Below are 72,089 nucleotides of genomic sequence, written 5' to 3' on the forward strand. Positions count from 1 at the left end.
GCCCCTACATTGTAAAGATTGCAAGTGTGAGCCAGTGCTTAACGGAATAAGGATTCTCGGCAGGAGTCGCGATCAGGTGGCACGCGAAATTCTTGAGGCTTTTATGATCAATAAGAAGGGAAGCACTTGTGTTAGCGACTCTTCTGTATCCCTCCGTAGAAATGAAGTGTCCTTTCTTGACAGTTTTTTGTAACGCCATGTGCTGTGCATCTTTTCAGCCCTGCATTTCTAGCGGCCGTCTGTTGTTTGTTTTAGGCGGGTTGTTAACTTTGTTACTGTTTTTTTTTCGTTTTGTTGTTTCTCGGGTTCTGACTGCTTTTGCTTTATACGTTTGACGCTGCCTTTGCTACGATTGTATTTTTTTTTTACTGCTTTTGCTTCTCTTGTTTGACTCTGCTTTTGCTACGATTGTTGACTCTGCTTTTGCTACGAGATGGCCTGCTCAAAGTTCTGTTATCAAAATCTTTGTTTTTTCTGCAGAGGTTAAGGGTTCTTGTCTTTTATCCTGATGTTGCTGTTTCTTTTCCACGTGTTGGGTCTGTGCGATAATGCGATGAGTGTCCTGCCTGAGCTGTATGTTTAAATATGCCACCTTTCCATGCAATAAACAGTTGGTAGTGTGCGAATGTGGTGTCCCCTCTCTTGTTGTGTTCTTCTTGTTGCGCCGCCGTTCATTTCATCATGCACCAACTCGCCCCTCAGGCCATTCTTCTGGTGCACACTTACATCCACATCACAGAATATTATCGTACACAAAGAAGAACAACGCCACCACCACACCGAACACTGACCAAGGCCTACATGTGGCGTAGTGCGAACTTCAGACTCAAACTTATGCCAACCCATATCACAAACACTTGTTCTCCCCACCCTCTAGCTGAAAAAATTCTTGAGCTGTCAAGAATACCGACCTAAACTGTATCCTTCCATTTGGGCCTACACATCACCCAGTGGCATCCCACACATAACCTTCCCCACTCCTTCCTCTTGGGGGCATGCCCTGTTAAGCACGGAGCCGACCCACCAGCACCCGCTCATCACGCGCGCCGAGGAGAGAGCGGTGGCCAACGGGTAATGGATTTAGAGCCCTTCTTCCAGAGTCCACTCTGACTAGCACGAACACACAAGAACAGCTGCCCTAGCAGCCCTGAGGGTCACAGCAGCACATGGCGCCCTGGACTGAGGGCTCCTCTGAAGGAGACAAGCACGGTTATAGTTTTATAATAAAAGTTGTTCCTCCTCCTCCCGTGGCATAGTAATGGAATCACTGTTACAATTTACAGCCATCCCACATCAAGCTAAGTGACTGTGAAACTTGCAACCTGTGAATTGCAGACATTTTGCACAGCACAACTAATCTGCACAGCACATGCTTGACTCTGTGCATCTGTCCGAGTCCCTTAGGCATCAGCAAAACACAGGATTTCCGTATGGCTTTCAATTTATCGCCACACGCTGCATGTCCATAACATATGTAGCGTCCACGAGCAACTGTAATAAGTGGCATGAACACGATAAACAGTTGTGATCACTATAACTTGCATTATGCAAGATGTGGTTAAAGCGTCTTCCAAGAAGTAGGAGCAATTGTCATTACATACGGTACATTTACTGTTATGTGTCTGGGAGAAATGTCACAGTGCATTGGGACCATAAGCCCCTGCAGATCATAATCAGCAAAGCGTTTGACCACTGCCCTATAAGGTTGCAGAGAATGAGATTCGCTGTTAAGACATACGACCTTCTGATTACATTGTTACGGGCAAAGAGTCGTACATCGCTGACACACCGTTGGGGAACCATCAGAGGAAAAAGAATAAGAGCTTTGAAGTCAACGTTGTGGACTGCTCTGCAATCATAGACGAGACCTTGCAAATGCATCGAAAGGCAGTATGCGAGGACGAAGACATGGCTACCATGCTACAGTATGAGAAAAACCAGCAGCCAACCAACAGAATTATGACCCAGGAGGACTACAGGCATGTTGGCCGTATATGAGATTAAATACACAGAGAATGACGTGCTCTTACGTCACACAGACTCATCAATCTCCAATACTTGAAGACTACAATCATCGAAGGTTGCACATATTATGGCCCCAAATTCACCGCGGCCATCGTCTCAGGCTTGAATCTTCTTTCTTTCTTTAATTTCCCAAATGTGCCCTGCGGCATAAAGAAGTTATATGCACACGTACAGACCGGTGGCAGCTATAAATGCTAGCAAAGCCCGGTACTGGCTCCCATGGGTCCAGATTCGAGTATCTGGTGGTTGGCCGGGGTGGAAGCCCTCAATTCCGAGATGTTCCATGTGTGCCTCCCGAAGTCAGGGGCAAGTTAGAAGAAAATGGTTTAACGTTTGTGTCTGTAGCAGAAGCGGGGCAGAAAAGGCAGTTCTGAAGCGGGCTCTCCGATGTCCAGCAGGCCCTGACGGCAGGCGTCAGCGCAGCATCCACCCGGATTCTCCTCAGTGCCACCTCCTCACGGCAAGTTAAATTGCCGGGAAGGTTTGATCCACGCGGTGGTATTAAAGCGCGCGTGGAGCAACGTAGAAATTCCTTGTTAGGCAGGACATGTCTCCTGCGGATAGTTTCTGTACACGAAGTGGGTAAGGCACTCGCAGTGAACGGGACGCACTGACCGCTTTTCCAAGACGGTGCCTATTGTGTCGAGCCCACACAACTCGGACTGGGCATGGATATGAATACACGATGGTGCACACATCGACAACAATGCCCAGGGGACAGGCTACGTGCCGTATAGCCCCTACTGTTTGTGGTGAGTTGGTATATAGGAGAAGGCAGCTCGGTGGGGTATGGAGGAGGTCCTTAAAAGCGGACAAGCCAGCACGGATGGCAACAAGCTGTGCTATCACAGTTGGAAGCGGCGCCTCTGTGATGTAGGAACATGTCTGGCGTGCATTAGTAGAGCTGGACAGAAGGGAATGGTGTACAATATGTAATCTTTTGAGCTTGCGTCCACGTAAGCTTGAAGGGCGCCTACGGAGTCTGCTGGGAGAGGAGGCTCTGTTTCTCTCATTGAACCATGAGCGGTGCGCGTGACACGTAGGGGTCGGTTGTCGGTGACCTGGGGATGCTGCCAAGGAGGAGGTTCCAAAGGCGTTTTGTGGAGAAGCGGATAAATATGGTAGTCTTCAGTTCGTGGAGGCGGTCGATGTCGGTTAAGGAGCGCACCCAAACGGTCACGGTGTTGGTTTGGTGGTGAATTGCGAAGCCTTGTCGAAGGTTGGTTGAAGGAGACGGTGCGACAAAGTTGGCACATCGAAGCATTCGCGCAGCTTAACCACCACCTTGTATAGTGGCGGCATGTGGTATAGCGGCTCACTCAAACAATATTGAATGTCATGAAGACCACTACACATAAAAACTGGCATGACAGCAGTGCACTACTCCTGAGACGTAGACCCATATTGCTAGGGAACGTTCTTTCTCCTGTAAACCTGTTGACGGGACAAAGCCTGCAAATGCCTTCCTCGTGGTAAATAACAAAATGGAAACTGCAGTTATCGACAAGCAGGCCCCACAACAGTGAGAACAAATTACAGCAGTTAAATACAAGAAAAGCTAAAAAAGAAAATCATTTCAACTGTTTCAAGATCAACATCCAGAAGAAAATGTGTGGTCAAGAGACTCAAACATGATCAGCACTGTCATCTGTTGTCAAAAGCATCTGAGTTCCTACATTATGAAGACAGCCACTGACAACTGCTAGCATTAGAATTCAACTAAAAGCTGCTGGCTAATGCTGAACAATTTTGTCATCAGTCACTGCAACGAAGTGGAAATTGTGCTCAATCCTTGCTAAGGCAGCAAAGGAAAGAGCTCGCCTACGACATAAAAAATGGCACACAAAACATGAAATTGTAGTGTAGGACGTCTTCGAAGGTGCTGCATAGCGAACGGCTCGCGGTACAGTCTTGGTTCAGACCAGAGGCAGCAAACAGTCCACAACACGCACGACCATCGGCCCCGTTGTCTCCGTCTTCTTCCTTAAGCCAGCGGCCGAGTGCTCGGGAGCCGAAGGCCTGTCTTACAACTGCCCCCGGGCGAAAAGGCGTCATCCTGGCGGCCTAGGGTGATGTGACGACGGCGGGGTCGTAGTATGGTTTGAGGCAGTCGGTGTGGCCGATTTCACGGCCTCGGCAACGATGATCAGTGGACAGAGTAAGAAGTTCGTTGAGATAATTGACGGGGGAGGTCTGACTAAGAACGCGGTGGGGTCCCTGGTACTTTCTGAGAAGTTTGCAGGAAAGGCCGGGACTTGAGGAAGGCACCCAGAGCCAGACCAAAGAGCCAGGAAGATAAATGGGAAGAAGTGCAGAGGGATCACGGGTGCTTTTCTGCTGCCGCTGGGCGTGTGAAGTGAAAGACCGGGCAAGCTGGCGCCATTCTTCGGCATAAGTGGCGGCTTGAGAAAGAGTCGTAAATTCAGAAGCATCAGGGCGGTACGGGAGAATGGTGTCCATTCTGCAAGAAGGCTCACGACCGTAGAGGAGAAAGTATGGTGAGAATCCGGTGGTGGCTTGAGCAGCGGAGTTAAAAGCATAGGTGGCGAAAGGTAGAACGCGGTCCCAGTTGCAGTGATCGGAAGCTACACACATGGCCAGCATGTCGCCAAGAGTGCGGTTAAAACGCTCAACCAGGCCATTTGTCTGTGGAGATGGTAGACGGAGGTGGTGCGGTGAACGATGTTGCATTCCTGAGCGAGAGCTTCTACAACTTCAAATAGAAAGGCCGGACCTCTAAGCAACTCTTTGGGAGCACCATGGCAAAGAATGATGCAATGAAGGATGAAGGATGCAATGTTGTGGTCTGTACCAGATGGCAAAGGCGACGTTTCGGCGTAGCGGGTAAGATGATCAATGGCGACGATGATCCAGCGGTTGCCGGCTGATATGCTGGGAAGAGGGCCGTAGAGGTCAATGCCAACACGCTCGAAGGGCTGCGCTGGGCAAGGCAGCGGTTGCAAACGAGCGGCGGGTCGGCAAGGTGGGTTTTTTTCAGTGCTGGCATGCGGTGCAAGACTGAACGAACTTGGGCACATAATGGTACATCCCATGCCAGTAGTACCGATGTCATAGACGGGTGAAGGTCTCCAACAAGCCGACAAGGGCACACCGGGGATCATCGCGGTAGGAAGAGCAAATGAAGGAGCGCAAATGGGTCGAAATAGAGAGCGGCCACTTGCAACGATCCGGAAGGTAGTTTCGGCACGGGATCCTTCCCGAGACGATTGGCCAGATAAGAAATCCAAGAGGAAAGCGATCCACTGGTCTCTGCGTTCCTCAGAGGCCATATTGCGGTGCATAGTTGATAGGCGAAGACGACGTTGTTTTGGACGTTTGGCAGTGAACGACGACGAGGACGTGGCAGTTTGTGCTGGAGTGATTTAGAGGACAACAACAACAACAGCTCGGTGTGCCTTCTGACTGTGGCCTGTCCCGTCTGCTGCTGGGCTAACCCCCCCCCCCCCCCCCCCGTAATATTTGGTGGAGGTCGTGCTGGGTATCACACCGGGACCCTGCCCTGGACCTCCGCAGCGGTCGTCAGCTTCGAGCCATCAATATGCCGTCCAACCCACTTCCGGCCGCAGCATCACCACCAGCGCCGACCGTCGTCGTGGCGCAGCCTCGCGACCCGGGAACCTTTTGTGGCACCAATGACGTCGATGTGGAGGATTGGCTCGCCATGTACGAGCGAGTCAGTAAGCACAACCGCTGGGACGCGACGCTCATGCTTGCTAACGTTATTTTCTACCTGGCGGGCACGGCGCGCGTCTGGTTTGAGACGCATGAGGAAGACCTCACCACTTGGGACAACTGCAAAGAAAAACTCCGAGACTTATTTGGCAAACCAATTGGACGCAAGCTGGGTGCTAAGAAAGAACTTGCTTCTCGAGCACAGTCGTCTACGGAGTCATACCTCTCGTACACCCAGGACGTCCTCGCTCTGTGCCGAAAAGTAGACAGAACCATGCCAGAGACCGACAAGGTGGGCCACATCCTGAAGGGGGTTGCTGATGATGCATTCAACCTTCTTCTGCGTAAAGACTGTGCAACGGTCGACTCCGTCCTCCAGGTATGCCGGCAATTCGAGCAGGCAAAACACCGCCGTATTGCTTCTCGTTTTGATCGCCTTTCTAACACGGCAGCGACATCCTCCTACGAAGAGCTGCCAACACTGCGACAATCGTCCCATCCTGCCAATTTAACTAGAATTGTACGCAGAGAACTGGAAGCTATGACTCCCGTCACCTTCGCCCTTCAACCGGCCGACCCTACGATTGCGCTGATCCAGGCCGTCGTTCGCCTGCAGTTTGCGAACGTGGGCCTCAATTCTGGCCTGCCGCCTTCGTCGCCCTGTTTGCCAAACACCGCTCCACTGGTTGCTGCTGCTTCACCGACTCCGACCATACAACCACGTTACCGGTACCGGAATCCTGCGGATTGGTGCACCCCGGACGACGGCCCAATCTGCTTCACCTGTCCGCGTGTCGGCCACATTTCCCGTCACTGCCGCAGTCGTTGGTTTTCACCACCTCACCTTCGTTCCACTTACGATCGTCGTACCGACTACGGACCTAGTTCCAGTTATGATCGCCGTGCCGGATTCGAACCACGCCAGACGTCTTCCCGTGCTGAGTCTCCACACGCTTTCGACACTTCGACCCCGCGAAGGTCCAGCCGCTCGCCTTTTCCTCAGATCCGCCGCTCTCGTGCTCCGCAATTTCGACGCCCATCCACTCCACCCTTACCTGGCGCTCACTCGGAAAACTAACCAATGCAGCTCCCGGAGGTGATGCTGCATTGATGACCCGGCTCGAAAATCCTCTCCTGACCCTCGCTCCTCGCCGCAACCTTCTCGATATCTGCGTCGATGGTTCACCAGTTACCGCTGTTATTGACACTGGCGCCCGAATTTTTGTCTTGAGCTCCTCGTTTCGCCGTCGTCTGAAGAAGGTTGGACACCTGCCGCGTCCTCAGCCGTTCGCGTCGCCGACGGAAGTGCTGCTGCCGTTGTTGGACTGTGCACTGCGCGTGTTTCCATTGCTGGTCGTGCAACCCCTGTCGCGTTCACTGTACTCGACCATTTCCCCACGATGTCATCCTCGGCATCGACTTTTTAACGACGCACGCGGCTGTAATTGATTGCGCCACAGGCCTTCTTCGTTTGGACTTGCCGCTCTGCTCCGCAAGCGCAGATACCAAGCCGCCTCGGTTACGTGCCGCTGAATTTACTCACTTGCCGCGTGACGCTGCAGTCAATGTCCCTATGTCCCCGTTTCCCGCCGTTCCTGATGGTGTCTACGTCACGTACCCAATCAAGGACGTTGTCCTCCAGCGTAACGTGATCCTTCCACACACAGTCCTGACCGTCACCGGCAACCGCACCTGCCTTCCGATTCTGAACTTCAGCCTCTCTCCCCGAGTTTTACCCTGTGGCATCGCACTCGCTGAACTGCTTCCATTGGCAGAATGTACAGTTTCTGCTCTAACAGCTGAGCCTAACGCTGATCTCCATGCCCTTCCCCGCTCGGCCGCTTCACGCCCGGACCCTACTTTTGCAATGATCGCGGCGGATTTGCCACCTGACCACGCCAACGCCATCTGCGCCCTTTTAGCTTCCTACAGTGATGTCTTCGATTTCGGGAATCGTCCTCTTGGCCAAACTTCTGTCGTGACCCATCGCATCAATACGGGCGATGCCAGCCCTATACACAGAAGGCCCTATCGTGTCTCTCTTCCTGAGCGCCATGTCATCCAAACAGAGGTGCACAAGATGCTGGCGAACAACATTATCGAGCCTTCTACCAGCCCTTGGGCATCCCCTGTGGTGTTGGTCAAAAAGAAAGATGGCAGCTGGAGCTTCTGTGTCGATATTGTCACCTTAATCAAGTAACGAAGAAAGACGTCTATCCTCTTCCGAGAATTGATGACGCCCTCGACTGTCTCCATGGTGCCAGCTACTTTTTTTCTATTGATCTCTGTTCAGGCTACTGGCAAATCGCTGTTGACGAACGGGATCGTGAGAAGACTGCCTTTATCACCAACGATGGCCTGTTCCAATTCAGTGATGCCTTTCGGCCTCTGCAACGCTCCTGCCACCTTCGAGCGCATGATGGACTCGCTGGCTTCGGCATGGCTTCAAATGGACCACGTGCTTGTGCTACCTAGAATGACGTTGTCGTTTTCTCCTCCACGTTCGAAAGCCACATACGCCGTCTTGCTACTATCCTTGCGGTCTTCAGTCGCGCTGGTCTCCAACTGAACTCCAAGAAGTGCACCTTTGGCCAGCGCCAAATTAAGGTCCTCGGTCACTTGGTTGATGCGTCTGGTGTAAAGCCCGACCCTGACAAAGTTCGTGCCGTTCGTGAGTTCCCCACTCCCCGTTCCTCGAGCGATGTGCGCAGTTTCCTACGGCTCTGCTCGTATTTTCGCCGGTTTATCATAGAGAAAGATATTGGTAAAGAGCGGACTCTCGGCGAAATCTGGCCCCAGGAAATGACGCGAAATCCTCCTCCTCCAATAGATAATCTGCCGCCTCCAGGATGGCGCCACCAGTCTTTAAACGCGCGCGCGCGCGGGCGGTGGCCGGCGCGGCATAGAGAAAGATATTGGTAAAGAGCGGACACTCGGCGAAATCTGGCCCCAGGAAATGACGCGCAATCCTCCTCCTCCAATAGATAATCTGCCGCCTCCAGGATGGCGCCACCAGTCTCTAAACGCGCGCGCGCGCGCGGGCGGGTAGCCGGCGCGGCGGCTCAGACCCATCCGAGCAGCAGACAACGGAGCATCGTGAGGGCTGTTTTGTGCGCGTGAAAGCGTGCGGCGTAGTTGTTCGTGCGGGCAGACCGCAATTTGTTTCGTCTCTCTTGCCCTTCGACGCAGAACTTCTCCTGTTTATGACGGCGGCAAGGTGCGAAATGTTTGTTTGTCGAAGTACGCTGCATTGCAAGCAATTTAGGCGGCCGCGCCGGCCGCCGTTGCCTGTCTGCAGTTCGTGAAGCGGCGCGCTCGCTCTGTGGCCAGCCGGCTGTTGTTCACGGCATTCTTGCAGTTTGTGACAACGTCAAGGAAGGAATGTTTTGTTTTTGCAAAAGTACGCTACATTTCAAGCACTTTATGCAAAATTACGCTGCATTTCGAGCACTCTAGCTTAGTACGCCGGCACAGTTGTGAAGGGAGCGCGCACGCTGTGTCATGCTACGCCGTGGGCGGGAGGAATGATGCGGCATGATGCAGCCTCGCCGGTCGGTGCGTAGAAACAAAAAAAAACTGCCCACGGCCTGTGGCCCGACGCGCTGTGCCTAGCGGTTAGTTTTGCTTGGTTTCGCGCTTTCTCGGGACTTGACGTTTTTGTATGGCCCCCGACAATATGTAACTTCTTTTGGGTGGCATTTGTCGGTGTAAGGTTAACATGTACTTTTTTGAAAGTGGGCGAACGGCGAAGACGACCGTTCCCGCGCTGCAAGTACGGGACCGTAGTTTTCAAGCCTGGTGGAAAAAAAAAGATGACGCACGAAAAGCTCAAAAATCTTACTCTTGTAGTACGTATGTATGTACTTGTGAAAGGCTCCGTTATCTGCGCTCGTGAAAACGCACATTTCACCCGTGCATTGACAACACAGGAATGCGCTTTTGAAAACCGGCAAAAAAAGGCAACCAAGAACTGTTGCGCCGATAGCTTAATTCTCAATGTTTCTTAAAACATACGTTGCACCCGTGTATTTCTCAGTGCTCCTAACACATTGTGTACTTGTGGTTAGTAGTCCGTGTTGTGGTCGTCTTTGTACCAAATATTCTCGAACAAACCGCGTACTCTGCTGTCCACCTATGTTTTTTAAGGTAGACAATAACGTCAGGGAATGTAGAAAGGCTTGCAAAAAGTTGATTGGTATCTGCCGTGTAGTAGGGTATGTGTATTGTACTTTGCGCAACGACGTTCAGCACGCGAGGTTCGCAAAAACATGCTGACTCCGCTCGTAATTTCGTTCCCTCGCCGCTTTCGCACCTTTTCACTAGTTACAGTTACAATAAGGAGACTGAGAATGACCACACTTGCAAATTTTTCAGGTGATGCCACCCGTCGGCAACACCTGCTCTGTGCCGTGGTGCCGGAACAGGATCACCTTGAGCAGGAGGCCAGGAACCATCTTCTGCATCCCACGGCTTTGTTTATGTTGCACAAAATAATTGTTCTCATTTCACGCAACACCTGGTGTCTTTTGTGGAGTGCTGTAGGGGTGTGCGAATATTCGAAATTTTCGAATATATTTCGAATAATATATTTTTAGTATTCGATTCGAAATCCAAGTATTCGTGTTGTTTCGAATATTCGACCCGACGCGAATATTCGTATCTAGCCGAATATTCATTGTGAGCACCAGCGTTCATTTCGGTCCACAAGCCCTGTCGACAGATACATAACATGGCGGCGCCTACACGGAAGGAAAATTCTTTCTTGCTCCAAGGGCCATGCCATAGCTGACTGCGCTGGTGAGATTTTTTGTGGCTATACCTGCGAAGCTGGTATAGTCAGAGCTGTGCACGAAGTACCTCGCAATACGTGCCAGGTCAGTGCCAAGCGAGAGGGCATTTTCTCAAGCTGGTATAGTCAAAGCTGTGCACGAAGTACCTCGCAATACGTGCCAGGTCAGTGCCAAGTGAGAGGGCATTTTCTGTGGCTGGAGGAGTCGTTTCAGTAAGAAGGGAACTACTTCTGCCTGACAATGTGGTGCAGCTGGTTTTCCTTCACGACAACCTTTTACGTCATCCCAGCAACGCGCTTTTGTGCTGATGGCAAGCTAGCCATCTTCTCTGATATTTCCACTCTTCTAAGAATAATGTTCGAGACTGATACTTTTATGCGAAGCATATTACTAGAGCTACACTACAGCCCGTCGAGCGCGGCGGTGGAGCTACCATTGATATTTAGCGTGACCACGTGACACCACGTGACAACATGACGTCACAGCAGAGGAGAGATGGGCTGCCGGTTCGCGCGGTCGGCCGCGGCGGTGGAGGCTCCACATCAGAGGCGCTGCAGCTGACCACGTGACGCTACAGCAGCGGTATAAAGCTGAGCTTGCCTCGCTCTCCTCGCTTCGGTGAGCGCGGCTTCGGCCACTTATCTGATTTTTTCAGCAGCGTCCGCTCCGGCGGACGCAGTTGTTGCTGCGACGCGCGTATTTTCTTGCCTTTTTCTCTTTCCTCTGATCTCTTACCTCTCCTCTATCTGCACGTTGGCAGCGGTGGTGGCTTGGCTAGAGCCAGTAGCAGGCCCGTGCAATTTCCTTTTCATCCTTCTCTCAGTCACTACAACAACAACAACTCTCCGGGCACTTATGAGGCGGCCAGGTGTTGGGATGCCGCCTAGAAGCAGGGCTGATTTGAACGAGAAGCGAAAGCTTCAGCGTGCCACAGAGACCGATGAAGAGCGGGATGAACGTCTGGCTAAGCGGTGTGCTCAATATGCGGCTCGGCGACAACGTTCAACAACAGCTGAAGAACAAAGCGAGGAACTTTACCAAGCCTAGCCATCAATATGCTTCGCATCTGACTAGGCTTAACCTTAGCTAAGCCTCAGCCATTTTTTTTGTGCAGCCACACACACCTTTTGTGTTCATTTAATCATCGATAGTTGAACTGTGATTTTTCTTGGGTGCCCAAATAAATGTTTTGTAGTGATTAAATGGGTCTGTCCTTGATTATTCGATATTCGATTCGATATTCGGAACTAAGTATTCGTATTCGATTCGTATTCGAAAAATTTGATATTCGCACACCCCTAATTATTTGGCAAAGGCTGTGATGCAGCTGCGTTCAAGGCTTGTCAAAAGCACTCGAAATTATTTAATTATACGCTGCCAACGGCGCAGCGGGGCGCGGCGTATGCTAACATTTAAACCGCGGGCCATGGAGGAAGGAAAGCGGGCCCTTAAAGCGGAACCGGAAGTCGCCCCAGGCAGCGAGGCGCAGCGCATGCACATTCAAACTACGCGCGCCTGAAACCGAAACCGGACGTTGACTCCGCCCGCTTGGTGCGCTGCAGTCAAATGGGCCGCTGGCCCTATGGGAGTGTCCGCTCTTTACCAATATCTTTCTCTATGGGTTGATCCCGAACTTCGCCGACACGGCCCGTCCCCTTACCACCCTCCTGAAGAAGGATGTCCCTTTCTCCTGGGACCTTGACCAAGCTCGCTCCTTCGCGGCACTTGTTGCGGCCCTCACTGCTCCACCTGTGGTGGCGCATTTCGACCCATCTGCGCCTACGGAACTTCGCACAGACGCCAGTGGCCATGGTATTGGCGCCATTCTTGCACAGCGCCAACACGAGCACTTTCGTCTGATTGCTTACGCCAGCCGTCTGCTTTCTCCTTCCGAACGTAACTACTCCATTACGGAGCGGGAGGGCCTTGCTGTTGTTTGAGCGTTAACAAAATACCGCCCTTATTTGTTTGGAAGGCCCTTCTGCGTAGTTACGGACCACCATGCTTTGTGTTGGCTGTCCTCTCTTAAAGACCCTACAGGCCGTCTGGGTCGCTGGGCCTTGTGTTTGCAAAAATACACATTTAATGTTGTCCACAAGTCTGGCCAGCTGCACCAAGACGCTGACTGTCAGCCCCGCCATCCTGTCGATCCTCCTGATTTCCACACCCGTGATACCGACGACTGTGTACTTCCGTATCAGACTTTCTAAACATTGGTGACGAGCAGCGCCGTGATACATCTCTGCGCCTCATAGTCGACCGCCTCCGCAGCTACCCTTCCGATCCTGCTCTACGAATGTTCGTGCTGCATCACGATACTTTGTACCGATGCAATATGCACCCCGATGGCGCCGACCTCTTGCTCGTCGTCCCGACCCATCTCCGCTCCACAGTAGGTGCCCAACTTCATGGCGCTCCTACTGCAGGGCACCTAGGCGTGTCACGCACGTATGGCAGCGTGCGCAGGCGGTTCTTCTGGCCTGGCCTTTACCGCTGCGTCCGCGGTTATGTTGCTGCTTGCGATCAATGCCAGCCCCGGAAAACGCCCCCACTTCCACCCAGTGGCCAGCTTCAGCCCATCGACATCCCTACTGACCCATTTTCCGTGTTGGTCTCGACCTGCGTGGTCCTTTTCCCCATCAACTTCCGGGAACAAGTGGATTGCCGTTGTGACCGATTACACTACCCGGTACGCTATCACGCGCGCTATCCCTACCAGCTGTGCCTCCGATGTCGTCGAGTTTCTTCTCCATGACGTCGTCCTCCTTCAAGGCGCTCCTCGTCAACTGCTTACGGATCGCGGCCCCTGCTTTCTTTCTAAAGTGGTCCACGACCTTCTGCGCTCATGCTCTAGCCGCCACAAGTTCACGACGGCCTACAATCCTCAGACCAACCGCCTTACTGAGCGTCTTAACCGCACCCTGACGGACATGCTGTCTATGTATGTATCGCTCGAGATCGCCTCGACGCTTCACAACTCGCTCAGAAACGACGGTACGACCTTCATCACCGTGACGCCCATTACCCTCCCGACTCCCTCGTACTCCTCGGCTCCCTGCGCGTCGTGTGGGCCTGTGTGAGAAGTTGCTGCCTCGTTATGTGGGTCCTTACCACGTCTTGCGGCAACTCAGCAATGTGGCCTACGAGATCGCGCCCCTGCAACCCCACACTCCTTTTGCGGCCCCCTCCACACAGCTCGTACACGTCCCCCGTCTTAAGCCCTACCATTCAAACCCACCACCTTAGGACGCCCAGGGACTGTGCTTCCTTCCGCCTGGCGGAGGAGGGGGGGGGGGTAGTGTTACGGTGCATAGTTGATAGGCGAAGACGACGTTGTTTTGGACGTTTGGCAGTGAACGACGACGAGGACGTGGCAGTTTGTGCTGGAGTGATTTAGCTCGGTGTGCCTTCTGACTGTGGCCAGTCCCGTCTGCTGCTGGGCTAACCCCCCAGTAATAATATCAGCGGACTCAAGCGTCAAAGAATGCAGGGCGGATATAGAAGGCACTGCATTAGACGGCAGAGAGCATCAGCATCGGCATGTTTACGGCCGGAATGATAGACCACGTGGATGTCGTACTCTTGAAGTCGCAGAGCCCAGCGCGCCAGTCGACCAGAGGGATCTTTCAAAGAGGACAACCAGCAGACTGCGTGGTGATCGGTGACAACGACAGAAGGGCGCCCGTTTAAGTAAGGGAGTAAGGGCGGAATTTGACGATCACCCACGGGATGGCTAAACACTCCTCGGTGACAGAGTAGTCAGCGTGAGCGTTTGTTAGTGTCGGGCTGGCGCAAGCAACAACCTATTCGTCAAAGCCCGGCTTGCGCTGCGTGAGGACTGCGCCGAGGCTGACGCCGCTGGCATCAGTGCGGAGTTTCGTTAAAGAATTGGGTCGAAATGATGCAGAATTGGCGGAGTGGTCAGGAGCCGACGGAGTGTCGTAAAGGCTTCATCACAGCCTGGCGGACAGGCTGAAAGGTCGTGGCCGCAAGGAGCTTGGTCAGAGGGTCGATGAAAGCGGCGAAGTTGCAGACAAAGCGGCGGAAGTAGGAGCAGAGGCCGACAAAGCTGCGGAGGTCTTTTACAGAAGTGGCTTTTGGAAATTATGCTACAGCTCGCAACTTTGCTGGGTCCGGGAGAACGCCATCCTTGGACACGACATGTCCGAGAATGGTGAGCTGCCGAGCCCTGAAGCGGAACTTTATTAAATTGAGTTGGAGGCCAGCGTAGACCAGGCAGCGAAGAAAAGTCTCAAGGTGCTAAAGGTGAGAAGAAAAATCCGGCGAAAAGATCATAATGTCATCTAGGTAACAAGGCATATGTGTCACTTGAGCCCGCGGAGTAGGTTGTCCATCATGCGCTCGAATGTGGCGGTGGTATTGCAGAGGCCGAGGACATGACATTAAATTCAGAGCCCGTCAAGTGTGGCGAATGCAGTTTTTGGGCGATCAGCCTCTGCCATCGGCACCTGTTGTTAGTAACCAGTGCAAGTCCAAGGAAGAGAACAACTCAGCGCCTTGCGGGCAGTGGAAGGCGTCGTCGATACGAGGGAGAGGGTAAACGTCCTTGCATGTTATCTTGTACTGACGACGGCAGTCAACGCAGAACCGCATGAAACCGTCTTTTTTTCTTAACAAGGACCACCGGCAATGCCCACGGGCTTTGCGACGGCTGTATCACGTGGCGCTTGAGCATGCCGGTCACCTGTTCGTGAATGATGCGGCGCTCAGCGGCTGAAACGCGGTTAGGACGTTGGCGCAAAGGGGCATGTGTGCCAGTGTCAATACAGTGGGTAACGGTGGTTGCGCGGCCAAATGAAGTTTGCTGGTAGTGAAACGAAGCTGCAAAACGGTGCAAAACGGCGACAAGTTGGGCCCGTTGGGTAGGCGTCAGGGCGACGTCAACGGAACAGCGAAAAACATCGAGGAGATGGATTGGCGATGGGAACAGGCGTAATTGCGCTGACGTGAAGGCCGGCCGTGCTATCAACGAGGGGGTATGCTGAGGCGGGATCGAACACGACAACACTACCAAGCGATTGACCACGGAGCACAGTGGTAGGGCAGGAGAACGGGTTGGACACATAAATAGCGCTTGAGCCGTGAATAATTGTCAGCAGGGCATGAGGCAGCAAAAGATTTCTGGTCGGCGCATCGTAAAGAGCGCGTATATGTGACAGCTGCGTCAGAGAGAGTAGCACAAGAAAGAGGCACAAGCACTGATGAAAAAGGCGGAACATCAGTGTCCCCTGAGACGATCACAGTAGCGGGAGCAGCGTCGGGTGCGTCCAAGGGAGCGTCGCTGAAGGGCGGTAACTCAAGCTGAGCTCGGGCGCACTCAATAACAGCGTGGTGTGTGGTAAGGAAGTCCCAACCAAAGATGACGTCGTGAGATAAGCAGGTGAGGACGATGAACTCTAAGCAGGCAGGCCGTGCAGGCGGCTAGTGGTCGAATGTCCTGAGCGCTGGTGGTGCGGAGAGAAACGGCAATAAGAGGTGTCGTCATTTTTTTTGAGTCTGCGACAGAGGTTGTTACCAAGAACGGAAACGGCTGCGCCAGTGTCAACAAGTGCTTCGACGGCGACTTCCTGAACGAACACGGTGATAATATAGGGCAAGCACGGAAACAGGACTTCAGCGAGTCACTGGCGGCGCAGTTCTTGCCTCCTGAACTGCAGCCGTTAGTTTTATGCTTGCGGGGCGGGTGGGCGGCGGAGCATCGGAGAACGGGAACGTCAGCCAGGAGATTTCGAGCGGTGGGAGCGGTAACGGTTAGCTAGGAAAAGAGGGATCTGGAGGCGGCTCATGTGACAAAGGCGAGGATGACAGCGGAAGATCGTAGGTCGGCTCACGTTTATAAATGTACGGACGATGGTCGCAACTGCGGCACAAAGGAGCCACGTGGCCAGCGACTCCGCAGGCGTAGCAAATAGGACGACTGTCTGCTTGCGCGAGGCGTTGAGAGGCTGGGGCTGCGATCGTCTGCGGGCAACCGGACGATAAGTGGGAGGTGCAGGTCGCTGGGGTTCTAACAGGTGGTGGGCAGGCCTGTAGACAGGGGCAGCACGCGAAGGCTGCGGTCGCGCCACAGCATCCGCATACGTTAAAGGAGCCGCAATCAGTGCCTGCTGAGGAGGTAAAGGAGGAGAGGGCAGTACCTCGGCGACCTGCTCCTGTATGACGCGCTGGAGGTTGGGAGTGAGCGGCGGCGCAGGCATATGTGGGCAGGTATAGTCAAGCACAGCTGGCGGGTGACTTCCTCACGGACAATGTGCTGAATGTGCTGGAGGACTGACAGGTGGTCCAGAGCGCCGACCCCGGAAAGAGCCAAGCTGAATATTGTTGCGTCTTGAAAGTCGGTGTGCCGGGTGGAAACGCGCTGCTTCCGCAGCTCATCGAAGCTCTGGCAGTAGCTGATGACATCGGACACAGATTGGGGATTTTTGGCGACGAGCATCTGGAAGGCGCCACCATCAATGCCTACCATAATATGTCTTATCTTGTCGGCCTCACTCATGTAAGAGTTGATGCACTTGCAAACGTCGACGAGATCTTCTATGTAACTGGTAAAGTTTTCACCGCTTTGTTGTCCCTGGCTGCGTAAGCTTTGTGCCGAGCAACGCTTGCGCACAGCGGGACGACCAAAGACCTCCGTGAGGCTGGTTTTAAGATCCGCCCAGCTGGAGATGTCCGTCTCGTGGTTGCGGAACCACATATTGCCAACGTCGCTGAGAAAAAATATAACATTGGTGAGCTTAACGCTGTCGTCTCACTAGTTGTGCGCAAATACGCGTTAATGGGAGGCCAACTAATCTTCCACATCCATGTCATCCGTGCCGATGAAGATTGTAGGGTCGCACTGACTGACGGCACCGGAACAGATGACAGCAGTGGCAACAAGCTGGGCAGGTTGGGCCGGGGTGTCGGGCACCGTGGCAGAGCCTGGTAGCCTGGGCAACGTGGCCTATCTCAAGGGTGAGTGCAGACAGCACCTCCATCAAGTATAGTATAGGACATCTTCGAAGGCGCTGCGTCGCGAATGGCTAGCGGTACAGACTCGCTTCAGACCAGAGGCAGTGATCAATCCAGCACACGCACGAGCATCGGCACCGTTTTCTTCGTAGTCTTCTTCCTTAAGGCAGCCGCCGATGGCTCGGGAGCCAAAGGCCTGTCTTACAAAATGCTTGTACAATTAAGGCAGTTAAAATATATAAGGATTACAAAGTGGGACCGCAACCTCATGACTCACAGAACTGCCAAAGCGAAAATAGCATCAATACAGTGCTCACCAGTGGGTTTCGTCCGGAGCGAGCAGACGTAACTTCAGCACGACACCACAAACAGTGAATCTCGAGACTGAAGGTGCCGAAAGTGCTGGTTCTTCTTTTGGCCTGCTTCATGTGCGCCCACATTGCACCGAGTAGAGCCACTTTGTTCACATAAGGAGCACAGAACTGATGCACATATCGTGAATTGTCCATTCTGCAACGGCAACTGAAATAATGATGCACATGGCACAGAAACACAGCATGCACATAGCCTATTTTTCGCAACACTACACGAGCACACATCACTGCACAATCCGCACGTGGAGGTTACACCTTGGAAGTAGCCACTGTTGTGCACATCACTGCACAATCCACACGTGGAGGTTAAAGCTTGGAAGTAGCCTCTGTTGTGCCCATGGCTGCACAATCCACACGTGGAGGTTACAGCTTGGAAGTAGCCACTGTTGTTCCAGCTCAATGGCTGTGGGGTTCGGCTGCTGAGCATCACAAGGTAGAAGAATCAAGTTGCGACCACAGTGGCCATATTTTTATGGAGGCCAATGAAAACATGTCCGTCTGCTGTGCTACATCAATCTACATGAAGAACCCCAGCTGCTTCAAAACCTGCACACCACCAGCCCCCACTATTTTGAAATAGTACACTGCGTACTGCAATTTATTCGTCATCTCTTCAGCACTGTGTTCAGGATCACATCCAGTTGATGGTGCCTTAGAACGAGAAGTAAGCACAGATTAGAAGTAAGCACAGAGAAAAAAAAATTGCTAGGAAAAAAATCCTGTAGGCTTACAGACGCAGCAAACAACCATGTCATGAGGCACGCTCCATGACACACGCATGGGGAAAATGTGTCCAAATTGTGTTTCCACTGTACACAAACACACAAAACCTATAGCAGCAACAACTTTAGGTGCTGCATGAAACATAGTATGCAGCACTCCACAGAACTGGAGGATGATGCAGGTGATGTGGCTTGTGGTGCTGGTGATATTGCTGAAAGCGTTGTTGACCTGGCTCAAGGTGCTGGTTACGTGGCTGGTGGTGCTGACAATGTGGCTGGCGGTGCTGACGACGTGGTTGGTGGTGCTGACGACGTGGCTGGTTCTGGAGAGGCAGCTCGGGGAGCTCACAGGGTCTACCGGTGTTGCCCATGAGTGAATGTCCGTAACAGCTGCCCACGCTTGGTCCTGCCTGACTGGTACAGTGCGGAGATTTCCTCTACTTCTTCACACTGGTCTGTGTCCCCATCATTATCATCTCTGTCGTCGACGGTGTCGACATGAGGCTGTCAGGCATAAATGCACACATTGTGCAACACTGCAGAGGCAGCAACAATCTTCGCAGCAATGACAGGTTCATAGTGCAGTGCTCGATACCTCTGAAGACACCTGAACCGACTCCTGAGGACACCAATGGTCCGCTCAACAACAGACCTGAGTGAGGAATGAGCACTGTTGAATCTGGCTGCTGGACTGCCATATGCGTGATGCCCGGGGATAGGTGTGATGAGCAAAGGCTCAAGCGGGTAGGCGCCATCAACTGCATTTGAATGAAAAATCATGTTTTGCAGTGTGTTCGTGCACATTGTCCAACATCAATGCTTCTTTTGCTTGTTTTTTTTCTTCATTTTATTTGTGTTACCACCTTTTGATACTTTATCTCACATTCATGCTGCCAGTTCATGCTTATATATATATATTTGTCTGTCAACGTGAGTCCCGATTTATTACTCACATTTTTCATATACGTTCAGCATCAATACTTTGACTGGTGGAACGTTTTGTAGCTTGAGGTACACTGGCCGAGGTTGAGCAGTTTCGCGTGGCTCCTAGAGAGCCGTGCTGCGCATGCGCGTGCATTAAGTGATGTCACTACGCACAGCTGGCGTGCCTCACCGCTCGCGCTCTCCTCCCTTTCCTTAAAATGATCGGAGTGTAAGAAGGTGACCCGCTGCATTTATGCCACAACTTGTCAGCGCTAACGCAAGCAGGCCACATCTCTCACCATTCCATCTATATCAAAGCGTGATTCAGGTGTCGACTGACCCAGGGAGCCAGTTATGTGCTCTTCCTTTCCTTAACATGGGCACAGCTGTCACTACCGCCACTAAGCACCACTTAGCTTAAAGCATGATTGAGGTGTCCACTGTTCCAAGAGGGCAGTTATGCGCCTTCACCCTCTGCTTCAGGTGTCCACCGAGGTGTGCGCTACTGCCCTCACCTCAAGCTACGTATACCCTGGCATAGCAGAGCTAAGCCACTGCCAATTTTTTTATTCAGTTAATATTTATTTCATCTTCCATAAACTGTAATTATTGTCTTTTTTCTACTTTTATACGTCCCTATTCATCACAACTACATCATATACAGTAAAACACATCATAAGCAACGCACTGAATGAAACAGAGTGTGCATGTTTCCAAGACTAGTGCTTCGCAAATAAATTTTCCTGTGACTGTGATGAAAAAGCATCACCGCAAAACATAGCGCCAAAAAAATTAATTGTAATTGTGCATGTTATGTTCAAGAGCATGCGTGTCCTGCATGTATTTTGCTTGTGCTGCTTTTTTACTCTATTAATGTACCAAATAGGCTTCTTTAATAATGTACACATGCACTGCTGAAACAACTGTCCAATCTAGTACCTCATTATTTTGTCTTCAGTACCATGTGGCTAGAAAATACCCAGGACAGAATGTCGGAAACACTTAACTCCTGTCCCTTTGCAGGTTTCGGGCATTTCAGGCTTCTTTTCCCAAAGGCGTGATCGAATCGTTTTTTATGCTTTCCGCTGCAGTTACATAAGATGAGCCGCTACCTCCAATAGGACATTTCTTTTTACTGTAAACAAAAGCTGGCGTAAGTGTGGCGCACGTGCATGCCGAAAACTCCTCAAAGGAGGCCCTCCAGCCAATGCTGTCGACTGATTTTCATGACGCCGCAGTTAATCCGGTTAAGCCATAGTTAATCGTCTTGGGCCTATTACGTATGGTCTCAGGGGCTTGCATGTTCAATGAGCTTAACCACGGCTCAACTGTATTAACCGCGGCGTCAAGAAAATCGGTCGACAGCATTGGCTGGAGGGTCTCCTGGCACTTCGTTTTTTACTTGTATTCGATGACAGTTACACAATAAAGGGCATCGAACAGCTGAGTGTGGATGGATATGTTGGGTTGCACATTGCAAGCTGTGGTGACCTTCGCAGAGAAGTCTTGATCATGCTGTACTATGGGCTTTGCAGACACCTCAGGAGCCCGGTATGGCCACCCAGCTGGGTGACCCCACGGTGAGGGTGGTGGTGGTGAAAAACTACTTTAATCAAAGAGAGCTTGAGGGTTAAAAAAAAATAACCCTGCTGCATGGTCGGTATCCTTAGTCCGGGACACCGCATGACGAGGCCCCGTCTCGCGCCCGCTTGACCAGAGCCCTTTGGGACTCCAGTGTGGAGCAGTTGAGGAGGGCAGTCTCCCATGCCTCTCGGGTGTTGGTGGGGGAGGGGGGAAGGTGAGGATTCTGAGTACATGCCCACACCATGTGAAAGATATCGCAGATCTCTCCACAGTGCGGGCAGCGCCCATCTGTGTTCGGATCGAAGTGTTTTGCTATTGCAGGACAGAGAAGGGTTCCTGTCTGCAGGCGCCGCAGAGTTCGCTCCTCCGCCTTACTCAGCCCCTTGGCAGGTGCCGGGTAGAGACGGTGGCTGTCGCAATAATAAATTAGGATTTCGCGGAACCGCAGAAGCGGTTTATGAGCTTCTGAGCCATGAGAGCTAGGATGAGGAGCCCGGTGTGTGAGCGCTCGGGAGGCCGCATCAGCGGCCTCATTGCCTCGTAGACCCTGGTGGCCAGGAGCCCAGATCACTTTTGTGCGAGTTGGATCGGCGAGAGCGCGTCTTAGAATTTGCGAGGCCAGAGGTGGTATTTCGCCTGCAAGATAATGTTCACAGGCCCGGCGAGAGTCTGTGATAACCGTTTTCGATTTTGGATCGGCGGCAGCGAGAGCTATTGCGACTTCCTCCGCTCGTGTTGAATTTGGGGCCCGAAAAGACAGCCCATCGACATTCATTCCCCGGTGGACTACGGCAGCCGTGAAGAATCCCGCGGGCGACGGCCCTGTGATGTCCACGTAATAGACGCCCTCTTTATAGCCATATTGCCTCTCAAGCGTGCGAACCCGCGCTTGTCGTCTGCCTTCATGTGAAGCCATGTCCATGTTACGTAACATGGACGGTGAGGGTGGTCCGCCACGTCTGTATAATATGCACACCATCACCTGCACGTTAATCAACGCTGTGCACTGAAATCTCCCAACAAGCTGGACATCGTGTTTCCAAATATGTGAAATTGTTGAAGCCGCAAGCTCAACTATAGTTTAGTTTTACATAGAAATGTAAAATACGCTCACTGCAAAACCAATTATTAGTATCAAAATGAACTGTTTATTTATAGTTGGAGGTACTTGATGGCAGATTTCCAAAAGTGATGGACACAAAAAATTATTACAGTCTTTCTATACTCAAGAAAACTGCTACAGAATGCACTGCAATGAAGGGCACAAGTTTAACTGTTTATGACTACCTTGAGATTTTTAGTATATGCATGCTTTTGCACTTTGCACCAATCGAAATGAGGCTACCTAGACATTGTGGTCACTAAGAGAAATCCAAAGCCACAGAACAACACTGCGTGTCACCCACACCTATCTCCGCTGTTACCTGATAAGTACAGACATGATTAATTTACATTATTTTCATATGTGGTTCTATTTACACTATTCTTGCTTGCTCAATAAACTATATAAATGCAATGAGATATCATTAGCCGTACGCAATCTTACTGCTGGCAAACATGTTATCCCTTCATGCCTACCCCAACAGATTAAGCACGTGCTCACGAGTTTGACGACTTCCTTGCAGGCAGCACATGAGAGATTGCACACAAACGGGTCATGGATGGATCCCGCACAGAATTCGTGTGAGCTGGAACCTTCAATGGCAGGAACAACACACCTGTAAACAAAATGTACAAGAGTCATATATGTTTGTTTCCCGCGCACCCGAGGAGAAATAATTTTTTTCAGCCTCCTACAATCATTTCCACGTGACTGCTGTGCAACTGATGATGTAACACTGTTATGGAAATTTCAGCTTGAATAGCGAAATCACTTTGACGTGCTTCATAATTCTTAAGCTAGGTTATAGTATTCTTTTAGAGTTTCACGCAATTTTTTTTCCACACTTAAGGAAACGACGCCTTCCAGCTGATTTCACCTATGCTGCCTTTCACATTCATCAGCACCAAAAACAAAGAAATCAACCAAAGTACTAGCATGCTAGGCTTTGTTTTCTCAACGCGGAGCCGTGTGCAAAAATTGAAAACACTTTGATAAAAAAACCAACGCGAAATGCCGAATACAAATTTCGGATTCGCAGCATGCATCCTGCATATACTCCTGCGCTTGTTTTAAAGTCATTTTCAGCATGCATGCAAAACGAATGAGAAGGACGTTTCACACACACGGATGTCTCGTCGAGAAGCCCAGCACAATCCTGGAGTTTGTTGCTCGGCCGCGCGAACACCTGTCGTGTCATCCACTCGTCACGCGCGCAAAGCCCATCCGTTCAGACACGTTTCACAGCTGGCGATCGCCCCTCAGAGCTCGATAGTTCGGCACTGCTTCTCACCGCAATGCATCCTTGCATAACCACCACACCATATGCCTCGTCAGGTGATTGCACAGGCGAGCTGTCTAGCCAGAGACAACTCGAAAGCTTCGCGGTGACCTCGAAAGTCGCTCACCAGTCCCACTTCTAGGGTTTAGCAAACGATGAATAAATGAAACGAGCAGCGAATCGCAGTGCCGGCACTGTCGTTCGAGGAATTTTCGCGCTACACTAACCACACGGACGGATGATTTCTCACTGCGAGCGAACGGTTTGCAACGGGAGAGCAGTTAGCGCCCCTATAAAGCTGTACATTTAAGCCTTCACTATTAACACTCTCAAGGGTTGCTTATTTCAGATGTGCCCTTATAACGCCATATCATTGCATTGTGCAATCTAAACAAGACTTTTGTAAGCTTAGTTTTATCTTGAAATAAATACCCGTTAAAATGCGGCTACCTGCCGCTGTATAAATCAGCATTTCACTAACTCATTTGCATGCTTCGGGCACCATTCGCCGGTCGAAATGATGGCGGCGAATTTCAGCCATTTTTAAGCATGAAATGCTTTTAGCTCCCGTTGTCGGCATTGTGGTTACGTCACGCCGAGACCGAGAGCCATCATCCGGGCACTGAATGCCAGTCATCCGGGCTCTGAATAAAAGGGAAGTTTATTGAACAGTGCAAACAAACAAAACATTGGAAACACACTCATGTCTGAGGGCAAAACAAATGTATACAAAGTGGGTGGCCACCCAGAAACATCATGACCTTATTTTAACACACCGTACATATCACAAATTAGAGCCTATAGTGCATAGAACGAACACTGGACAAAGAAGAATCAGCCTCCCGTAGCAACGACGCACGGGGGGGCGGGGGCAAGGATCTTTCTCAGGGTGATTGGCCCTTTCAAAATTATCTCCTAAACGAGAACATCCGGGCACCGCACGAGACTTAACGAGATTTAACGAGACTCTCTAAGCCCTCCTACGCGACCGGCATGCAAGCGCCGGTTGGTCTCCAAACGAGTCACAAAAAATAACTGCTGCCAGTGCCTTCTCAATGTTTATCATGATATCAGTCGAGCTGTGCGTTTGATAATGCACGGAATTATAATTTCCGATTTCTGATATGCGTGCAAAAAGCACATACATGCCACAATATTTACGCATGAAATGCTTTACGGTGCGTTTCGGGTGTCCACCGCGATGACAGAGAATTACTGCTCCATTTCCTGTCCTCAAAATACGTTGCGTTCAAAGGGAAAGGTATCGCGCCAAACGGGTGGTGGCGTTCCTACCTTCCTGTAAAGTGCGGCTCGGGTGTCCACCGAGATGGCAGAGAATTACTGCGTAATTTCCTTTCCTCAAAAAGCGTCGCGTTCAAAGGACGAGGCATCACGCCGATTGGGTGGTGGCGTTCCGCGGACTGCCTGGCAGCGCTACAACACGCTGTCGCGTTCCACTCCTAAAGGCGAAGCTTAGGCGTCATTAATTAGCAGTTTATTAGTATTTACTCATTAATCAGTCATTACACACTAATCAGTAATTTGTCATTACTTCGTCATGAATTATGTGTGACGTAATCCAGTGGTAACATCACCAGTGTCACATACGCAAAGTGGTGCTGAAAACGCTTTCGCCTCTACGCACTTCGGACAGTTTCGAAAGCGCTGCATATACATTCTTGTCAGGCCTGCGTCTCGTCGTGTCCGCGTGCGCTTTGCATTATGCCCGTAAACATTTCATGCTTACTCTATTCTCGGTTACGGGAGAGGCAGAGTTTTTTTTGCAAGGGCAGCACAACGTAAACGTGGCGAAACGTCAATCTCACATCACTCCAAAATGCGTGCCTATCACGTGGGTTACATGACATTACCAATCAGATTCTACAAAGTTGCCATTTCCGGTATGAAGCTATTTTCTCCAAACTTGCAAGTCGAGCGCAAGTGCTCTCGCACGCTCCACTTGCAGCTTCCTTCAGAATCACATATGTGTACCATCCGGGCACCAAGAATAGCGCTGCGAAAATACATTTTCAATGCCACGTCAAATCGACGTCAACGCGAAAAGTCCTCCTGTAACCGACCCTGATTGACACGCCCATTGACGGCGATTGACACTTCTGACAGCCAGTCAGAGGCAATATGGCGCCGACAGGCGAATGTGAATATCGAGAATCGGGCCCCTGTACATGCCATGCGAACGGCTTTTGTGACGTAAACGAGCCGTGCGATTCTGCATGGTTGCTATCGCAACGAGATTGTTCATTTTTGTTTTCTTCCTTCCGGCGAAGTTTCACCGCTTCATCGACACGTACGCTGCGACCAGCGGCCCGGTTCGGATGACGCGGCTGGTACTTTATCTGGTCGCTTGTGTCTCGCGAGGCAGAAGAATATGCGAACACTCTAGCCCGCGCAAACTGGGCAACATTTTGTAACGACCTCAAGGGTACATTAAGCAGTAAACGCACCTGGTCCCTCCTACGTGCTCTCTTGGATCCAACAACCACTAAATCTCACACACAAGTAAAAACGCAACGTCTAATACAACTAGAGCTCCAAAAGGGCACCGACGTAATTGGCCAACTACGGGACACTTATATACCCACATCTCTTCAGTCGGCAGATCCACCCAATCTGCCTCCACCTAACCCAGAACTTGATGCCGACATCACCTTAAACGAAGTCCGCCGAGCACTCTTCAGTATTCGCCGCTCTACGGCGCCGGGGCCAGATGGCATAACGTACAAGGCACTACTCAATCTGGACGAAGTCTCCCTCCAGGAAGGGAAGGGAAAACTTTATTTACACTAATGGTTTTTCCTGCGGTTTGGGGGCATCTTCAGAGACGTCTTGCTTCTACCCCCAGGAGCCTTCTCTGTCGAAGTCGTCCGCAACTAATCAGTGGTCGGTTGCCCTCAGTCCAGGGCTCCGCTGGCCACTGCCGCCCGTTGAGCTCGCTGCACCAGACCTTGTTGGTCTTCACAGCGGTCGCTGGACAGCAGAGCCCCACTGCTCCGCACTCGGGTTTTGTATTTTGGGGACCACGTGTATGTTTTGGCAGGCCCATGTGATGTGGTATAGAGTAGGTTTTTCGTCGCACCAGGGAAATTTGGCCGTGTATATCGTAGGGTGCATTTTGTTTAGTATATGTAGGTTTGGGAAAGAGCCTGTTTGTAATTGTCTCCAAGTGACAGCTTCCTCTCTGCTGAGAGATTTGTGCGGTGGGGGATATCGCATTCTTCTGCCTCTATAGTTTTGTAGTATGGCCGAATATTCCCTGGGTGCTGGCGCGAGTTCCGCGGTCTCGTCGGATGCTCGGAAAGTAATGTATCCTCGAGCTATCCTGTCGGACTCTTCGTTCCCTGCCACCCCCGTGTGCCCCGGTACCCACACAATTTTGTGTGGGATCTTGTCGTTTTGTTCTTCCTGGTTTTTAATTCTGTCGCTCGCTGCGAGGAGTATAAGGAGCGCGTGACGACCTATCCTGCCATTCATGTAATTTCGGAAGGCTGTTTGAGAGTCCGTGAGTATTGTTAGCGACCGCCCGGTTCTATAGCCCTCCGCCACCGCTAGAGCAACGGCTACTTTCTCGGACTCTGCAGCTGTGCAGCCTCGGAGAGACGCGCTGGTCATTTCGCGTAAAGACGAATCGACCACCGCCGCTACAGCGATTTTGGTATCTCCTCCTCTCCAAGACGCGTCGGTATACACGGTCGTGGCTTGAGGAGCGTATGTTTTCTCAATGAATTCGGCCCTCGCTTCTCTTCTGCCTCGATGAAGGTTGGGATCCATGTTTTTTGGTATTGGAGCTACCTTGAGGGTCTTGCGAAGCTCGTCGGGGATCGTTGCCGTCCTCGACATTTCTCGCATCTGCTCGCGGTATCCGAGCCTCTGCAGGAGCGCTCTTCCAATCGTTGTTTGCAACAGCCTGAGTTTTTGCGACTCAAGCTGCGCCTCTCGTAGCTCCTCAAAGGTGTTATGTAATCCCAGGGCCATGAGTTTTTCTGTAGACGTGTAGCGTGGTAGTCGGAGCGCTGGCTTATACGCTTTGCGTAGCAGGGCATCCGCTTGTTGTATTTCGTTTTCGTTGAGGCACTGGTAGGGTAGGCTGTACGTGATTCGACTAACTACTAGGCTTCTTACTAGTTTTAGTGTGTCCTCTTCACGCATGCCATGTCGCCTGCTGGTGATGCGGGTGATCATGCGTGCGACTTGAGCGTTGCTGCTTTCAGTAATGTAAAAGTGTGAGTACTGCGCTGGTTGGAATGAACCCACATGCCCAAAATTCTTATTGTTGTCTTTTCGGGTATGGGTGTCCCTTCTAGGTAGACGTTGAGTTTTAGGTCCTCGTTGGTTGGGACGGTCCGGTTTTGCTTGCCTCTCCAGACTCTCAGCAGTTCCGATTTCTCGGTCGAGCATGCGAGTCCTCTTTGCGGATATTGCTCTACACAAGAGGCCGCTTGCTGTAGCCTTTCTTCCTTCTCTCCGAGACAGCCCGTGTTTGTCCAGACTGTTATATCGTCAGCATACATTGCATGTCTGATGCCTTCGATGTTCTCTAGTTTTCGAGCTAGGCCTACCATAGCTATGTTGAAGAGTAGGGGTGAGATAACTGACCCTCGGGGTGTTCCCTTGTTTGGAGTGCGAATTTTGTCCGATCGAAGGTCTCCTATGCCGATGGTGGGAGTTCTATTGGACAGGAAGGCTTTGACGAAGCCGTGGATTCTGCGTCCGCAATCCAGGTTGTCAAGGCCCGTAAGGATCGCTTCGTGGCTGACGTTATCGAATGCTCCCTTGATGTCCAGGCCCATTATGACATTTTCTCCCGTCCGAGGTACGTTTCGCAGGACATCTTCTTGTATATGGAGGAGAACATGGTATGTTCTCTGAAGCCGAACATGGTATGTGGTACACAGTCGTTATCTTCCATGTAATTTTGAAGTCTTAAAGTTACAACCCGTTCGTAAAGCTTGCCAAGGCACGACGTGAGTGATATGGGCCTGAGGTTTTCAATTTGTAGCTCTTTACCAGGTTTAGGTATCATTATTACTTCGGCGTGTTTCCAATCTTCGGGAACCGTCTCCGCCTCCCAATGTTTGCTAAGAAAGCTGACGAGCTCTTGTATGAGGTCGTCGCTCAGGTTGCGGATTAGGGCGTTGTCGATTCTGTCCGCTCCGGCTGCCGTGTTTCTGGTGGTGTTTCTTATGGCCGCGTAAACCTCTTCCACAGTTATGGGGCGGTCGAGTTTCTCGTTTTCGGCTCCTCGATACGTTCCTTGGTATCGCGGGGGATTGTGATCGCCAAAACATTTTTCTCGTGCCTTCTCCAGTAGAGCGATGTCTGATCCCTCGAAGGAGTGGATGAATCTGTGGATGGCTTTATTGTTTTCTGATTTTATTTTGGTCCGATCGATTAGTGCTCTTAAGAGATTCCAGGTTCTGGCTGTGCCTAGAGTTCCCCTAAGCGAGTCGCTGAGTTCCCAATTTTGTTTCGCGAGTTGCATCGCATATTCTTCCGCCTTTGCCGTAATTTCTGCTATCTTTAGTTTTAGTTTCCTCTTGTGTTTTTGCTTCCGCCATCTTTTGGTGAGACTGCGTCTCGCTTCCCATAGCCTGAGGAGGTGGGCGTCTACTTCGGGCGTTGCTGTCGTTCTCCTTAGACTTTTTGTGCATCGTTGTCGCGTTTCTCTCAGCATGCCGCTCCATTCCTCCAGTGATTGGATACCGCCTTCAGGTTTGTTGCAAGCCCCGCGAAACGCGTTCCAGTCAGTGATTTTCGCCTGTCCAATCTGGCGTCTTATGGTGTCGGATGCTATTCGTGTCCGGAGGATAAAGTGATCGCTGCCTAGATTTTCCATCATGTTTTCCCACTGTGACTCCCTGCTCTTCCTTACGAAGGTGAGGTCCGGGCATGTGTCCGTGCTCACGCTATATTTCCGATTCTCGTGGGGGTCGCAGGATCTGTGATTAGACTGCAGCCAAAGTATTCCGCTACTTCCACTAATGTTCTTCCCTTGATGTCTTGTTTCTGGTATCCCCAACTCCTGTCCATGGCGTTGAAATCTCCTACGATGATGAGTGCATTTTCTTTGGCCAGCTTGTGCGCTCCATAAAACAGTTCGAAGAGTTTGGCTTTTCTTTGTCTCGGCGGGCTGTACACATTCAGTAAGAACGTGCTGCGTCCCTTTCGCTTCTTCGGAATGAGTTCAACAAGCGCGTGTTCAATGTCGGTGTCGGCGATGGTATCGTGCCTGATGGCGGTAATGGGTTTGCTGACTAGGACGGCCGCTTTACCTTCGTTTTGACTCTCGTAAACCTCGTACCCTTGTAAGGTCGGCTTGATTCCAGTCTCTTGGAGCGCAATTACATCAGGAGGTGTGAGTTGTGTGTTTATATATTGTTTTAAGAGGGCCTGCTTTTTGCGGTCGCCTCTGCAGTTCCATTGCCAAATATCTAAGTGTTCTTATTCTTGCCGATACGTACTGATCATGTTTACGCGTTACTGCTGTTGCCTTGTTCGTTTGCGAAAGCTGTTAGCGCTGGACGGTTGTACGCCCTTTCCCTAATGTTTTCGTTTTCTAAAAGCGCTTCTGATCTCAGATCTGCCCTTGGAGTTGTACTTGCATCTGTTGCATTTGCGACTGGATTTGCTGCATCATATCCTGCATCATCTGCTGCATCATCTGTTGCATTCGTGTTTCAAGTCTCCTTCGTTCGATGCCTTTGGTTGTCGTTTTGGAAGGGCTCTAGTCGTGTCGAGTTCCCGCTGTTGTTCCTTTAGTGTTTTTGTGAGTTCCTCAACTTTGCGTTCGAGCTCGTTTTGTTTGATTCGAGCGAGTTCTAGCTCGCGTCTGAGCGCATCGCTGTTCGCGTCCTTCGGTTCTGTGACGCGGCTGTCTTTGTTGTTTGTGTTGTTTATGTCACTACCCTTTCCTACCGAGTGCGAAGCAGTGGTAGAAGCCCAGCTCACCTTGCTGCCGCTTGTCTGGGAAGGCTTCTTTTTCTTTTTCTCTTGCTTCTCCCCCTCCTGTGGGCCGGCTGGTGGTAGAGGCGCGAAGGAGTTGGACCTCGACCGGCTCCTCGATGTCTCTCCCTCTGAGCTGAGCCATCGCTTGGGTGGTCGCCCGCGTTGGTCGCTCCGTCCTCTTCCTCCTGTGGGGTTTGGCCTCGCTTTTAAGCATGAAATGCTTTTAGCTCCCGTTGTCGGCAGTGTGGTGACGTCACGCCGAGACCGAGAGCCATCATCCGGGCACTAAAATCCACTCATCCGGGCACTGAAATCCACTCATCCGGGCACTAAATCCAGTCATCCGTGCTCTGAAACGAGAACATCCGGGCACCGTACGAGACTTAACGAGATTTAACGAGACTCTCTAAGCCCTCCTACGCGACCGACATGCAAGCGCCGGTTGGTCTCCAAACGAGACAAAAAATAACTGCTGCCAGTGCCTTCTCAATGTTTATCAAGATATCAGTGGATGTGTGGGTTTGATAATGCACGGAATTATAATTTTCGATTTCTAATAACGCGTGCAAAAAGCACATAAATGCCACGTTACACTTCGTTGTCATACGTGATCTCTTAGGGGCTTCGCGCATCGAAGTAAAGCCGCGCAGGCGCACAGGGGCCCGGGGGAGAAGCGCTGCGTTCAAAGGGCAAGGCATCGCGCCGAACGGGTGGTGGCGTTCCTCCCTTCCTTTACGGTGCGGTTCGGGTGTCCACCAAGATGGCAGAGAATTACTGCGCCATTTCCTTTCCTCAAAAAACCTTGCGTTCAAATGGCAAGGCATCGCGCTGAACGGGTGGTGGCGTTCCTCCCTTCCTGTACGGTGCGGTTCGGGTGTCCACCGAGATGACATTAGGCCCGTAAACATTTCAGGCTTACTCTACTCTCGTTTACGGGAGAGGCAGAGATTTTTTTCAATCTCTCTCGGCACTCCTTGGATCCGGTCCGGTGTGCCTCGCCACAGATTATGCACTTGGGCGCGCACTCGTGGTCGTCGGGCGGGTTCGAAACTCCGCACAGTCCGCACACAATAATGTTCGGTGTGGGGCACACGTCGGAGCGGTGTCCTTGATGAAACCAGACGTAATACACTGGCCTAGTGGGGCGGTACTGGTAGCATGGTACTTCTCCTCCGTAATAAATGACAAATTTGGGCAAGACTGGGCCGTCGAACGTGAGCACTCCCGTCTCGGATTTTCCGAGCATCCTTGCCTGAAGTATGGTGACTCCTCGAGTTCTGACTCGTAAGTGTGCTTTGAGTTCTTCAGGAGGGGTACCTGGATCTACACCGTGGATCACGCCGCGCAGGACGTCTTCCGGTGCCGCCACGTAAGCGTTTACATCATAAGTCTTTCCGTCGAATTTGATATGGGCAGTGTGCCGCACTAGCTGAGCCGTTTGCTCGTGCGGGGTGCTAACAATAATGATATTGGATCCGGTGCGAAGCCTTACAAGTAGGTCCTCGTCCTTGCATTGCTGGCCGCACGCCATGACAATGGCGCGCGCTACTTGGTGGGTGGTGAGGGACTTCACCATGAGTCCTTTCTTAGGTCGAATAATGATCTTGTAGTCGCTTCTGGGGAGTGGCGGCATTCTTCGCCTAGGCCTGCTCTGCTCCCTTGATCCATTCTTGTTGCAGCCGGTCGCATCACCCGGTAATTTTCCATCGTGAGGTTTGGCGGCTGGGCCGGTTCCCGTGCCTTTGCGTTCTTTTCGCCTTTGAAGTTTTCTCTGGCGCTTGGATTGTGCAAGCTCCCAGCTGGCATCGCCAATCTGCCTCCACCTAACCCAGAACTTGATGCCGACATCACCTTAAACGAAGTCCGCCGAGCACTCTTCAGTATTCGCCGCTCTACGGCGCCGGGGCCAGATGGCATAACGCACAAGGCACTACTCAATCTGGACGAAGTCTCCCTCCAGGAACTCACGGAGCTCTTTAATAACCACTGGCAAGCTGGGACGCTCCCATCAGCCTGGGCCCATGCCAGCATGCGATTTATACCAAACCGGGCAAACCCCTCACTCTTCAAAATTTGCGCCCCATCTCCTTAACGAGCTGTGTGGGCAAGCTCTTCGAGCATGTCATTCTCAATCGCCTGCAACCGTTTCTAGAAAAAACAGGCTTTCTATCCAACGTTCAATTCGGCGTCCGCCCAAACATCTCGGCGCAAGACGTACTTCTTGCCCTTAAAGAGTCCCTCTTTTGCACCAGGCGCCGTACAGCCAGTACGCGAGCCATAATGGCCCTGAGTATTCATAAGGCTTTCGACACAATAAGCCATGACCATATCCTCACGATATTAGCCACCACGGGATGCGGCACCCGCATATGGCAATATATTCGGGCCTTCCTTCAGGGACGCACGGCAGAAATCCACCTTGGGGATATTGCCTCCCAGCCTTTCCCCCTGCCTAACCAGGGTACCCTACAAGAGGCGGTTCTGTCACCTTTACTTTTTAACATTGCCCTAGCGTCAGTGGCAAAGGCCCTTGCTGCTATCCCAGGGCTGCACACAGCCATATACGCAGATGATATAACCCTCTGGACAACGGGAGGATCCCTTGGAAGATCCCAGGATATCCTGCAATCTGCCATAGACATCACCACCACTAATTTAGCAAACAGAGGCCTCCGTTGCTCTCCAAATAAATCGGAACTCCTGCAACTGAAGCCCCTCCCCAGTGACCTCCAGATCGAACTACACCTTGTACGGTCCAAACTCACTTGCTTAATAAAGTTTTCCATCCATCGAACTACACATGTACGGCAATCCAGTGCCCATTGAGGTAAATTGGTAAATTGGTTTTCGAGGAAAGGAAATGGCGTAGTATCTGTCTAACATATCTCGGCGGACACCTGAACCGCGCCGTAAGGGAAGGGAGGAAGGTGGGAGGGAAAGAAGAAAGTGAGAAAGAGGTGCTGTAGTGGAGGTCTCCGGAATAATTTCAACCACCTGGGGATCTTTAACGTGCACTGACATCGCACAGCACACGGGCGCCTCTTGCGTTTCGCCTCCATCGAAACGCGGCCGCCGCGGTCGGGTTCGAACCCGGGTACTCCGGCTCGCTAGACGAGCGCCTTACCACTGAGCCACCGCGGCGGGCTCAGGTGATTCTCGGCCTTCTCATTAGCAACACACTCGATGCAACCACCACCCTTCAGCTCTTGCAAAAACAGACCAAACAGGTCGCTGCACTTATCAGGCGGGTGGCAGCACGCAATCATGGGCTATCTGAACGAGAGACCCTCAATATGACAAATGCACTAATCATTAGCCGCATAATGTACCACCTCCCATACCACATACTAACTCAGCGGCAAACCCAACAGGCAGACATCCTAATACGCACGGCTGTCACTTCCGCCCTACGTCTTCCACGGACGGTTAGCACGAAACGCCTCCTGGCCACTGGTACCCACAATACAGTGACCGAATTAATAGAGGCTCAGCGCATCAACCAATTACTCCGCCTCAGTCGCACAGAAACAGGACAACGCCTACTGCGACAGCTACGTCTCAATTCACCCATTCCCACCCCAACAAGTCCTACACCTTACATGATCTCTCTGCGAACTCAGGATCACATATATCTTCGAAGCCCCTATCGCGCAATATGAGCGCTAGTCTCCATCAGGGTAGGCGGCAGGCACGAGCGAGCTATTACACGAAAACATACAGCAACCGCTCCGATATCCTTTATGTCGAGGCGGCAGAAAATTTGAAACCAGGATATTTCACGGCAGTCGCAGCCTATGAAGACGGCACAGAGGGGGCCGCCGCCACTATCCGGACTAATTCGCCTGCAGAAGCGGAAGGAGCCGCCATCGCACTCGCTCTGGCCCACTCCACCACTGACAAAAACGTAACTGAAATTTGCACAGATTCCCAGGCCGCGTACCGCCACTACCTAAAGGGCGTGGCGACGCCGGCAACACATCGTATTCTTGCCACAGTCACCTCTCTCGACCGAACGGTTACTCTGTCGTGGGTCCCTGGGTATGCCTCGCTCCCCGGTAATGAGCGCGTTTATGCGCTGGCCCGAGAACTCTCCTCCCAGACCCCGGATGATCAGGCACCCAACCCTGCGAAAAAGGCTACATCGGTCCTGTATACATATCATCAAATTACAACATTCTACAAACTCAGCCGCATGACACTGCCACCACCCCACAGTACCTTGTCGCCCTTATCCAGCGCCACATGGCGACAATTACAGACAGGCTGTTTTATTTCCCCCCACCGTCTCTCATGCTTTCACCCCACCTTTCCTGCTGATTGTACCACCTGTGGCGTGCCAAGGTCCACACTTTTCCATTACCTTTGGGAATGTCCTTCCCCAAAGGCAGTACCCCCATCCCCATCCCACTCATTCTTCCTGGGAGGCTGCTTTACGGACCGCTCAGCCCGCCGGCCAGAAATGGCTGGTGGATCGGGCTTTACGTGAAGCGCAAGCCCGTGGACTCCTGGACCAGTAGGGGACCACCCTGGAAGATTTTTTTTTTTGGTGTAATAAAGTTGTTTCCATCCATCCATCTGGTCGCTTGCGGCCAGTGCGCCTCCCGCACAGTGTCCTCACCTATATATCTTACACCGTGGCCCCGAGTGCAACCTGACCAGTCTTTTTTACTTTTCGCACCCCAACTGGACGCTGATAACACGACGACGATGGAAACAAAATCGAAGTGTTGCTGGTCAGGGAGCAGAGAGCGCTCGCTTCACCCACGCGGTCCAGAGCCGGTGCCGCCAGCGAAATTCCGCTGCGCTAGTCAACTTCGGTGAAAAGTGTGAATGTGGAGCTCCAGCGACAAAGCGAGAACGTGAACGTGAACGTGAAAGAAAACAGAAGTACAACTCGAAAACCGGATCTCTGCGCCTATCTCTGATGACGACAGGCAGAAGCAGTAACTGCGGCTTGGGCCATGCGCTCCGCTGTTCGCATCTGATTTGAGGGCGATGGCAGTCGTGAGAAAGCTATGCATTTGATTACCGATGTCCACCGACCTCTCAAGCGCGACGGCACTGCGGATGGAGCGTCTGTAGTTGCGCTGTGCAATACGCATGTCACCCTGCAGTGCGGCAGCACGCAGCACGCGCGAAATGTTGATAGTCAGCGGTTACCGATAAGCAATAAGTTGGCAGTATTCGAATAATTCGGCTCTGGCTCTCACATCCACGGCAAAAGCAGCATGTATATTTCGACTACGGTGGTGTAGCAGCAGCGGAGATGACCAAGCAGGCGCGCCTGCGAAGGTGAAGACAGAAAAAAGAACAGCAGCATGACAAGCGGAAGCCAGCATACAACCTGCGGGCGCCCGATTGACTAGTCGTGTGATGCACCTACGGGGAACGAAAGTTTGAGAATTACTAGACAACGACGGGTCGACTGACCCATGCAAACGGGATTGCTCTACGCAGCAGCTTGTGGCTGCCTGCCGCCGAGAGAAAGTTGATATACTACACTGTCTTTGCCAAAAACTAACTGAGCAGCTGGCATGGCGGCCGCAGCGGGCTCTTGGTCGAGTGGAAGCTTTGGTTGTTCCTTCCAGACTGCCGGTAAAAACCGGCTACGACCGGCTGACCTAAGCCTGTGCGCTTGACATGCCCTCGCCGTCATTCCTGCAATGATAAAAAGTAAGCGGTAGCATGCGCAGCGTGTGGGCCTTCGAAGTACTGTACTACTGAGATAACGCGTTCCGCAGAGCAAATTCGCCCATCGCTCCTCTCGGGTCGCGCCGTGCAGCAGAGCACGAAGCTTTAAAACCATGATCGTGTAGTTTCAGTACAGAGTCGATCACACTTGTCTAAAGTGGTCTGGCGGGCGCTCCGAACTACGCCTCCGAAGCCTACACTCTAAACACAGTAACCTATAAAGTAACTTTTGGACGTGAGTAACTTTTGTGACAAAGGTTACAATTGATGTTTTTTTATGATTTCATTACGTTTTCTTTATTTTTGTGGAGCCCAACGGTTACAACGGCCAGAAGTCAACCGTTTCAAAGGTTACGGTGAAAAAATTGCCAAGTAACCTTTGCGCAGTAACTTTTGATCAGCACGGTAACTTATATGCGTCGTCAAGCCAGGAGATATGTACATATAGAGGACGTATGCTGTTTTACGTGCGGGAATGTGCTTTTCGGATGCAATGGGGCTGCGGTTTCGACCGCAAAGGAGATGCTTTAATATGCCGGAGACATCAACGTAAGCTATCGCTTGAGACCGATACTGCTGTTTTGTGTTGCAGCCACATTGAATCGCGCGTTATCAGATATCTGTCTTCACATTTACCAAAGGAGGCTGCGAATGCAATCCAAATGCAGCATTTTGCGGCTGAATATATATGAGAACACATCTTGAATGTTCGATTCCTATCCATGAGCTTTGCAAAGAAACCCAACGTGCTACTTCTGTAATCATGGTCTGTACCGATTATATTGCGCGAATAAACGTTAATAAACAAATATTTCAAATTGCATGTAATTTCTCGATGACTCAGATAGAGCCTATTTCTCATCTTCCTCGAACCGATACGCGATAACCACAGTTGCAATTAAGAGTAAAAAAAGTAGACATATGGAAGGGCAGCACCTCGGAAGGCGACAGCGGACGTAACCGCATTTGCAGGCCGCCGAGTGCGCGATTCGACTTCCCTTCATGTGGCTCTCTGCATACGCCTCCAATGTATCATTTCAGGTGGCAAATATGTATCACAAATCAAAACATAATGCGCCCACGGTACGAACGACGGCGCCTATAAGAAACGAGTAATTTGCAAAGAACTACTCAAAATATTTTGCATGACAGCCGCTCCAGTATGCGTGAGACGCGCATGCGCAGACGGCCGGCGCTTCACCCAATGAAAAGCGGCGCTTCTGTTTCAAAACGCTTGGCATCGTTGCACGCCGGCAAGTCTGGACGGCGGGAAGGCTCGGACGTTGCAGCGTTGCGGAGGCTGCTTTGTTCTTGGAACCGAGAGTTGGAACCGTTCGTGAACCACGCCGTCTTTTGGTGGCGTTTCTGAAGTGGTTTGTTTGGGGTAATGTTGCTAAGCAGCAGGGACCTGTGGGGTACGCTGCGCGGCAGCTGCAACGAACCTCAATGTGACTGTAGACGCTACGTCGTTGTGTGCTCGGCGGACAGCTCCGCGCCCAGCGCTATTCGTTGCGACTACTGCAATCACGTTCCAGGGATTCATGGAAGAATAACGGACTTGGGTGAGTGTCCTTTTTTTTTTACCATATGCACAGTAACGACCTGCGAAGTCATTTATTTCATGCTTGTCAAAGTGCGTATTTTCTTTGTTTGCCAAAGCAGCTTCATTTCTAAGCCTCGTTGAGTGCACTTCGAAGCGAAATCTGGTTCAGTAGTTTGAGTGCCCCATTCACCTATTGCGCGGGGTTTCGTGCCAATAAGTTTGGTTATCCAGAATATTGGTTTTAGACCATTGTTGCCGTACGTCATTTGGGGTCATCAGGTGCGATAATGCGGGGGAAATCCATCGCTAATTCTTGATCGTTTGCATGCGTGTGCGCGCGTTTTTTTTTGTATACGTAAAAGAGAGCACGCTTAAAACGCACGCCGGTACTGTTTTAATTAAAGATGCGATTTGGGCGAGTTGGTGTCGTAAGCTATCTTATGACGCAATTCCATATCAGCGCTATACTCTCGCCCAGGCGGCGGCAGTCGTCTCCTCGATTCAAGTGGCGATCACGTGAATCTGGCTCGGTGCGCCGGTCGGTCCCAGTATATTAGCTCTATGGTCCCAGTGCCTGCCTATCCTCTTTCCTCTTTTCCCGGCACCGTCTGGATGACGTTTGTGTTTGTGATGGTTGTTTTTCGCGAGTGCGCCGCGTCGACTCATCAGCGTTGGCGACGGGAAGCGCAGCGCAGGGTGTGTGGTGCGCGAGCGATCTGAGCTGACGTGCGTAAGACAGTGTGAGCCCTATTGAAGTGCGCTAACAAGAATTAAGTTGTAACTGCAATATATCCGTTTTTTATTCTCACAAATTTGTGTTAGCGACGAGTGCTCTTACTCGCGCCCCCTTCCGTTTTGCTCATCTCTATCAGTATTGATTCATATATTGAAAACAGCGCGGGAAAACGAGACGATGTGTTGTGTCTTTCTTTGCTCGTCTCGTTTTCCCCCGCTGTTTTCACTATTAAGCGGTACTTTTGTTTTGAGTCTGAATTTTGGAACTTTGCACGTCGTTTCATTGATTACCAATTGATCGGTGCGCCATACGATTTTGGCAATACAATTGGGCTCATTAAAAAAATTGGCTGTGGTTTGACCAATGGCCATCCTGAGTGAATTGCGGAAGCAACAGCGCAGCAATCGCAGCAGCGGCGCTGCGATGCGGTAGGCACTGCGGTGTTCTTTGTATACCATGTTTCACTCTTGCGAGAATATCAGCCATGCTTTTAGTGTGAATGGTTGCTCACTGGCTCTAATTTAACATTCCACAGATCCCACTGCCGGAAGAGTTGCAAGTGACTGCACCTCATATATATACCTGGGCTGAGTGTTTACGCTGGAAGTATCAAGAAGTGAACTCGATCAGCAGCGGCAACCTAGAGCGTGCCCTCATCTTCTGCCTGTTGACGTATTACATAGAATACCTCGACTATCCACCGACATTTTCCGCCATACTCATCCTGCTGCAGAATATTGCCCTGCCAGACACTTTATAGTGCCACGTGGACTACTGACGAACCGACTTAAGAGCTTGTTCATGCTCTTGAAAAAGAATAATTTGTTCTAATTTCTTGGAAAGAAATTTGTTTCAATTGTTCACTTTCTAATATGCTGAAGTATATTTTCTACAGCTAAATTGAGCAAGTTTTTTTTTAACCGCATTACACAAGTTAATGTAGCGTGGCTTTTTGGGCTTGTTGGTACATAGTTCCAATACACTGTAGCGCAGCAAAAGACGAGGACACAAGAGACGAGAGGAACACCACGAGCGCTAATTTCGAACAAATTTTATTCTCATGAAACATCACCCGAGCGACCACACACGCATGGGTAACAGTGTATGTTTCGACACATCTCCAGACTTATCCCTCTCTAAAAACGTCAAGGACGCAAAGTGGGTCAACACCGGGCAAAACCTTGGTAGTGATCACTTCATCCTTAGCATCACCTTCCCCACGACAAAACTTAAAAACAAAGCAAAAGAAATACGAACCACGGATTGGGACAAGTTCAGGCAACTTCGCGACAAAACAGCTCCAAAGGAGATCTCTAACCTTAGCGACTGGGTTATCTCCCTGAATGAGGATGTCAGCTCCACTAGCGTTGTGGTGCCAGTTGAGAAGGAGGAGCAGATTGCAGACTCAAAACTGTTACACCTGTGGCAGGCACAAAAAGGCCTCCAAAAACGTTGGAAGAAGCAAAAACACAACAAGCGACTACGCAAAAAGATCGCTGAAATCGAGAGGCGAATCGAGGAACATACACTTACTCTCCAAACACAACAATGGAACCAAATATGTGAAAGCGTCAATGGACAGCTCGGAAATAAGAAGACATGGCATCTTCTAAGACACCTGCTCGACCCAGAACAAACACGTCCCGTGCAACAAAGTCAACTGTACAGACTCATACATAAATATGAGGGTACAACTGAAGACCTAATCAAAGAGCTAGCAGAACGTTATCTAAACACGGATGATGGTACCACACAACCAGACTACCGGGGGACTCCTAATCCAAATTTAGACGCAGACATCACAGACGCAGAGGTCTGGTACGCAATTGGAAAACTGCGGACAACATCTGCGGCAGGACCAGACAAAGTAACAAATAAGACTCTCAGGAACTTAGACGCAACGTCGATCGCGGCGGTTACAGACCTTATGAACAAATACTGGCATGCAGGCAACATACCACCAGAGTGGAAACACGCGAAAATCACTTTTATTCCTAAAGCGGGTAAGAAACTCAGCACTGAGAATCTACGCCCAATTTCATTAACATCATGCCTAGGCAAACTCATGGAACATGTCATCCTCAATAGGCTCCAAAACTATGCGGAGGACATGAACCTCCTACCTGAAACAATGTTAGGATTCAGGGCCCAACTATCTACCCAGGACATACTCTTGCAGCTTAACAAGGACATAATTGAAGCTGACGAGGGAACAGGAACGAAAGCAATATTGGGTTTAGACCTTGTTAAAGCTTTCGACAACGTCACCCACAAAGCCATTTTGACAAACTTGTCAGAAATCAACCCCGGAGAAAGGACGTACAACTACATCCGATCCTTCCTCACTAAGAGAACAGCAGTGATAACGGTCGGAACAATAGAGTCTGCCCCAATCACACTAGGAAGTAAAGGAACGCCACAGGGCTCCGTCCTGTCCCCTTTCCTTTTTAACCTCTCCCTCATCAAAATTCCCCCCAAACTGGCACAAATACCAGACCTACATCACACGTTCTATGCAGATGACATCACACTTTGGGTAACCAAAGGATGCGAAGGCTACATAGAAGACACACTCCAAGCAGCAGTGGACATCATTGAGGCATGCGCATGGGAATCCGGCCTCACTTGTACTGAGCAAAAATCTGAACTTTTCGTGATCCGTCGTAAACAAAGAGGTAGGCGTACCACGACAACGCCCCCGCAGATAAACGTCTGTGTTAATGGACGATCTGTCAAAGAGGTACAGACCATGAGAATACTGGGGTTGTATTTACAAACAAATGGAAAGAATACTGACACACTCACTAAGCTAAAACACACGGTAGAAGCGACGGCGCGATTAATCCGCCGCATAGCTAACCGCAGACAAGGGGTGAGGGAAAGAGATTTATGCCGACTAGTGCAGGCCTTTGCGCTAAGCAGGATACTCTATGCCACCCCTTATCTCAAATTTTCGAAAGCAGAAAAGGACAAATTGGATAGTATGATACGGCAGGCCTATAAGGCTGCGTTAGGACTCCCACTAAATGCCTCAACTGAAAGGCTTATGAGGTTAGGAATACATAACACCTACAATGAACTGAAAGAAGCCCATTTCATGGCTCAAACAGCGCGATTAGCCAATTCCAGAACTGGCAGGAGTATTCTTACCAGGCTCGGAATTAACTTTCAACCTACGAATAACGATGCTAAAGTGGACTTACCCCGCGACTATAGGACGGCCCTACTAATCAAACCACTCCCCAAAAACATGCACCCCTTACACCATGAGGGTAGAAGACAAGCAAGAGCCAAAGCCTTACATAACAAATACAGACAGTGCGCTGGAACACTTTATGTAGATGCAGCAGAATACAAAAATACCAATGCCTTTGCAATTGTAGTTGTGAACGAGAATGGTGACCACATCGTCTCGGCGACAATCAAAACGAAATCCTCTGAAACGGCAGAAGAGGCGGCTATAGCCCTCGCCCTAGCGCATACCCAAGGAAGCATCATCTTCAGCGATTCCAAAATGGGTATCAATAATTTCGCTAAAGGGCGAATTACAAACACCTCCCTTAGAATCCTTAACGCAACCAAATTCTCACCAAATTATTCCGAATTGATATGGGTCCCAGCCCATTCGGGGAATCCGGGGAACGAGGCAGCCCACAATAAAGCCCGAGGTTTCGTCGACCGGGCAGTGGATGAGTCTGGCTCCCTGAATTTCACGAAGGACTCCATGATCACATATCATGATCTCACCAATCATTTTAAACTAGAGAGGAGAATTTTCCCCCTTCCAGACAAAAGACTTAGTAAAGAACAAGAGGTTACGTGGCGTCGTCTACAGACGAGATCGATACGCACCCCATCACTCCTCGCGCGCATTTATCCAGATCTTTACAACCCAAACTGCAAACACTGTGGCCAACGTGCTCCTACGATCACATCCTGTGGAACTGCAAAATAGAGCCACCTCCGGGTGATCTAGTTACAGCTCCTTCTCTCGAGCGGTGGGAGACCGTGCTGGCTAGCTCTGACCCCAGAACGCAAGTTTTGGCGGTGGAGTGGGCTGACAAAGTCGTCGAGGGCTATGTACTCTCGACCACTTAACGCGACCTCTTGCCAAGCTCTTCCCGGCGAATAAAATGTTTTACAATCAATCACATTTATACGCTAGATAACAGTAATCACACTTGCGAACAGTATCAATTTCTTAGAAAAACGAGCTCTTTATCTGAGAGGAGACTGGAAGGTGTGCTTACACACGAGCATCCTGACCTATTTATTTTTTCGGCTTCAATGATTTCGCGCGTTACCCTTTCTCTGCTTTTTCCTATTACCAGACATTTATCAAAGAAATGCTTACAGGTTTTCGACTTGCATGCGAGAATGTGGTCAATCCGCCTTGCCCGTTTCTGACGTTGCGAACGTCTGAACGAGCGCCTAATGGAACACGCTCGCAACAGAAACGGGCAAGGGGGATCGCTGGTTGACCACATTCTCGCATGCAAGTCGAAAACCTGTAAGCCTTTCTTTGATAAAAGTCTGGTAATAGGAAAAAGCAGAGAAAGGGTAACGCGCGAAATCATTGAAGCCGAAAAAATAAATAGGTCAGAATGCTCGTGTGTAAGCACACCTTCCATTCTCCTCTCAGATAAACAGCTCGTTTTTCTAAGAAATTGATACTGTTCGCACGTGTGATTACTGTTTTCAGGCGTATAAATGCGATGCTTGAGGAGAATAAAATTTGAAGTTAGCGCTTGTGGTGTTCGTCGGTCGTCTCTTGCGTCCTCGTATTTTGCTGCGCTACAGTGTATTGGAAGTTGATGTACTTAGGCGAGTGTTGTCAGGCTTATAGCACTGTTAATGTTACAAGTTATTGGTCATGTCCTTCTGCATCTTTGTTAATAAAGTGACTGGAGGAGTCACAAAGGGCTTTTGTGCATATGATAGGCAAGTTGTGCTGAATTTGCTGATGTTATGTACCTCTGAAAGCTGTTAGGTATATGTATATCTCTGGTTGCTGTTTAGCCAAGATGTTTAAATCGATTGATTGTTGTTCGCGTTTGTATGTGGCCGCAAGTTTTAAAAGAACTTATGTTATCTGCACTGCTTGGACCACCTTTCTTGATCTCATATTGTATATTCATCTTAATCTTTCTTTTAAGAAGTGTGGTAAAATGTGTGATCAAAATATTGCCTTCTCTGATATTTTTGCCATTCATATTTTGTGTCTGATATATCCCTTACACAATGTCAAGTTGACTTGGCACTTGGTCGTGAATAGTAGAGGTTTTATTTTGTTCTTTTTGGTACTACAATTACAGTGCCTATTTTCTTATTTACATTGCATTAAGAGTGATATGCTGTAGCCAAGCTCTATTCGAAGCGAGACTTCATCTGAGCATGCTTTATTGAGTTGCTTGTTCAACGTGGTTCTGTTTCGCATGCCAACAGTAATACTGTATTATGGGCCAATATTTTAGTGCCTTGCATGCCCATTTATTGTGATTTTTTTTGCAAGATATTTGCAAAAATGGTGCCTTGAACATACCTGCATCTTTTACATTCCTTAGTTTTTCTTCAATGTAGACAATATTTGGGATGTTTTGTTGTTTTGTATTTTTTCTAGTCTTGAAGATGTTGCAGTGAATTAAAATTTTGCCTATCATATGCCGATGTTTGTCATTTTTCTCCTTTGTAAGCCATTCTCTTGTTTGGCCAATTTTTGTTCCATTCGAATTGAAATCCAGCATAGCTTTGTATTTCATCACCTTCAGCAAGTTGCAGCGACATTTTTGCCATTTTTAGGCCAGTCATTGTGGCTTACAAAGGTTACACATTTTGGAGCACGTAACCTATGGCTAGCTCAATGATGTATACCTTTGTAAAGGTTACAGCGCTAAAAAAGTCGCGTAACCTATGCATAAAAAGAAGTAACCTTTACCATTTGTAACTTTTACAAAGGTTATAAGTGGAAAGGTTACATTGTGTAACCTTTAAATTATAGGTATACTTCAATGTGAAAATGTGCACCTTTACAAAGGTTACCCAAAGGTTACCGTGTTTAGAGTGTAGGTTACGTGCTCCAAAATGTGTAACCTTTGTAAGCCACAATGACTGGCCTAAAAATGGCAAAAATGTCGCTGCAACTTGCTGAAGGTGATGAAATACAGAGCTCTGCTGGATTTCAATTCGAATGGAACAAAAATTGGCCAAACAAGAGAATGGTTTACAAAGGAGAAAAATGACAAATATCGGCATATGATAGGCAAAATTTTAATTCACTGCAACATCTTCAAGACTAGAAAAAATACAAAACAACAAAACATCCCAAATATTGTCTACATTGAAGAAAAACTAAGGAATGTAAAAGATGCAGGTATGTTCAAGGCACCATTTTTGCAAATATCTTGCAAAAAAAAATCACAATAAATGGGCATGCAAGGCACTAAAATATTGGCCCATAATACAGTATTACTGTTGGCATGCGAAACAGAACCACGTTGAACAAGCAACTCAATAAAGCATGCTCAGATGAAGTCTCGCTTCGAATAGAGCTTGGCTACAGCATATCACTCTTAATGCAATGTAAATAAGAAAATAGGCACTGTAATTGTAGTACCAAAAAGAACAAAATAAAACCTCTACTATTCACGACCAAGTGCCAAGTCAACTTGACATTGTGTAAGGGATATATCAGACACAAAATATGAATGGCAAAAATATCAGAGAAGGCAATATTTTGATCACACATTTTACCACACTTCTTAAAAGAAAGATTAAAATGAATATACAATATGAGATCAAGAAAGGTGGTCCAAGCAGTGCAGATAACATAAATTCTTTTAAAACTTGCGGCCACATACAAACGCAAACAACAATCAATCGATTTAAACATCTTGGCTAAACAGCAACCAGAGATATACATATACCTAACAGCTTTCAGAAGTACATAACATCAGCAAATTCAGCACAACTTGCCTATCATATGCACAAAAGCCCTTTGTGACTCCTCCAGTCACTTCATTAACAAAGATGCAGAAGGACATGACCAATAACTTGTAACATTAACAGTGCTATAAGCCTGACAACACTCGCATAAGTACATCAACTTCCAATACACTGTAGCGAAGCAAAAGACGAGGACGCAAGAGACGACCGACGAACACCACAAGCGCTAACTTCAAATTTTATTCTCCTCAAGCATCGCATTTATACGCCTGAATACAGTAATCACACGTGCGAACAGTATCAATTTCTTAGAAAAACGAGCTGTTTATCTGAGAGGAGAATGGAAGGTGTGCTTACACACGAGCATTCTGACCTATTTATTTTTTCGGCTTCAATGATTTCGCGCGTTACCCTTTCTCTGCTTTTTCCTATTACCAGACTTTTATCAAAGAAAGGCTTACAGGTTTTCGACTTGCATGCGAGAATGTGGTCAACCAGCGATCCGCCTTGCCCGTTTCTGACGTTGCGAGCGTGTTCCATTAGGCGCTCGTTCAGACGTTCGCAACGTCAGAAACGGGCAAGGCGGATTGACCACATTCTCGCATGCAAGTCGAAAACCTGTAAGCATTTCTTTGATAAATGTCTGGTAATAGGAAAAAGCAGAGAAAGGGTAACGCGCGAAATCATTGAAGCCGAAAAAATAAATAGGTCAGGATGCTCGTGTGTAAGCACACCTTCCAGTCTCCTCTCAGATAAAGAGCTCGTTTTTCTAAGAAATTGATACTGTTCGCAAGTGTGATTACTGTTATCTAGCGTATAAATGTGATTTTTCATGAGAATAAAATTTGTTCGAAATTAGCGCTCGTGGTGTTCCTCTCGTCTCTTGTGTCCTCGTCTTTTGCTGTGCTACAGTGTATTGGAACTATGTACCAACAAGCCCAAAAAGCCACGCTACATTAACTTGTGTAATGCGGTTAAAAAAAAAACTTGCTCAATTTAGCTGTAGAAAATATACTTCAGCATATTAGAAAGTGAACAATTGAAACAAATTTCTTTCCTAGAAATTAGAACAAATTATTCCTTTTCAAGAGCATGAACAAGCTCTTAAGTCGGTTCGTCTAGTCCACGTGGCACTATAAAGTGTCTGGCAGGGCAATATTCTGCAGCAGGATGAGTATGGCGGAAAATGTCGATGGATAGTCGAGGTATTTTATGTAATATGTCACCAGGCAGAAGATGAGGGCACGCTCTAGGTTGCCGCTGCTGATCGAGATCACTTCTTGATACTTCCAGCGTAAACACTCAGCGCAGGTATCTATATGAGGTGCAGTCACTTGCAACTCTTCCGGCAGTGGGATCTGTGGAATGTTAAATTAGAGCCAGTGAGCAACCATTCACACTAAAAGCATGGCTGATATTCTCGCAAGAGTGAAACATGGTATACAAAGAACACCGCAGTGCCTACCGCATCGCAGCGCCGCTGCTGCGATTGCTGCGCTGTTGCTTCCGCAATTCACTCAGGATGGCCATTGGTCAAACCACAGCCAATTTTTTTAATGAGCCCAATTGTATTGCCAAAATCGTATGGCGCACCGATCAATTGATAATCAATGAAACGACGTGCAAAGTTCCAAAATTCAGATTCAAAACAAAAGTACCGCTTAATAGTGAAAACAGCGCGGGAAAACGAGACGAGCAAAGAAAGACACAACACATCGTCTCGTTTTCCCGCGTTGTTTTCAATATATGAATCAATACTGTTAGAGATGAGCAAAACGGGAGGGGGCGCGAGTAAGAACACTCGTCGCTAACACAAATTTGTGAGAATAAAAAACGGATATATTGCAGTTACAACTTAATTCTTGTTAGTGCACTTCAATAGGGCTCACACTGTCTTACGCACGTCAGCTCAGATCGCTCGCGCACCACACACCCTGCGCTGCGCTTCCCGTCGCCAACGCTGATGAGTCGACGCGGCGCACTCGCGAAAAACAACCATCACAAACACAAACGTCATCCAGACGGCGTCGGGAAGAGAGGAAAGAGGATAGGCAGGCACTGGGACCATAGAGCTAATATACTGGGACCGACCGGCGCACCGAGCCAGATTCACGTGATCGCCACTTGAGTCGAGGAGACGACTGCCGCCGCCTGGGCGAGAGTATAGCGCTGATGTGGAATTGCGTCATAAGATAGCTTACGATACCAACTCGCCCAAATCGCATCTTTAATTAAAACAGTACCGGCGTGCGTTTTAAGCGTGCTCTCTTTTACGTATACAAAAAAAAACGCGCGCACACGCATGCAAACGATCAAGAATTAGCGATGGATTTCCCCCGCATTATCGCACCTGATGACCCCAAATGACGTACGGCAACAATGGTCTAAAACCAATATTCTGGATAACCAAACTTATTGGCACGAAACCCCGCGCAATAGGTGAATGGGGCACTCAAACTACTGAACCAGATTTCGCTTCGAAGTGCACTCAACGAGGCTTAGAAATGAAGCTGCTTTGGCAAACAAAGAAAATACGCACTTTGACAAGCATGAAATAATGACTTCGCAGGTCGTTACTGTGCATATGGTAAAAAAAAGGACACTCACCCAAGTCCGTTATTCTTCCATGAATCTCTGGAACGTGATTGCAGTAGTCGCAACGAACAGCGCTGGGCGCGGAGCTGTCCGCCGAGCACACAACGACGTAGCGTCTACAGTCACATTGAGGTTCGTTGCAGCTGACGCGCAGCGTACCCCACAGGTCCCTGCTGCTAGCAACATTACCCCAAACAAACCACTTCAGAAACGCCACCAAAAGACGGCGTGGTTCACGAACGGTTCCAACTCTCGGTTCCAAGAACAAAGCAGCCTCCGCAACGCTGCAACGTCCGAGCCTTCCCGCCGTCCAGACTTGCCGGCGTGCCTGCCGGCGTGCAACGATGCCAAGCGTTTGAAACAGAAGCGCCGCTTTTCATTGGGTGAAGCGCCGGCCGTCTGCGCATGCGCGTCTCACGCATACTGGAGCGGCTGTCATGCAATATTTTGAGTAGTTCTTTGCAAATTACTCGTTTCTTATAGGCGCCGTCGTTCGTACCGTGGGCGCATTATGTTTTGATTTGTGATACATATTTGCCACCTGAAATGATACATTGGAGGCGTATGCAGAGAGCCACATGAAGGGAAGTCGAATCGCGCACTCGGCGGCCTGCAAATGCGGTTACGTCCGCTGTCGCCTTCCGAGGTGCTGCCCTTCCATATGTCTACTTTTTTTACTCTTAATTGCGACTGTGGTTATCGCGTATCGGTTCGAGGAAGATGAGAAATAGGCTCTATCTGAGTCATCGAGAAATTACATGCAATTTGAAATATTTGTTTATTAACGTTTATTCGCGCAATATAATCGGTACAGACCATGATTAGAGAAGTAGCACGTTGGGTTTCTTAGCAAAGCTCATGGATAGGAATCGAACATTCAAGATGTGTTCTCATATATATTCAGCCGCAAAATGCTGCATTTGGATTGCATTCGCAGCCTCCTTTGGTAAATGTGAAGACAGATATCTGATAACGCGCGATTGAATGTGGCTGCAACACAAAACAGCAGTATCGGTCTCAAGCGATAGCTTACGTTGATGTCTCCGGCATATTAAAACATCTCTTTTGCGGTCGAAACCGCAGCCCCATTGCATCCGAAAAGCACATTCCCGCACGTAAAACAGCATACGTCCTCTATATATACATATCTCCTGGCTTGACGACGCATATAAGTTACCGTGCTGATCAAAAGTTACTGCGCAAAGGTTACTTGGAAATTTTTTCACCGTAACCTTTGAAACGGTTGACTTCTGGCCGTTGTAACCGTTGGGCTCCACAAAAATAAAGAAAACGTAATGAAATCATAAAAAAACATCAATTGTAACCTTTGTGACAAAAGTTACGTCCAAAAGTTACTTTATAGGTTACTGTGTTTAGTGTGGCACGAGCGCGGAAGCTACTGGGCGCATTTCTTTTTCAGTCCCGAGCTGTCCGGGACTACTTGCGGACTCTAATGCGGTATTTGTTTTTCTAGGGCAGCCCGAAAGCTCCGCCCAGCATCGCGCATCGCCGTAGCAACACGTTCGTTTTTCGCCTATGGCAGTGCGCGGGCTACTTGGGGCTGCGGGGAAGGCAGCAGACGAGAGCTGCTTCGCCGCGCTGCCAGCCGTATTGAGTTAGACTCTGTGTGCATTTTGGGTACTTTTCGTGTTCGTGGAGAATGATATCGTGCGTTAAACCTTCACATGGGGTCCGTAGTTGCTCTCTGAGCCATCGTGGGACTTTTTGTTCTTGCATCTTCGTTCTGTTTTCTTGAAATCCACCGCACACGGACGCGCATTCGCTGCTGCGAGCGCGTATTGTTTGCCCGTGTCAAGAGGTTCTTGTTCGCTTGTTTTGCAACATGCTGTCCGCACGCTTACCCGAAAGCATCGCAGGTGATACACTCGTATACTGGAGCAGCTATAGCGCCTGTTGTCAACATTTTTGCTAAGGCTTTAGTCTATCTGCCTATCCGTAACGAGTTGGCTACTTTGTGCGAACTTCGCCGCGAGCAGTAGCGGCGAGCATAACCCCGAAGCTGTGTTCTGTAATGCACCTACGCTAAGCTGACAGTATGGTCATCGAACTGACTCAGTATCAAGATCGAGCGCACGGCGTTGCTTCGGCGTCGGGGCGGTCATGGCTTGCGTCGTCTGCTAGCAGATGACAGCGTCCAGGTACGGTAACCGAGGGGGAGCCCGGCTCTGGCGACGAGTCCGGAAGCACCCTATGGCAAGTAGGTCATGTGACCATGACGCTGTTTTCTGTCAGCGCGGATGCCGAGACCCGTCAGCAAGTAGTCCTTTACTGGAAAAACAATTGCGTCCGGTGTATTCTCTGCCGGCCGCGATACAGGCCTGCGTCATTTACGCGTCGCTGCACCGGCTTTTTATCGCCGAATGGCAACTGTCGGCTAAGCCGCGAACGTGTCACGCTGCTGACTCAGTGGTCGCGGTGCGCTACATTTCAAGCAGTGCGATGGCGCCGGTAATATGCGTACAGTCATGGACAAAATTATGCGAGATGCCGGAGCGGCGCTTTGAAGTTGGCTCTGTGCCACTAGGCGACGCGGTGGCCGCGTCGAGACAGTGACTATAGTCGAGATGGCGCTTACTGATGACTATTATAGGGGCGTGCGACATAGAGAAAGATATTGGCCGCATTTGTTTTTCCAGTCCCGGACTACTTGCTGGCAGGTCTCGGCTTCCTCTCGGACAGGAAAAGCGTCATGGTCACATGACCTACTTGCCATAGGCTGCTTTCGAACACGGCGCCAGAGTCGGGCTCCCCCTCGTTTACCGTACAAGGACGCTGTCATCTGCTACCAGACGATGCAAGCCACGGCCACTACGACGCCGAAGCAACGCCGTGCGCTCGATCATGATACTGAGTCGATTTAAAGACTGTACTGTCAGCTTAGCGTAGGTGCATTACAGAACTCAGCTTCGGAGGTATGCTCGCCGCTACTGCTTGCGGCGAAGTTCGCACAAAGTAGCCCAACTCGTTGCGGATAGACGAAAGCCTCCGCAAAAATGTTGACAACAAGCTCTATAGCTGCTCCAGTATACGAGTGGTTCACCTGCGATGCTTTCAGGTAAGCGTACAGACAGCATGTGGCAAAACAAGCGACCAAGAACCTCTTGACGACACGAGCAAACAATACGCCCTCGCAGCTCCGAACGCGCGTCCGTGTGCGGTGGATTTCAAGAAAATAAACGAAGATGCAAGAACAAAAAGTCTTGCGATGGCTCAGAGAGGAGCTACGGAGCTCATGTGAAGGTTTAACGCATGATATCGACCTCCAGGGACACGAAAAGCACTCAAAATGCACACGGAGTCTAACTTAATATGGCTGCCAGCGCGGCGCGCAGCTATCGTCTGCTGCCTTCTCAGCAGCCCCAAGCAGCCCGCGGACTGCCATAGGCTAAAAACGAACGCGTTGCTATGGCGATGCAAGCAGGTGGGCGGAGCTTTCGGGCACCCGAGAAAAACAAATACCGGACTCGAGTCCGCAAGTAGTCCCGGACAGTCCGGGACTGAAAAACAAATGCGCCCATTGGTAAAGAGCGGACACTCGGCGAAATCTGGCCCCAGGAAATGACGCGCAATCCTCCTCCTCCAATAGATAATCTGCCGCCTCCAGGATGGCGCCACCAGTCTTTAAACGCGCGCGCGCGGGCGGGTAGCCGGCGCGGCGGCTCAGACCCATCCGAGCAGCAGGCAATGGAGCATCGTGGGGGCAGTTTTGTGCGCGTGGAAGCGTGCGGCGTATTTGTTCGTGCGGGCAGACCGCAATTTTTTTCGTCTCTCTTGCCCTTCGACGCAGAACTCCTCCTGTTTATGACGGCGGCAAGGTGAGAAATGTTTATTTGTGGAAGTACGCTGTATTGCATGAATTTAGGCGGCCGCGCCGGCCGCCGTTGCCTGTCCGCAGTTCGTGAGGCGGCGCGCTCGCTCTGTGGCCAGCCGGCTGTTGTTCACGGCATTCTTGCAGTTTGTGACAACGTCAAGGAAGGAATGTTTTGTTTTTGCAAAAGTGCGCTACATTTCAAGCACTCTATGCAAAATTACGCTGCATTTCGAGCACTCTAGCTTAGTACGCCGGCGCAGTTGTGAAGGGCGCGCACGGTGTGTCATGCTATGCCGTGGCGGGAGCGGCGGGAGGAATGATGCTGCATGATGCAGCCTCGCCGGTCGGTGCGTAGAAACAAAAAAAAACTGCCCACGGCCTGTGGGCCGACGCGCTGTGCCTAGCGGTTAGTTTTGCTTGGTTTCGCGCTTTCTCGGGACGTGACGTTTTTGTATGGCCCCCGACAATATATAACTTCTTTTGGGTGACATTTGTCGGTGTAAGGTTAACATGTACTTTTTTGAAAGTGGGCGAACGGCGAAGACGACCGTTCCCGCGCTGCAAGTACGGGACCGTAGTTTTCAAGCCTGGTGGAAAAAAAAGATGACGCACGAAAAGCTCAAAAACCTTACTCTTGTAGTACGTATGTATGTATGTACGTGTGAAAGAGTCCGTTATCTGCGCTCGTGGAAACGCACATTTCGCCCGTGCATTGACAACACAGAGATGCGCTTTTGAAAACCGGCAAAAAAAGGCAACGCGTCGGGCTTTGTAAACTCCAAAGAGCTTGAAAACCAAGAACTGTTGCGCCGATAGTTTAATTTTCTATGTTTCTTAAAACATACGTTGCACCCGTGTATTTCTCAGTGCTCCTAACACATTGTGTTCTTCTGGTTCGTAGTCCGTGTTGTGGCCGTCTTTGTACGAAATATTCTCGAACAAACCGCGTACTCTGCTGTCCACATAGGTTTTAGAAGGTAGACAATAACGTCGGGGAATGTAGAAATGCTTGCAAAAAGCTGATTGGTATCTGCCGTGTAGTAGGGTCTGTGTATTGTACTTTGCGCAACGACGTTCAGCACGCGAGTTTCGCAAAAACATGTTGACTCCGCTCGTAATTTCGTTCCCTCGCCGCTTTCGCACCTTTTCACTGCTTACAGAGTTACAATATAAGGAGACTGAGAATGACCATACTTGCGAATTTTTCAGGTGATGCCACCCATCGGCAACACCTGCTGTGTGCTGTGGTGCCGCAACAGGATCACCTTGAGCAGGAGGCCAGGAACCATCTTCCGCATCCCACGGCTTTGTTTATGTTGCACAAAATAAATGTTCTCTTTTCACACAAAACCTGGTGTCTTTTGTGGAGTGCTAATATTTGGCAAAGGCTGTGATGCAGCTGCGTTCATGGCTGGTCAAAAGCACTCGAAATCTATTTAATTATACGCTGCCAACGGCGCAGTGGGGCGCGGCGTATGCTAACATTCAAACCGCGCGCCCCTGAAACCGGAACCGGAAGTCGTCCCAGGCAGCGAGGCGCAGCGCATGCAGCCATGCAAACTGCGCGCGCCTGAAACCGAAACCGGATGTTATGAGACTCCGCCCGCTTGGTGTGCTGCAGTCAAATGGGCCGCTGGGACCTATGGGAGTGTCCGCTCTTTACCAATATCTTTCTCTATGCGTGCGAGTCCTATATTAGCCCGCTTGCCTGTATGATAGCTCGTTTCGCGTGAGTAGCTGCTTTTTCTCAGCGTGGGCGCCGGCGGCCGCTTTTCGCCGCTTGCGCTCGTCAGCCGCCATATGGCCGCCGTCCTTGGCGCGCGGCTTTTTGCACGCGATGACGAACTCATTCACGTGCCCGTCGCATTTATATCCTATATTATCTTAGAGAGAAAGAAAGCGCTGTTTTCTTTCTTTCGCTAATAATCTGTAACTTCTTGCCTACTGTGGAGGACGCGTTTGTACTACTGCCTGTAAAAAGCACTTTCTGATGTATGTACACTTGGTAAAGCCGGTTTTAGGCGAATGCAAGTCACGTGAGCCCCAAGAACGTTTCAAGGAAATGATTCTCTGCCTGCTCCAAATAGGCCATACACACTTTACCCATAACTTCCTGCTAACAAAACAAAAGAGACCAGTTTGCGAAGAATGTGGAGATGAACCTACAGTTAACCACATTTTATTCTCTTATTGCCGCCGCGGTGGCTCAGCGGTTATGGTGCTCGGCTGCTGACCCGAAAGACGCGGGTTCGATCCCGGCCGCGGCGGCTGGAATTTCTTTGGAGGAGAAATTCTAGAGGCCCGTGTACTGTGCGATGTCAGTGCACGTTAAAGAACCCCAGGTGGTCGAAATTTCCGGAGCCCTCCACTACGGCGTCTCTCATAGCCTTAGTCGCTTTGGGACGTTAAACCCCATAAAACCAAACCAAACCATTTTATTCTCTTGCGTGAAACTGAAAAAGAAAGTACTTTGCTCAATTTTATAACCAATCCATTCCTTTTCATTAAGCACAGCTTTTATACCGGGTGTTTTTTTAGAAGGTCCCAAATTTAAAAAAAAAAGGTAAATTGCCTTAGATTTATTTTAGCGCAGGTGCTATATTGGAGGCTACGGCGGGCTCCGGGCAAGAGGAAAACTGTTTTAATTAGTTCACTGCTTAACTAAATATGTTAATAAACTTCTAATTTCTATTTTAGGGTGTCTGTCGTATCGGCAGCATTGGAGATCGTCCTCCAAACAGTCCAACCGAGAAAAAACAATTCTAATTAAACATTTTTCACGCACGTTCCGAGGCGCGAAAAAGTCACCCTAGTAGGCATCTTCACACCGTAACCCAGGGGATGTGAGCGCCTCTGACGTAGTTTGCTCCGCCCTGCGCTTTGCGTCACACGGCTGACGTCACCTGAAACCCGGATGGGCGGCATGCGCTATCGCTGCTTCGCTCCGCGGCCTCACGGAATGCCGCGTTGGAATAAAAGCGCACTCTCATTGCGCTTGCGACCCGACCTCAGGGTGACTGCGGGATTGTTGTCGCTGGTGGAACCGGCAAAAATAAAGGCTCGAGACACTTGCAACTGCTGAGTACGCGAAGTGAACATCTGCGGCAAAGCTTTTTTTTCCCTAACTCTGCCCAAGCGCCTCAGACGTATTATCTGCCCTGACGCCCTGATTGTAAACATCTTCCCCGTGAAGACCCCATCGCGAAAAACTATTGCAAACCGAGGTTGGCCACATCTCCGGGGGATTTAATTTCATTTTCTTTTCAAGCCACTTGTTCCGATCGAGGCAGAATACGATTTCTCTCGATAATTGAGCTGTGACCCAATTTTAACGTTCTAGATGGTCAAAGACGCTTTGGTGCCTCACAATTAACTTGCTGACAGCACATGCAACGTGCAGTGCCTGGTAAATTTCACTACTGTAATAAGTCTTGCTAATCGGTCTCGACAGTGAACTTGCCTATTTGTTAAACCTACTTAACGCAAGCGAAGGGCCATATCATCATCGTTCATTGCCAGCAATCCTCCGGCATTGAAAACAGACAACTCTGAAGTTGAACAGACAACACAAGAAATTGATTGGTTACCTTCCAGCAGTCAAGCAACGTGTCCAGATTTAAAAGAAATACTTTATTGAAGTATTGCATTAGTGGCAAAATTAGTTTGTGGACTCGCGTGTAAACTGGGAAGCGGTGCTAGAAGCACACAGAACCTTTACAAGAAATGCTCGAAATGCTGTCTCTAGGCAGCAACACATATGTATCGCTCGCGTACAGAATCAAGTACCCGCATCAGCATTGCAGGCTCAATTGCAGCGCATGATATGATGATCCCCGTCTTATGCTCTTCTACACTGGCAGACTCATCTATGAGAACTTGGTTTTTGATGTACCCCCAGAGGAACAAGTCTAACGGGGTCAAGTCTGGAGACCTTCGGGGCCATGGAATGGGTCCGTTACATCCTATCCATTGCAGTGCAAACCTTCCATCGAGAAGCTTCACAGCACGTCCAGAAGAATGCGCCGGAGCTCCATCGTGCTGATACCAAGGTTCCTTGTTTACTTTGAGAGGCAGGTTTTCAGTGAAATCTTCCACTTCTGCTTCGAGAGTTTCTTCGCAGTACTTTTTCCCAGTCAGTGACTCTTAATAAAAGTATGGGCCGATGATTTGTCTATAGAAAATGCCGCACCAAGCGTTCACTGCCCACCTCTGTTGGTGTTTGTGGGCTCGAAGCCAGTGAGTGTTCACATCAGCCCAGTAATGGGCATTGTTTAGGTTCACAGATGAATTGCAACAGAAAGGTGCTTCATCCGTCCAGATCACCTTGTGTAAAAAGCAAGGATCTCTAAATTAATCAGGGCCCAGTTGGAGTAATCCTGCCTTCGTTCAAAGTCTGTCGTACTCAGCTGCTGGTGAAGACTCACATGAAAAGGATACATACAGTGCTTGATAAGGACTCTCCATATTGACGTCTTGCTTGAACCAGGGCACTGGGCTATCTGTCGAATGCTGGCTTCTGGCTTCGCTCTTACGAACGCAAGCACACCGATTTCAAACTCTTCATCCAGAACATATGTTTCAGACCATCTTGCCGATGACACAAAACCTGTACAAGTAAATTGGTTGAAAATCCTCTTAAATAATGTCTCCGCTGGAAGGCGGCGCCCCGGGTGCTTGGAACCATTGAACTTCGCCGCCAGATGTTTGTTCTTGACCATTGTTACATATGCGACAACCATGTCTACTTTTTCTTTCGTGGATAACCTTCCCTCACTCCTCGACGGCATTTCGAGACCGATGCTGTCACACGCCACAAGCGCAAATGACTCGAGCCTTTATTTTTGCCGCTTCCGCAAACCGAACGGCCTGCTGTCCCTCTGAGGTCGGATCGCAAGCGCAATGACAGTGCGTTTTGTGTTCCCACGCCGCATTCCGTGAGGCCGCCCACCAGCCGCCCATCTGTACTTCAGGCGACGTCAACCGTGTGACACAAAGCGCAGGGCGGAGCGAACTACGTCGCAGGCGCTCACAGACGCTGGGTTGCAGTGTGAAGCTGCCTACCAGGGTGACTTTTTTCGCTTTGTAACGCGCGCAAAAAATTTTTGCATGAAAATTTTTTTTCCTGGCTAGACTGTTTTGGAAGACAATCTCCAATTCTGCTAATACAACATATTCCTTAAAATAAAAATTATAGAAGTTAATTAACGTATTCAGTTAATCAGCGAACTAATTAAAGTAGTTTTTCTCTTACCTGGCGTCCGCCGTAGCCCTCAGTATAGCCCCAGGGTTAAAATAAATCTAAATGAATTCACCTTCCTTTAAAATTTTTGAACGTTCTAAAAAAAACACCCGGCATGATAATCCCATAGCTAACATACCGTCTCTTTCTAGCTTTGGGTGTGCACTGCTGGTCACAACGGCGAAACGCAGAAACGGACACCTAAAAGCTGCGCTCTAAAACAGTCCAGGCGTCACTGGAAAAGAAGCATTTTCTAATACTAGGAGAATCCTCCGTTAGCAGCAACAGCGTTTGCCAAACGGCCCGAAATAGACCCGTAGAGGGAGTGGGTTACATCCGTGTAATCGCGAAGCCTGTTCCACTCGGTTTTGATGGTTCTCCAAGAAACGTCCGAGACGGCATTCCCAATGTGGTATTTCATGAGGTTGACTATTATAATGTGCCACACATTGTCTATGGGGTTCATGTCTGCCCCCTTCGGTGGCCAAGGTGGTCACACGCCACGTACTTCGAGCACAGCTCTCACGTTTCATGATGTCCGCACAGGACTCCTGTCGTGCTGCAGTAAATAGCATACACCTGGAAAAGGTCTGTCAAGGATGTAGGGCAGGAACACGTTGTCAATAATGTCCACATATGAATCCGAGGCAAAGGGTCGGTTGATCCCCACTAGAGGTCCGAGGCCATTCGTTGTCATGACGCGCCGGACAGCTACAGAGCAGCGACCGATGGCGAACACACTTTGCACGTAAGGTGAGGCATGCCTGTACAGGGGAAAAAATGGTACCACCTTTTAGTTTGAGGCACCTGCGGCAATTGGTAAAGGATCAAAACGGTGCTGTCACTGAAGCGTGCTTTAGCGCTAGTGTTAAACACTTCCGAATGGTACTGACTACACCTTTAAGAAAACAGTTGTATATAAGAAGCAGTTACTTTCCAACAACTTGCAGCTTCACTTCTAATAAGCAGGCAGGGGCTGTTTTCGTCAGTATTGCAAGGCGTGGTTCTAGAACCATGTCATGAATATTGCATGCCACAAATATGGTATCTAGCATGACTACGTATGTAAATTTGGTAAATTATTTTTTTAGCACAGGAAATGGCGCAGTATCTGCCTCGCATACCTCGGTGGACACCTGACCCGCGCGGTAAGGGAAGGGTGGAAGGTGGGAGTGAAAGAAGAGGTGCCGTGGTGAAGGTCTCGGGAATAATTTCGACCACCTGGGGATCTTTAACGTGCACTGACATCGCACAGCACACGAACGCCTTTGGGCTCCGCCTCCATTGAAACATGGCCGCCGCGATCGGGTTCGAACTCGGGTGCGCCGGCTCGGTAGACGAGCCGGCGCACCCACTGAGCCACCGCGGCGGGTGACTTCCTATGTAATCGTTTGGCACCGGGAGGTTACCCTTCTCTCCTAAATACACCACTGCCCAAATTCTTCACACAACACGATCTGCGCGTTCCGTCCCGGCCGCGGCGGTAGCATTTGGATGGAGGGGAACTGATGCAGGAGGCCTGTGCGCTGTATCGGGAAGTGCCGGCATGCATGCGATTTGATTGTTTGATGCCTAGTCAGATATAAAGCGTGGTATCTTTCGGGAATAAAGTTAGTTGATGTCTAGCGCCTGCGTTGTCTTCTTCTACTCTGTCGTCCCTGTTTGTTTTTTTTTTCCGCTACTACTTTGTCCTTTCAGTCTCTGACGAGTACTCGTTCATTCCTTTAGGTAATCGAATGTGGGAAGTTGCCGTCGATTTTTTTGGTTTGGTTTTATTGGGGTTTAACGTTCCAAAGCAACTCAGGCTATGAGAGACGCCGTAGTGAAGGGCTCCGGAAATTTCGACCACCTGGGGTTCTATAACTTGCATTGACATCGCACAGTACACGGGCCTCTAGAATTTCGCTTCATCGAAATTCAGCCGCCGCGGCCGGGATCGGACCCGCGTCTTTCGGGACAGCAGCCGAGAGCCGTAACCATTGAGCCACCGCGGAGCCAGACAAATATTAAAATGCAAATTATGCGTCAGAAATTGGACGGAATGAAAAGGCGTGTTATGGTGCTTCAGTGTACTGGAACAAATGGTGTGTATGTGTGGAAGTGGCGTAGTATGCCGTGCTCTGCAAGCTAGATAAGGATTGATGTTAGGTAATGGATAATTGGGATTGTAATCGATGATCGTTATCGGTAAAGTGATTGTGGATTGGTAATCGCTAAGAAATAAGAAAAGGAAAAAAAAGACGAAAGGAGCTACCGAGAATCTCATGCAGCGGAAGTTGTATGTCACATTACTTAAAAAGAGATAAAGCGTGCAAAAGAAGACAGGACGAAAGAGAAGGCACGGACAAGCCAGGCGTCTCATGACGCCTGGCCCTGAGCATTAGCAATGCTCAGTGTCGTGAATGCACCTCACGCCTTTCGTATTTGAATCAATATTGTGTTGCAAATGTGTGTCGTAATATTGTTGGTGTGTAAACAGGTTGCTCGGACGATTCCAATGCTCGCTTGGTCATCCTCCTTTATTTACGGCACATTCCGCAGCATCGACGCGATGCGTGATGTTTGTTGAGGGCCTTGAGCCGCTCCCCCTCAGGACGCTCGTCGCTGATTGCGGTCGCACGTATGCACCATATGCCTGTGTAAAGAAAGAATACACACCACAAAACTAATTTTAGTCTTGTTACCATGAAGGACAAGAAATTTCGGTATGTAACTCAGAGAAAATTTTTCGGTGTTTTGTCTGTCTACGCTGTGCAATCTACAACTGGCTAGTTCAAAATAGACACCGAACAACTAGAAAGTTTCTGTTGACGCCGAGCATATAACTGAGACGCCGGCAGTACTCAGACAACAGAGTGATTTCAAATGGGTACTTAGGTCCTAGCAGCACGACGTCGCCGTCATAAAATCCGCCTTCACCGCCGTGGCCTCCACCGCTCAAATGTCAGTAAATGCTACTGTTCACCACTCACGTCTTTTGGACCGAAGTTATTCAACACTGAGACAAGGACGACAGGGTTCCACCATACTTGCACTGGAGGTACGCATGGGAGGCGATGTCATCTTCGATCGTGGATTGATCAAGCAACACGAGGAAAGGCACAAAAAACTGTATAACAACGACGACTAGCGAGTGCAAGCGTGTTTTCGCAGCTGCCTTCATCACTTGACACTCATCCCAACCGCAGGAAAGAAAAACCTGTTCCAAACAAACGCAGGAATAGCGGGGTAGCACTTCTGCATAGCGCCACCGCGCAGCGACCGGACACAGTGAACAAGTAGCATCGAAGCCCCCTCTCCAGTTCATGGCAGCGTCGCGGGGAGCGTGGTCGGAAGGGCGGCTTAAAATGTTCGGTAGTGGGCTGTAGAGTGAGTGCCTCCGCGTCATTTCGGGGAAGGAGGCTGGGAGGGACAGGACAGACACAGAGGAGTCCTTGGGGAAGGAACAAAGGCAGACAGAAAAACCAGGAATGAGCAGGGTTTTTTTTTTTAGAGCGGACCCAGGAAAAGCAGGGAAGGCGGTGGTGAGAGGAAAGAAAAAAACTTGAAAAAAAAAGTTGGCGCAAAGACAAGGTGGGTACTCGTGTGACGTTCCTACAGGAGTTTGTTTTTATTTTGTTCTCCCTAGCACTGTACCTTTCCGCTAGCCCGAATTGTCGCCCTTTAAGGAACACCCCAAGCTGCCGGCTGCGTTGAGTTAATCTTTTCTTCTTCGTCGATAGAAATGTGCTCCGCGATTTGTGATTTGTATCTCTTCCTGATAGAGTGAAGGGTGGGGCCGCTCGCGATGGTGCTTGGCCAAGTTGTGTTATGAATGTGCGATCACTTGACGAAGAAGAAGCGCAAAGAATGCCTGCACAAAAACCAAGAATTTTGTGTCTTGATCGACGCGTCGCTACAGACTGCTGCTAGCGGACATTAAGAAAGCTGCTGCAATGAACGCGACAGTAACAAACCTTTTGTACCCTCTGGCGCGGTCGCCGGAGGCTCGATATATATTCATCAAGCAGTCATGAAGTCCATGCGCCACATGTTGCATGGAGACGACGAAAGCGCTTGCAGTGCTGGCGTAATTCAACTGCATTGAAACAAGCAAGAAACCTTATGCTGGCAGCTTTCTCCGCGCCGACCGTAGCACATCAGAAAAAAATACAATGCGATAAACACAAAAGAAGCACCAACAAATCTCAGAAGCGGGTTCTTTTGTTATTACGACGTTCAAAGAGCAGCTGTTCGTCAGAGTGAAACGGGCACGCTTAACCCTTTTACCTCTGATGTAGGATATGCAGGCAGACTAAATGCGAGAATGTCAACTCTTCCCGTGTACAACTAGTGTACGTGGGACTGTCGATAGTTTTTACCCGGCAACTCGCTAATGGCGCATGATGTTTCTGCACTGTGAAGCCCAGAGTAATCTGCGCAGGATTTACGAAGGCGGCTGGCGGATATATACTAGCTGTTTGCCCGCACACACTAATATGTTTTGCTACTGCGCAGCTCACGCTTAGGCCTTTTCTACGAGATATGTACGATACAGGAGGAGAAGATGTTGGAATCGCAATTGTGCCCATGCCTAGCCCATATATTTTCTATTCAGGACCAATTTAGGCCACAGGCGGGAGTACTGGTGTTAGACCACACACAGCCCAATTGGCTCCGTTAGGGCGCTGCACGGGCAGCCCCTGTTGGGTGTGCCCGCACTTCTCCGTCATGTAGCCCCATCTTTTATGCACTCGAACTGCACGCAGCCCATGCTTAGCCCTTTCATACCCGATTTAGAATACAGGCGGTGAAGACGTCGGAATGGCAAATCTGCCCATGCCCAGCCCACGCTGGACCTTCACCGGTGTTGCTAAGACAGCCCAAACTGCATGCCTGAAACCCTTCGCCACTATGAAGCCCATAGTTTAGCCCCTGTATTTCCTACGCGGGACCCATGTAGGTTGAAGGCGGGAATACTAGCTCTTTGCCCAGACAAAAACACTGCGGCTCCCTCACGGGGGTGTGTGGGCAGCCCCTTTTGGGGTTGCCCGCGCTTCACCATAATAGAGCCCGCATCCTAGCCCGCGGGTATCTGCGGTGGGACCTTGGTGGGCTTCCCAGTCTGTTTAAGCCCATGCCTAGCCGACGAGGGTCCCATTCGGGCACGAAGTGGGCAGCCCCAGCGTTTTGTGCCAGCACTGCACCCACGGGGGACCCATGTGGGTTTATTGCGGGTAGCCACCAGCCCTCATTGCCCATGTCGGACCCGCATGGGCCCGCCACCTTGTGCTACTGGGGATAGTACGACTCCGCCGTCGTCACATCACCTTAGACCGCCAGGATGGCGCCTTTTTCCCCGGGGGCAGTTGTAAGACAGGATTTCGGCTCCCGAGCCCTCGGCCGCTGGCTTAAGGAAGAAGACTACGAAGATAACGGTTTAAAAGAATGTAAATTTGGGCTATATGGTGCATTATTTGAGACAGAAATGGTAATAGCGCTGCAATAAGACGCACACAAGGACTGACACAGGACATGCGCAATATAGGTCTAAGTCTGAGGAGCAGTGCACTGCTGTCATGCCAGTTTTGTATGTGTAGTGGTCTTCATGACATTTATTGTTTAAGTGAGCCGTATACCATGTGCCGCCACTGTACAAGGTGGTGGTTATAATGGTGTCGATGCTCGTGCGTGGGCTGGACTGATCGCTGCCTCTGGTCTGAACCGATACTGTACAGCTAGCCGTTCGCGATGCAGCGCCTTCGAAGATGTCGTAAACTACAATTTCATGTTTCGTGTGCAATTTTGTGTGTCGTAGGCGAGCTCGTTTCTTTGCTGCCTTGGCAAGGATTGAGCACAATTTCCACTTCGTTGCAGTGACTGATGAAAAAATTGTTCTGCATTAGCCAGCAGCGTTAGTTGAATTCTATTGCTAGCAGTTGTCAGTGGCTGTCTTCATGATGTAGGATCTGAGATGCTTTTCACAACACATGACAGTGCTGATCATGTTTGAGTCTCTTGACCACACATTTTCTTCTGGATGTTGATCTTGAAACAATTGAAATAATTTTCTTTTTTAGCTTTTCTTGTATTTAACTGCTGTAATTTGTTCTCACTGTTGTGGGGCCTGCTTGTCGATAACTGCAGTTTCCATTTTGTTATTTACCATGAGGAAGGCATTTGCAGGCTTTGTCCCGTCAACAGGCTTACAGGAGAAAGAACGTTCCCTAGCAATATGGGTCTAAGTCTCAGGAGTAGTGCACTGCTGTCATGCCAGTTTTTATGTGTAGTGGTCTTCATGACATTTATTATTGTTTAAGTGAGCCGTATACCATGTCCGCCACTATACAAGGTGGTGGTTAAGCTGCGCAAATGCTTCGATGTGTGAACTTTGTCGCACCGTCTCCTTCAACGAGCCTTCGACAAGTTCCTTGGAACATGTTGATTTCAAGGCTTCGCAATTCACCACCCAACCAACTCCGTGACCATTTGGGTGCGCTCCTTATCCGACATCGACCGCCTCCGCGAACTGAAGACTTTGCCATACTTATCCGCTACTTCACACAACGCCTTTGGAACCTCCTCCTTGGCAGCATCCCCAGGTCACCGACAGCCGACCCCTACGTGTCAGGCGCACTTCTCATCGTTCAGTGAGAGAAACAGAGCCTCCTCTCCCAGCAGACTCCATAGGCGCCCTTCCAGCTTACGTGTACGCAGGCTCAAAAGATCCCATATTGTACACCAGTCTCGTGTGTCCAGCTCTACTAATGCATGCCAGACATGTTCCTACATCACAGAGGCGCCGATTCCCACTGTGATAGCAGAGCTTTTTGCCATTCGTGATGGCCTGTCCGCTTTAAAGGACCTTCCTACCCCACCGAGCTGTCTTATCCTATATACCAACTCACCACAAACAGTAGGGGCTTTACGGCACGTAGCCTGTCCCCTGGGCATTGTTTTCCATGTGTGAACCATCGTGTAATCATATCCATGCCCAGTCGAAGTTGTGTGGGCTCGATGCAATACGCACCGTCCTGGGGGAGCGTGCAGTGCGTCCCGTCCACTGCGAGTGCCTTACCCACTTCCTGTACAGAAACTATCCGCCGCAGACATGTCCTGCCTAACAAGGAATTTCTACGTTGCTCCACGCGCGCAATACCACCACGTAGATCAAACCTTCCCGGCGATTTAACTTGCCCTGAGGAGGTGGCACTGAGGAGAGTGCGGGTGGATGTTGCGCTGACGCCTGCCGTCAGGGCCTGCTGGACATTCCAGAGCCCGCTTCAGAACTGCCCTTTCTGCCCCGCTTCTGCTACAGACACAACGTTAGACCAGTTTCTCCTAACTTGCCCCGGAATTCGGGAGGCGCATATGCAACATCTCGGAATTCAAGGCTTCCACCCCTGCCAACCACCACACACTCGAATCTGGACCCATGGGCCCCAGTATCGGGCATTGCTAGCATTTATAGCTCCCACCGGTCTGCACATGTGCATATAACTTCCTTATGCCGCAGGGTCCATTTGCGCAATTAAAGAAAGAAGATACAAGCCTGAGACGATGGCCGTGGTGAATTTGGGGCCATAATATGTGCAACCTTCAATGATTGTAGTCTTCAAGTATTGGAGAATGATGAGTCTGTGTGACGTAAGAGCAAGTAAGTCATCCTCTGTGTATTTAATCTCATATACGGCCAAGATGCCTGTAGTCCTTTTGGCTCATCCTTTTGTTGGTTGGCCGCTGGGTTTTCTCATCCTGTAGCATGGTAGCCATGTCTTCATCCTCACATACTGCCTTTAAATGCATTTGCAAAGTCTCGTCTATGATTGCAGACCACTCCACAACGTTGACTTCAAAGCTCTTATTCTTCTTCCTCTGATTGGCTCCCCAACAGTATGTCAGCGATGTACGAGTCTTTGCCTGTAACAATCCCATCACAAGGTCGTATGTCTTAACAGCGAATCTCATTCTCTGCAACCTTACAGGGCATTGGTCAAGGGCTTTGCTGATTATGGTCTCCAGGGGCTTATGGTCCCACTGCACTGTGACAATTTTCCCAGACACATAATAGTGAATGTACTGTATGTAATGACAATGGCTCCTACTTCTTCCTACTTCTTCGTGAAAGACGCTTTTACCACATCTTGTTGCATAATGCAAGTTATACTGAGCACAACTGTTTGTCGTGTTCATGCCACTTACTACAGTTCCTCGTGGAAGGTACATATGTTATGGACATGCAGCGTGTGGCGATAAATTGAAAGCCATACGGAAATCCTGTGTTTTGCTGATGCCTAAGGGACTAGGACAGATCCAGAGTCTGAAGCATGTGCTGTGCAGATTAGTTGTGCTGTGCACAATGTCTGCAATTCACAGGTTTAAAGTTTCACTGTCACATAGCTTGATATGCGATGGCTGTAAATTGTAACAGTGATTCCATTACCATGCCACGGGAGGAGAAGGAACAACTTTTATTATAAAGCTATAACCGTGCTTGTCTCCTTGCGTGGAGCCCTCAGCCCAGGGCGCCATGTGCTGCTGTGATCCTCAGGGCTGCTAGGGCAGCTGGTCTTGTGGGTTCGTGCTAGTCAGAGCGGACTCAAGAAGAAGGGCTCTAATTCTATTGCCCTATTGGCCACTGCTGTCTCCTCGGCACAGTTGATGAGCGGGTCTGGTCGGTCGGCTCCGTGCTAAACAGGGCATCCTACCAAGAGGAAGGAGTGGGGAAGGTTATGGGTGGGATGCCACCGGCTGGTGTTGTGTAGGCCCAAAAAAAAGGATACAGTGTAGGTCAGTATTCTTGACAGCTCGGGCATTTTTTCAGGTAGAGGGTGGAGGAGAACAAGTGTTTGTGATATGGGTTAGCATAAGTGTGAATCTGAAGCTGGAACCATGCCACAGCTTTGGCCTTGGTCAGTGTTGGGTGTGGTGGTGGCGTTGTTCTTCTTTCTGTAAGGTAATATTCTGTGATGTGGATGTTAGTGTGCACAGCCACGGAGGCGTCCTTTGTGTCTGCTTCCTCGTATGCTTCCATCAGAGAGTGCTCGCTCTCGTTGCCAGGATGGGAGGTATGACCAGGGGTCCAAACGATGCGCACAGTGGGGAATATATCGGCATTGATTGGTTAGAGCGCACATGCAGCCTGCAGAGAGAAATTAATCTTCGCGAAGGCGCGCCACGCAGTTTTTGAGTTTGTAATTATTGTATATATCGGACTGGCGTCCTGTTCGTTATGTGTGGCCATGTGGTCTGTGGAAGTTAGTGCTACCGCTATGGAGGTCTCTTCAGCCGTCACGCTCGAGCTCATGCCCCGAATGGAGCCCATAATCTGATTTCAGCCAGTTGCATTTGTAACCGGTAGTCCATTAGTGTCTGTGCTATACAGGAATTTCACTGCGTCGACATATAGAGCCTTATTGGCACTGCCTTGACTCTGGCTGTCGTATAGTCCGTGTGGAGCTTGGGGTGCATCTTTTTTTAGACTGGCGCGACTCTGATCTTAGCTGCGAATTTGGGCGGGGTGGTGTACTGTTGCTGCAACGGACTGGCCAGGTCCGGATAGCCTAGTCGGCACATTCGGTCCGGTCTATTGTCGTGTCAGCAGGTGATGTGAGCTGGCCGGTTGTTTGGGCTTCCACCAGCTCTTCTGCCATGTTGTATAGGCCCAGCTGGAGCAGGCAATGTGTTTAGGTGTATGGGGGCAGTCCGAGGGCTGTCTTGACCGCCGATCACTGGAGGACATTCAGCAGATTCAGCTCGCTTCGACTGACTACTTGATAAGGTGCAGGGAATGTCACAGGGCTGGTTAGCAACGCGTGCGCAATTCATATGGTGTCACTTTCCTTGCGCCCCCCATGTCTCTTGGAGGTGCAGCGGATTAAGTGTGCCACCTGCACAGATTGCTCCTGGAAAACCTGTAGAGTGTAGGTCACTTGGCCGTTAGATTGTAGGTACCGGCGCAGCATTCGCAATATGTCTACTCTGGAGATGGAAGCGCCTTCAAGGTGGACGTCGATATCGGGGTCGACTACTTGGGTGTTCGAATGAGCACGGATATCAAGCAGTTCCAAATTCTGAGGAACGCCCGTAAGTTCCCTCTCAGCCACATAGTTCTACCTTGCTTCTATGGCTTTTAAAGCATATCTTGGATGTGGCGGTCCGAGCCTGTCATCATCCATAGCCTTAGCACTAGCCTTAGCAGCATGGCCCGCCATACATGATACCATTGTATCACTGTGACTACCAAGGGACATTTTCTTCTTTGTCTCTGTAAATCTTGAAGGTGTTGGTGAGTGCTATCAAAATACAGAGAAGGGACGAACACACAGGACGAAGCGCTTTCTAACAATTGTTTAATCTCTGAAGAAACGACTATATACGCATATTAGCGTCATATCAAACACAGAAGAGGAAGGAACGCTCACCAGCACCTTCACGAATGTATTTGCAACTAGCCCCAGTAGTAGCTCTTTTGTCTCTCTCAAAATTTGCAGCTGTGTATGAGCCTCACCTTATGAGCCTCCAGCATCCTCGCGGGGCGCCTGGTTGCGGCTCTGCACTGAAGCAAGCAGTGCCTGCTGTGCCCTCACCAGCGCATCTGTAGCGTGAGCTTGGCGCGTCATATGGCCTTCCATCTGTACTGCAAAGACAACAGAACAATCCATAAGCAGTCAGTACTTCAAGAGACAGCGGGGAAGAAATTGTTGAATGCTTACCCTTGCCATATGGCATTCCATCTGTATTGCAAAGATACAGAGAAATCCATAAACAGTCAGTACATCAAGAGACAGCGGTGAAGAAATTGTTGAATACTTACCCTTGCCATATGGCCTTCCATCTGTATTGCAAAGACAACAGAACCGTCCATAAACAGTTAGTACTTCAAGAGACAGTGGTGAAGAAACTGTTGAATATTTACCCTTCCCATATGGACCCTTATGTGCGCCGAGTCGTGACGGGTTTGTGGAAGCTGGTGCTGCGGACTGGTCACCAAGCGCCCCTTCTGGTCCTGTGAATGGCCTTGTCGCACAGGCGTATGCAGAAGCCTGTGCAGCGGCCTGCGCACAGATGGTAGTGCTTGGGGGATGCGGGGCGGTGGTGCTGCTGAGCTGCCGGCCTGGGCCTCGGTATGTGCATGCGTGTCATTGCAGTGTGTTCTGAGCACCTTTCTAAAATACTGGGGCAATTACCCATTAGTATTCACTCAAGCGCAGCCATGTGGTTAGAAAAGAAAGGTACAGAGTTGATTAGAAAATCATCATGCTCTGGGTATTGAACCTAGGACCGCCCCCTATCCAGTGCAGTTACCCTGCCAAGCAAACCACGTTGGCTAACAGATGGTAGGCTGGCAGCGAATTGACCAGCAACTTGAAGCGGGAATGGTGCAAGTCCTATTAGTTTAGCAGGCACTTTGCACTGAGTGCCTGTACGGATGTCGGAACATTTCGCATTCACAGCATTTCTTTTTTAGCCTTTCACTTTACTTGATTTTACATCATCTTTAGTACACATACCTAAAAGTGTTTAGCTCAGCTAGCCCTCACTAAAGTGTACCTACCAAGCACGTCCCAACTTGGCCACTAATTCATGTCAGCGCTGTGGTGACAAAAGCGTCCTTGTCATTCCGAAGGAAGCATGTTCCTTCAGAGTAAATCCGTAGCTAAATAGAACAGCTGGTGCAGTGATGGCAATTGATGATTTACTGGAATAACGCTTTAATTCGGTGTGTCACCTTGCTTTCAAGTACCAACTACATAAGACATGCAAAGCTCCTGTGAAGTGGCATATGTCACAAACCTTGATGCACGTAACCGTGCTCCTCAACAGGTGGAGGAGTCACTGGAGGTGGTGCGGCTGCCTGAGTATACATGCGATCGCTTTGATACACAGATGGAAGCCTGTGCGGCCTCCTGCGCACAGATGGTAATGCTTGGGGGATGCCGGGCGGTGGTGCTGCTGAGCTGCCGGCCTGGGCCTCGATATCTGCATGCGTGTCACTGCAGTGTGTTCTGAGCACCTTTCTGTGGTTTGGTTTTGGTTTATGGGGTTTAACGTCCCAAAGCGACTAAGGCTATGAGAGACGCCGTAGTGGAGGGCTCCGGAAATTTCGACCACCTGGGGTTCTTTAACGTGCACTGACATCGCACAGTACACGGGCCTCTAGAATTTCTCCTCCAAAGAAATTCTAGCCGCCGCGGCCGGGATCGAACCCGCGTCTTTTGGGTCAGCAGCCGAGCACCATAGCCGCTGAGCCACCGCGGCGGCTGAGCACCTTTCTAAAATACTAGAGTAATTACTCATTAGTATTCACACAAGCGCAGCCATATGGTTAGAAAAGAAAGGTACAGAGCTGATTAGAAAATCATCATGCTCTCGGTATTGAGCCTAGGACCGCCCCGCCTATCTAGTGCAGTTACCCTGCCAAGCAAATCACGGTGGCTAACAGATGGTCGGCTGGCAGCGAATTGATCAGCAACTCGAAGCGGGAGTGGTGCAAGTCCAGTTAGTTTATCAGACACTTCGCACTGAGTGCCTGTGCGGATGTCGGCACATTTCGCATTCACAGCATATCTTTTCTAACCTTTCACTTTACTTGATTTTACAACATCTTTGGTAAACATACTTAAAAGTGTTTAGCTCAGCTAGCCCTCACTAAAGTGTACCTACCAAGCACGTCGCAACTTGGCCAGTAACTCATGTCAGCGCTGTGGTGACAAAAGCGGGCTTGCCGTTCCGAATTTAACGTGTTCCTTTAGAATAAATCTGTGCCTAAAAGGAACAATTGCTGCAGTGGTGGTAATTGGAGATTTTCTGTGAAGTGGTGTATATCACAATCCTTGATCTGCGTAATCGTCCTCTGCTGCGGATGGAGGCAGCGTCAGTGGTGGTGGCCTGGCTGCCTGGGAGTGCAAATCAATTACATTACCTATGGCATTATGTTTCGGTTGCAACACGTTGCCTATTGAGGCTTTCAGCAGTGGATTGTCATGTCAGTTTGTGCAGGAATCTTTTGACATTAAGCACCTTCGCTCCAAGGAACACCAAGCAAAGGTTTTGGTTTTTTTTTATATAAACCTGTGTGCAACACTGTTTACACAGCATGCTAACAAACCATACAAGTCTCAAGCATTCTTTGTGATGCTTGTTTATGTGTATGCACACCTGATTAGTGCATACTATTTGCAGTGGAAAGCTAGAAATTGTTTTCATGATTTTCACAGAGTAGGACGCACTGAAAGTGTTTGGTACATTTCAGAAAGTGCACTACACACCTTGACAGCATAGCTCTGTGCATTTGTGTGTTGTGAAAATGTGCACTCTTGCTGTCAGTTACGTGAGTAAAAAAAAGTATATGTTTTCAACGTGTTCATTTCTGTCGGGCATCATGTGCTGCACCACGTTGTCACACGACTGTTATGACAGTGGCAGAAAACCTGGGTAACCCTGTGCATGCTTCATGTGCAACATTGCACTCCTTATCATGTAATGCACATCTAAAACCGCCTCACAGTTTCACAGTTCCTGCCTGCCAGCAAGTGCTGTTGTGTATGTAAAGCTTAAGACATTTCTGATTGCATTCATACATGGGACACTGCAGCAAGGTTCCTCAGCTGGTGTGTCTGCGACCTCTCGGCCGTGCGCCGAAAACGGCGGGGGCTCTGCAGCCGCCGGAGCAGTCCTGGCCGGCGATGGTTAGAATCCATGCGTCTATCTTGCTCAGAACTGCTCCAGGGTTCGGCAGCCCTCCGCCCGTTCTCCTGCATTAATAATATGATAACTGACTTTTACACAGGTGAACTTCAGTGGACGGACGGACAACCCTGAACATGCCACCCTGTTATGCATGTCATGTATTTTAAGGCGAAAGCAGTTAATGGCTCATGCTCGCGGTGTCCGACCATGCACGTGATGGCCGCGCCTCTCCTCCGCACAGCGGCGCAACTTCCTCCCCCCCTTAGCAACCGGCGCGCCGGTGGGGGCGCATCTGTAACGTCACACAGTAGCGGTAGAACGAGCGCGCGCGTTTTGGCGGTGGCAGATGCACGCCGCTCCTTCACCGGACGTCTCATTGCAGTCGCATGGCTCCGAAGCGGCACAGTAATTCCGCGCCCAGCTGTTCGCGGAAGCGCCAGTGGGTTGACCGCAAGGCTTTCGCCAAGCACACTTTAGAAATTCCGAAGTGTCTTCGGTATTTTTAATAATGCAAGTCAAGCCTCCGTGACGGCTGCCACGCTCCATAAGGACGTCAGCTTACATTTGGTCGGCAGCGGCTAGCGCTCCTGCTTTTCGGGCCGCTCTCACGCGCTCCTGCCACAGCCGCCTCCACCCTTCCGGCGAGCGAGTCGCCGGACCTAGAGCATTTAGTTCTGCTGCCAGCTGCAGCCATAGCGCCCGCCTTTAATCCTGGCTTATGCTATCACTGGCCGCATGGGCCAGTGGGCAGTGGTGGTGTATGAAATTCACCAGCGCCTCGAGTTGGATACTGCTGAAACGCGGTGAGTAGGCCCCGCGCTGCTGGCTACTGTCGGTACTGCTGTCATCGAAATCCATTTTGATTCTGGCGCTACACTGCGTGATTCGTAGGTACCGATAAGTCCCTAGATCAGCTTTAATTTAGGTAGCGCCTCCCCTATGTTCGTAGCGACGTCCATGAATGGCCAAATGCATAAATTTCTCATTCAACTTCATAGGTTTCTTTATTACAAGGCACTATTACTTTCCCCCTTAACGCCGCCGCATGTAGCAATAATTTGAGGCGACACATCACGCGATAGGCCGAGGGGTCGCTGAAACCTTCCCCCAAGGAAGCGACAGTCAGGGTCCGTCGAATCGTTCTCAGTCATAGCGTTGTTCACGCTCTGCCGCCAAGTTTCCTCGGTTCTTGTGGGTACAGCAGCGGCAGCGTCGCGATGAACATCGCTTCAAACAGTTACCGCTAAACTGTCTTCACTATTCCTGCGACTTTTCGTGTCGCGTTGAGAACCAACGCCAGAACCATATACCTTCATACTGGTGTGACACCACAGGGACAGGGACAGAGACAGAGTGACAACAACACAAGTGCTCACTAACAACTGAAAAATTTATTAAAAGCACAAAAAATA

General features: G+C 49.8%; 1 long non-coding RNA gene across 1 annotated transcript; it reads left to right on the forward strand.

The window, feature by feature from the left end:
* Positions 1-8,625: 8,625 nt before the first annotated feature.
* On the forward strand, positions 8,626-10,231 carry LOC149343957 (uncharacterized). The gene is made up of 2 exons (XR_016282747.1): positions 8,626-8,935; positions 10,093-10,231. It is a non-coding gene; the product is annotated as an uncharacterized LOC149343957 (long non-coding RNA).
* Positions 10,232-72,089: the final 61,858 nt, after the last annotated feature.

This window comes from Amblyomma mixtum, chromosome 5 (genome assembly GCF_055824585.1).
Source record: "Amblyomma mixtum isolate Tamu chromosome 5, ASM5582458v1, whole genome shotgun sequence".
Taxonomy (NCBI): Eukaryota; Metazoa; Arthropoda; class Arachnida; order Ixodida; family Ixodidae; genus Amblyomma; species Amblyomma mixtum.